This window comes from Phyllopteryx taeniolatus, chromosome 7 (genome assembly GCF_024500385.1).
Source record: "Phyllopteryx taeniolatus isolate TA_2022b chromosome 7, UOR_Ptae_1.2, whole genome shotgun sequence".
NCBI lineage: Eukaryota > Metazoa > Chordata > Actinopteri > Syngnathiformes > Syngnathidae > Phyllopteryx > Phyllopteryx taeniolatus.
In genome coordinates, this window is record NC_084508.1 from 30459433 (window position 1) to 30521066 (window position 61634).

Sequence of the window (61634 nt, forward strand, 5' to 3'; positions counted from 1 at the left end):
GTCTCAAACACAGGTCTCAAACTCAATGCCCGGGGGCCAGGTTTGGCCCCCCACATCAGTTTATGTGGACTGCTGACGCAATCCATGATTCTTACTGAAATCTGTCCCAAAATTTCAAATTTGTCTTATGTAACAAATAGGGTTGGGAACCATAAACCGATGCGACGGGATATCCGTTCATAAAGGCGAGAGATACGACTTTGGATACAAAATCCACCAGGAATCCTTCGATATATCAATTGTAGGGCTGTGGACCGGATATCACGAGGATAGGAATCAGTTGCGTGAGGCTTTATAGCTTTCATCTTGTAAAAAAGTGCGAGGTCTCACCTTGTGTTCCGCAGGTAACTGTTTACAACCAAATACAGTGGTGGATACTGGCGACACTACGAGTTGAACTACATTTCTCCGTAGCGTCACGATTTCAACATCAAATAACTTTTAAGTAGTTGAAGCTAGGCCGGCACGGTGACCGACTGGTTAGCACATCTGCCTCACAGGTCTGGGGACGGGTTCAAATCCTGCCCTCGCCTGTGTGGAGTTTGCATGTTCTCCCCGTGCCTGGGTGGGTTTTCTCCGGGAACTCCGGTTTCCTCCCACATCCCAAAAACATGCATGGTAGGTTGATTGAGGACTCTAAATTGCCCGTAGGAGTGAATGTGTCTGCGAATGGTTATTTGTTTCTATGTGCCCTGCGATTGGCTGGCAACCGGTTCAGGGTGGACCCCCTCCTCCCACCCGAAGATAGCTGGGATAGGCTCCAGCAGCCCACGACCCTAGTGAGGATAAGCGGTAAAGAAAATGGATGGATGGATGGATAGTTGAAGCTACTTTCGTGGTCGATAGAAAAGTAACGTTCCGACAGTAGTTGTAAACATTGAATGCAACGTCAGGTTACGTACCTTATCTCAAGTCCGCTGAAAATGCGATTGTAAACATGCAGACAATATGGCAAAGGTTGGTACGTCTCGGCCATTTCTTTGGGCCGTAATTTGGCAAACTAATGCTTCTTCTGGAGTCCTCGCAGTCCACTTATACGTTCGTGTTGGTACTGTGCCACCCTAAAAAGAAACTTCCGAGAGGACACACAGCCAGGTATGTCCCGAAGCTGAAACAAAAATCGCCAGTTGAAGTAAGCTAGTCATCACGACTTAAACGTTCAAAAAGTCAGTCAGCACTCAGCAAGCACCAAAAAAAAAAGCAGTGCGTGTGTGCAGTGGCGGTCCTAGCTTGAATGGCACGGTTTGCGAGACTCCCTATGGCTCTTTAAATATTGTTTGTGAAGAGAAAAATCTTCGAAAAGAATTGTTGTATTGTTGTTTTCTATTTAAATAATTAATTTGATATTTTAAAAAAAAAAAGTTTTTTTTTTACAGTGCCATAAAGCAACAATGCTTAGGGTTAAGTGGTCTTTTACATGTTTTAAAATACGGTTAGACAAATGTCACATGTTCAAATGTTATCACATTTTTTCTGCACTGAATCGAATCGAGGATCTTTTTGCTCCCATACTGAATCGAATCGTTCCGCCCGTAAAGATATCGTTATTGAATCGAATCGCTACTTGTGTATCTAGATCTCTATCGAATTGCCCTCATGCCAGAGATTCCCAACCCTCCTAACAAATACTAACTGAGATATTACGAAAAAAAATTTCTTCCGAAGCCCGTTTTTGAAACTCGATGAATAGTTAAACTTCTGCTGATTTCAAAACTAGTTAGTTAGGCTCCAGCACGCCCGCGACCCTAGTGAGGTTAAGTGGTACAGAAGATGGACGGATGGATGGTTTCACAGTCATAACGGCCCTTGATACCGTAACTATAGTGGGGCCCGTGACAAAAATGAATTTGGCACCACTCGTCTAAACAGTTAGTGGAGCCCAATAGTGAGCTGTATCTGTGCATTAATGTATATGATGCCTTTGGGAGACACAAATTTGAGCTGTAAACAGTGCACACAGATTCCAAACCCCTGTAAATGACAAAGTGAGGTGCTGAACTGGCCTCTCAAAATAACCAGTGGTCCTTAAAGGGACTTTTTGACCTCTTAAACTAGCAAAAATTCCTGAAAGACACAGAGCCAACTGTCGTTAGGGTAGTGGTCGGCTCAATAAAAGGAATGCAGAGCTGGACGGCGTTCGAGAAAAGGCACTATTTTTCAATTTATACTCTGTCTATTTCTATCTTCTGTCTTTGTCATGCAAGCTGCCCTGTCCCGAGAAGTCTTTAACTTTATACCCCATATGGCTCATTCACATAAGCACTCACAGTTCAAGAGTTGTAACTCAGCTGACATTCCAGTCTGTTTTATGGCCACACTCACAAACCTTTCTAGTAGCTGGCCTTGCTTAAAAACCAATCTCTCCCTGCAAATTGTGAAATATATATATATATATATATATATATATATATATACACACACACACACACATGCGCACACACACAGTGGGTACGGAAAGTATTCAGACCCCCTTAAATTGTTCACTCTTTGTTATATTGGAGCCATTTGCTAAAATCATTTAACTTCATTTTTTCCCCTCATTAACGCACACACAGCACCCCATATCGACAGAAAAAAACTAAATTGTTGAAGTTTTTGCGGCTTTATTAAAAAAGAAAAACTGAAATATCACACAGCCATAAGTATTCAAACCCTTTGCTCAGTATTTAGTAGATGCATCTTTTTGAGCTAATACAGCCATGAGTCTTTTTGGGAAACATGCTTTTTACTCCTGGATTTGTGGATCCTCTGCCATTCCTTGCAGATCCTCTCCAGTTCTGTCAGGTTGGATGGTGAATGTTGGTAGACAGCCATTTTCAGGTCTCTCCAGAGATGCTCAATTGGGTTTAAGTCAGGACTCTGGCTGGGCCATTCAAAACAGTCAGGGAGTTGTTCTGATGCCACTCCTTCATTATTTTAGCTGTGTGTTTAGGGTCGTTGTCCTGTTGGAAGGTGGACCTTCGCCCAGTTTGAGGTCCTGAGCACTCTGGAGAAGGTTTTCATCCAGGGTATCCCTGTACTTGGCTGCATTCATCTTTCCTTCGATTGCAACCAGTTTCCCTGACCCTGCAGCTGAAAAACACCCCCACAGCATGATGCTGCCACCACCATGCTTCACTGTTGGGACTGTATTGGACAGGTGATGAGCAGTGCCTGGTTTTCTCCACACATCCCGCTTAGAATTAAGGCCAAAAAGTTCTATCTTGGCCTCATCAGACCAGAGAATCCTATTTTTCACCATCTTGGAGTCCTTCAGGTGTTTTTATTTAGCAAACTTCATGTTTCTTGCACTGAGGAGTGGCTTCCGTCGGGCCACTCTGCCATAAAGCCCCGACTGGTCGAGGGCTGAAGTGATGGTTGATTTTCTAGAATTTTCTCCCATCTCCCGACTGCATCTCTGGAGTTCATCCACAGTGATCTTTGGGTTCTTCTTTACCTCTCTCACAAGGCTCTTCTCCCCCAATTGCTTGGTTTGGCCAGACGGCCAGCTCTAGGAAGGTTTCTGGTCGTCCCAAACGTCTTCGATTTAAGGATTATGGAGGCCACTGTGTTCTTAGAAACCTTAAGTCCATCAGAATTTTTTTTTGTAACCCTGGCCAGATCTGTGCCTTGCCACAATTCTGTCTCTCAGCTCTTCAGGCAGTTCCTTTGACCTCATGAGTCTCATTTGCTCTGACATGCACTGTGAGCTGTAAGGTCTTATATAAACAGGTGTGTGGCTTTCCTAATCAAGTCCAATCAGAATAATCAAACACAGTTGGACTCCAATGACGGTGTAGAACCATTTTAAGGATGATCAGAAGAAATGGACAGCACACAAGTTCTATATATGAGCGGCACAGTAAAGGGTCTGAATACTTATGGCTGTGTGATATTTCAGTTTTTCTTTTTTAATAAATCTGCAAACATTTCAACAATTCAGTTTTTTTCTATCACTACGGGGTGCTGTGTGTACATTAATGAGGACAAAAAAAATCACTTTAATGGTTTTAGCAAATGGCTGCAATATAACAAAGAGTGAAAATTTTAAGGGGGTTTGAATACTTTCCGTACCCACTGTGTGTGTGTGTGTCTATGCAAGAAAGCCATATATGTGTATATATATGTATACATATATATAGCCTTACCGCAGGGGGTAATCACTGCTCATATGGGTGAAGCAGGCATTAGAAATCTTTTAATCCGGTGCATAAAACTACACTGACACACTGTCACCAGCTCGCTGCTTGTAATTTAAAAAAAAAAAAAGAAGAAAAAAAAAAAAAAAAAAGCAGTGAGTCTCCAAGTGGCTGCTCTGATTGTGTCAAAATGTCTCAATTACTTAAATCATGAAAAGACACAAGTGACCACATTGTTGTTTTTAATCTTTATAGAAACCAGTGACCAGTCTTTTTTGTACTTACAATGAAGCAATATTCATGTCCATTTCGTATGAAAAAAAAGTGTTATTCTCCTATCTGTGAGTATGCAAAGTTTTTTTTTTCCAAATCATATGGTCTAGTAATGAAAACAACAGTCTTGCTTTGTAGTTTTCTTGTTGAATCCTTTTTTGTTTCGTGAGTTTGACATTAACCGTAAAGCAGATGAATGAAGTTAATAAATGTCTATGAACGATGAAATGAAGGAACAATGGAGCTGCTAAAAACAAAATTAGGTTCATGTCCTTTATAAATGTTTGTGTGAAACTTGTGTGCAACAAATATACTGTATAAAGTGGAGCCTCGGGTTATGAATGACTGATTATGAACAATTCAGGTTACGTACAGGATTTTCGCTGAAAACTTACCTCTTGGTACATATTACGCATTCAGTCAATAAGATGCGACCAGCAGCTGCCAGATTATGAATGAATACTGAAGGAGTTCCGCGGAACATTTTCATAAAAAAAAAAAAAAAAAAAAAAGTAAACAAAGGGCTAAAGATAGTGTTTGAAACCACGTTTCATTGATGACCAGAAAGATCAATGTCATGCAACTCCGGTAGGCCCTGTTTATTTTTATTTTTTATTTATTTTTTGGTCTTTGTTAGACTGACCAAACTGCGCTTGCTGATGACTGAGGCAATACAAAAGAAATGTGCAGCAAATTTGCCAACAGAGCAATGAATATTTTAAATTACAATGTGACATCCCGGCCAGCACGGTGAACACGGTGAGTTTGCATGTTCTCCCCGTACCTGCGTGGGGTTTCTCTGGGTACTCCGGTTTCCTCCCACATCCCAAAAACATGCATGCTAGGTTAATTGATCAGTGGTATGGAAAATGGATGGATGTGACGTCTGACTTTCTGATCTGTTTTGTGAACAGCTATAGTCCTCCTCCTCTTTCCCATCCATAAAGTTATCTTATTTAGTGTTTTATTTCTTTAAAAGAGTGTGTTTTCACTTAGTTCTGTATTGCACTATATTTTTAACCACACAGTGATCAAAACAAAACAAAAAGGTAAGTATAATTTAATTTGGGGGCTGCAACGGATTAATTGCATTTCCGTTGATTGCAATGGGAAACTACCGCGAGTTAAGAATGTTTCTGGTTACAAACAGGGTCACGGAACCAATTAAATTCGTAATCCGAGGTTCCATTGTACTTACAAATATGAAACGTTGAATCTGGATATTTAGGTTTTATTTTCCTAACATAATTAATCTGAATGTAATCGATATAACAAGAAATAAATTTTATTCAGAATTTTGTGTGAGTTTGTATTAACTTGTCATTGTCTCCGACTGAATTCAGTTTGTATCCATTCTTTCATGTCTTTGTCATTCCTGGTGGCCTCCTTCTTAGCCTATTCTGAAAGTGTGTTGCGACAGGTTATTATTCTTAGTTAGTCGGTTGGTTAGGGTCACTGAAGTGTCTCGGTTCACTCATTAAACTTTCGTACTGCCAGCACAGGTTTTGTTCCCACTCAGCAATGTGTTGAATGGTTGTGCGTCTCGATATGTGTCCTTTGATTTGCCAGTGATTAGTCCAGGGTGTACTATGCATTTTTCCCGATGTCCGTTGGGATTAGCTCCAGTTTCCCCCTAACCATGAACAGGATGATTACCCAAAATACCCAAATCCTACATCCAGTCAGCATACACTTAGAAGTATTGGGACCGCTTATTCATTTAACGTAATGAATGTATGCGTGACTGGCAAATAAATCAGGGCCTTAGCACAAACTGAATCAGCAAGGTTGAGGGCAGTTGGCAGGACTAAATTATTTAGCTTAATTGCCCCGTCTGCTACATGCTTGATGAGGAAAAACAAATCAAGTCAACCATTGTTGTTGATGAACCAATTTTTGCATTCAACCACTGAAGTGAAAATGTGAGTTTGTTTGATATTTGGACCTTGGAGATGTTTTTTTATTCTGCTAAAGTGGTAATTATTTACAAATCAACGACACCATTCTCTGTGAAATGACGGGACAATCATTTTAAATAAGCGTCGACATAAAAATGGACTTTGATTAGCAATTCTACCTTAAGTAGAACTAGAGTGTCAGCAGCCCAAAGGCCCAACTGTTCACAGAAATGGGAAAAACGTTTGTGTGCTGTGTGAGTGTTAAGTTAGAAAGGGACTTTGTGGTTCATGGAGGGTGAAGAAAGAACAGATTGGGTGCTATCATTATGATTCTGGGTGGTGGACAGTTCCAAACTGAGGCCAAAGTCACTCACAGGCAGGCGGGTGAGCTAACCTCTCTGTCACACTATACCGCCTCATGACATCAACGTGACATTATGATGAAAGGTAGTCATGGCCTTTGAGAGGGCGTTTGGTGCTGCGGGTCCGGGTGGGACAGCCCTCTTCGTCGATGGTTGTCCGGCCTGATGGGCTCGACCTGCAGGAGCCATGCCTCTTAATCACTCACTTAGCACACGCTCACACCACTCACTGTATATATTTTTCTCACTAATCACATCTGGGTACATATGTAAAGGTTTTCTGGGGGACTGATATGGGGTCAGGAGGGTGTGGGTGTCGGACCGCGTTTCAACACGTCTGTGGGGGCGTTGGCTAGGGGGCTGACCTTGGGTCCCTGTGGCCCACTGGGTGACCAGTTGTCAGGGCGCCTCTGTGGTGCCGGCGGACCGCCCCGGGTTCCTCAGTGTGGGACGTGTCCCGTCCACCGGGCTGCTTTCGGGTGGACCCCTGGGCCCGATCCCACCCCCCGATTGATTGGGTGGGGTCCTCAGCCTCTGCGGTGCGGCCACAGCAATTACAGGACACTTCTGTCAGTCTTTGCGCTTGTAAAACGGTGAAAATTCACTTGCATGTGTCCGCAGGCACACACCCCTGGGACTCTTTCACTGGGTGTGGTGCCACTCACTTATTGCGACAAATACCTCATGAATATGAGGCAGACGCTCTGACCAGTCGCCCACCGTGCCGCTAGTTGTTTATGTATTTAATTCAAATACTGTATGAGCACTGCAGACTGTCTTGGATCCCTCGGTGTGGGAGGTGCTCCGTCCACCGGGCCGCTCTTAGGTGGACTCCTGGGCCCCATTGCGACAAATAACTTATAACTATGCGAATTGCTTGTGTATCCCCTCACTCATACTCTCGTCCTATAGACGTTTATAATTTACATCGTCAATCCCACCACACTTCATTTGTACAGCGGGGTTCACGACCATTGTCCTGCATGCTTCTTCTCCTGGCCTCGTCCTGTTCTATCCTGTCCTTCCCTCACAGGGTGTAGCACTACAGCCCCATGTATCAGGGGTGTCAAACTCAAATTCACAGTGGGACAAAATAAAAAAATTGAACATCGTCGCATGCCAAACTCAATATTTAATGAAAAATCACTGCGATGTCCATGTTTTCCTTCTTTCCAGAAATGTAGCGTTAAAGTTTATCATATGACAACAAACTTAAATTTTGCTTAAACATTGAATCTGGAATAAACAAACTTTAATATTATAAACACGAGAAATCAAATTTGCGATAAAAGACATCAGTGGTATTTGTTTGCTGTTTTATATTTAAATAGATAACATGAATTCTTCTGTCTCTCCATCTTCTATTTATCTATCTCCAACTACCTTTCTATTGGACGTAAAAAAGGCCAACAACAAAACAGCCCAAAAAAATAAGAATGTCCTTCAATAAAAATCCAAACTTCAAACTATTAACAATCCCTGCTTAGGAGTTGATAAAGGAATTTAAAAAAAAAAAAAACATTAATTCAATTATTTGTTACAGCCACGTTTCTCCGCACATGACAAACAGGTCTGTCTTTTACTTTAGAGAACAGATATTCTGCCTCCCACCTGTATTGGAAGTTAACAGTTTTCCATCTTTCGTTGGGCCATTTTTGGGAAGGGGAAGTGTAAATTTGCTCGAGGAGACTGGTAGCATAGTTGCTAACGACTGCAACAGAAAGGGATGCCGATCTAGACTGATGGGCCAACAGTAGCAAAGCATTCTGGGATTTGTAATATTAGTGGCGCATGTGCTATATACTGGTGGGCCAGCTCTAATACACATTTGATATGGTCTTGTGGGCCAAATATAATTACATGGTGGGCCAAATTTGGCCCCCGGGCCTGAGTTTGAGATCTATGCTGTAGATAATGTAATGACTTACTTTTCTCATCATGTTTACAATTAGTGCTTTGTCTTTTGTCTTTGTTTCTCTCTCCCCTCGAGAAACTTTGTTCTGTTTGACTCCGATTCTCTCTAAACTTCAATTATAATACTAAGAAACCACAACGGAAGCTTAAAAACTCCACTGTGACACAGCAAAATTGTTCCGGCATAAAAGGGATACATATCTTCCATTCTGCTTCACCTAAGAGTCGAACAGGACAAAAAATAAATAAAAATTACCAAGACTATTAAATTATCCATCCACTGTCTGGACTGGTTCTCCTCATTAGAGTCACGGGTGTGCTGGAGCCTAATCCCAGCCGAAGATCTCAAATGCAGAGTAACCATAGCATCTCACTCAATCTTCCAGTCACGCAAAGACATGATAAGTCCGCTATAAAGGATTTTATGACCTGGGTAAACAAGTCCAAGACACTAGCCCTTGCCAGCAAGAGGAAAATTCTGTAAATAGATTATATCTTGCTATTGTAGTTTGACATTTAGGGTGCAGACTGTGGTGATTTATGACCTCTGGTAGTCATAGAGGCAGACAAGTGTATGTTTGTGTGTGAGATTTAAAAAAATAAAAAAAAATGTCACATTGGCTTTAATGCAAATGTGGTTCGTTTAAAGAGGGTGTTAAATGCTATATTGGATAATAAACTCTTCTCTTTGGACACAGACAAACTGATGCACACTAAAAAGTATGAGCTCAAGCTTCTCTGCACCTTCTTGCACAACAAACTCATTCAAGCATGCCATCAACATCATCAATATTACTATTGATTACAAGTTAATGAAGTGACAAGTATCACTTGGTCATTTTTCCAAGAGTTGACGTCGCCACCTACTGGTCATGCAGTGAAACATTCTCATGTCCATCTGAAAGTGTAAGAAAAAAAACATTCAGTCTTACCTGCAAAATGTTAAAGAAATCACACAAAACGCAATGCTCTAAAAACATTTTTTCATTCACAGACGTGAATATCATTCAAATAATTATATTTACCCATTTTACCTTTTTCTTTTATTAAAATATCAAAGCAACAAGTGTAATCACATACGTTAGTGCTGGAGCAGACAGTATTTGAGTGTTAGCGCTAGCATTAATGCCAACTGCTCAGTTGTGTAAAATGTCAATATAAACAGCATTTGAAGTTTTCCAAATCATTTTTTTTTGTCTTGGAAATAAATGGGGAACATTTAAAGATTAATTTCCTTGTCAACATTGCAGGCGCCAATGGGGCACATCCAATTAATCAACACGTTACCAAGTAATTGTAATCCAAGTTTATGAAAACACAATTTTTAGCTTCATGATAATATGAATGTTTGAAATGATATATCCCAAGCTCAATATTCATTGATGATTGGCAATTCAGTTCCTAACAGTCACTAAGGTGCCAAGATTTTGGCACACCATCACATTTCTGTGGAAAAGCTCCCTGCCAGCTCATTGGTTAGGGTGTACTGCTGTTTCTTCCATAGGAAGTGTGTGGGTGGTCCTGATTGACCTCGCTCTGAAGCGTAGATAAAGAACGGGCTGAGTTCAAAAGCCAGGGCGGACGTCACCAGCCCGATGCCGCCTGTTCGCTCCGAGCAAGGGTGGTAAACTCGTCCGCTGGCCGGATGCATGTAGAGCGCCTCAGGATGGAAGGAAACTGTCAGCTTCTCTGCGCCGCCGCAGAACGACAGCAAGTCCTGGTCGCCGGTGGCGTCTTGTACCAGGTGGGTGAAGACCACTGGTCTGTCATCACAACGCAGGAAGTTCCTCTCTCTCCCACACAAAGACAGGAAGGGGAAGTCGTTCTCGTAGCGTCCGCTCTGGTTTAAACGCAGACGACTGAAGAAGAAGACGAGGAACTGTTTGTCTGGTGATACAGGAAGATGACGAATGAGAATTGCAACTTTGGAAAAAAAAAAAAAAAAGGCCTGACTAATAAATTAAAAGTACCTTCCTCAAGGGCACCTTGACAAAGGTCAGGAGCAGACTAGCATCTATACAACAACAGGTTGCAATTTATTTTTTTGTGTAGATTTATGTCTTTTGGAGCCCTTTGTAAACAACTTACAAATCTAATTTGATTTCAGTTCAAACAATTTAAGCCGATGTTACTTGGATGTGAAAGGAAAATGAAATTGGTAACCATAAAGCACCACTGCCATGAACTGGAAATTACTGCAACATCACCGTCCACAGTGAAGCAAGTTTTACATTGTTGTTACATACATTAAAACTGAAAATGTGCCGCCCAAGGAGGAAGCCCCTGCTCCAAAATCGAAAGCATGCTAACTTTAAGCTTCTAGAATTACCTTCCCATTCCCTGACTTCAACCCTATTGAACATTTGCAGACAATGCTGTATGGGGAATCGAATCAATTTAAATTAACGCTCTACCAATTCCGCCAACAAGAGTGGTCCAATAACCAATCAGAATTATGTCGAAGCTTGTTCAAAAAGCATCTGGTTTATGTGAAACCCACAAAGGGACATTCAATTAGATTTTAGTGCCAGTTTATGTATAATTTTGACCCTGTGTGGATTAGCGAAAATCGCAAATATATTGAAAATTGTGGACCCAATTTCTGTTTTTAAAAAAACATTGATGTATGTTTATAATCCCGGTTGAAATAAATCATTAAAAGCTCCAAATGAAAATGACAATCATGCCCATGATGAGATTATGTAAGCTTCTGACCACAAGTAAACATGATCTCATTGGCCTGTTATGCATGGGACCAATGCTTAATCACATACCAAGTCATGGCCAGATTTGTTATACAAAATGTATTGAAAGCAACCATATTCAATGTCAGATTATAAACAGTGGAGCAGAGAGAAAATGTCTCTGGGTTCCATGCTTGATTCAAAATTGCAGTTCTAAATAAAGTGCCTGTACAAGTGATGCTCATATAATTACAATATCATGAAAAAGTTGATTTATTTCAGTAATTCCTTTCAAATAGTGAAACTTGTGTAATGTACACATTCGTTTCACACAGACTGACATATTTCAAGTGTCTATTTCTTTTAATGTTGATGATTATAACAACTAATGAAAACCCCAAATTGAGTATCTCAGAAATTTAGAATATTGTGGAGAGGTGCAATATGGAAGAATATTGCTACAGTAATTCAGGCAAAAGGAGCCCCAACTAAGTATTGAGAGCTGTACATGCTCATACTTTTCAGTTGGCCAACATTTCTAGAAACCTTTTTTTTTTTGTATCAGTCTTAAATTATATTCAAATTTTCTGAGAAACTGAAGAGATTTTCATGAATTGTCAGTGATACTCATCAAAATAAAAAGAAACAAACATTTGAAATAGAGCACTTTTTGAATGTAATTCCTGAAATAAATCAACTTTTTTCGTGATATTCTAATTATATGACCAGGACCTGTAATGTATGTGACTTGGCTATAATGTAAGTCAAGTCACACAAGGGCAAAAGAGAGTCTTATGGCTCTGATAAAGGAAAACTAAGCAAAGACTGACACACACACACACACACACACACACACACACACACACACACACACACACACACACACACACACACACACAAATAAAAACGTTACCCTTTCCATACCTTTGAAACAGGTGACAAAATTCTTCACTTTGGTGTCATCCAGGAACAACTGCAGAGGACCACAAACCAACATGTGATGGGAGGAACATCTTTTCAAACGACACTTGTTAAAAAAAACAAAAAAAAACAAGAGCAACAGCAAACACTCACCTGCCCTTGGTGGTCAATGTAGTAGAAGTACTCTCGGATCCTTGGTTCAGGGCTCTGACCCTGGATGTACGCAGCGGAGGTTCTGAGGATTGTGTAGCCGGCAGGAGTGCAGCGTAAACCGGCCAGACGCTGGTTAACGAGCACAGCAGCAGTCCGAAGAAACAACATGAGCTCAACTCAAAATTGTAAACACGACAATGGTGAATCCAACTTGGCGTGACCAGCCACACAAGGATAACGTGACTCGTGATATAACCCGGAAATGTTTACATGTTGGCATTTTATGTTGACTGGCGCCACCCAGTGGACAGTCAGTATACAAACACACACACACGCACACAATTGAAGGTACGTCAGCACCTCAGGCATACCTGAGCCGCCATGTTGGATGTGGTCCGCCTCCTCTTCCAGGCCGGGTGGGGCACTTTCTACTTTACCTGGGCCCGCTGTACACGGGACGTAATGGCGAGATAGTTGGACTTCGCTGCGACTACGTCGACTTTACAGTAAGTTTGAATTTCAGTCAGCGGTAACACACTGAGCCGTAGACGTTCCATTTTGGTAGCTTTGAGTCAACTGTCATTGATTTTGTGTTGTGGCGAACCTTTCCGAGGGGGTTTATTTTCGTTTGGAGGAGGTGTTTTTCCAACTTTCCTCAAAGTGTCCTTGTCAATTACACTTTAGTTGATTTGGCTGACGGTATTCAAAAGCTTTGACACTTGACACACCACTTTCATGCTTTAGCGGCCTCTTCGACGCCCTTTTGGGAGTTTAAAGTCACTTCAGGTGCTCGTCTTTAGCCTCGGCTATTTAGGTTAGTCAAAAAAAAATGTCTGGCCAAAGTTGCTTTTACGAGAGGAACATTTTAAAATACCTTCTGACCTTTGCTGTTTTAAAAAAAATGTACTTTATTTATTTTTATTTTTTATCCTGTTCGGCTGTTAGGTCAAGCAGAATGGAAAATCTGTATCCCTTTTATGCCGGAACAGTTCTACTGTGTCACAGTGGAGTTTTTAAGCTTCCGCTGTGGTATTATAATTGAGGTTTATTCCTCCTGACCTTTGCAATGGCTACTTGTATTCCCACCTTCCCAAACTAACCTGATATCAGAGTGGTGTTGCACTTTTTTTTGTACTTGAAACGGGACAAAACAAAGGGTTTCAGTTTATTTAGAGGTATGCAGTACTGTAAGTCATTTTTGTTATTATTGTCCAGCTACTGACATAAACAAGATTGTTGCTACCCTCTTGGAAAAACAGCCATGATCAGACTTTTTTCACAACTTGAAACTAACAAATGTAATAATAAAATGTTTAGAAAATACTGACAATTAACTGATGAAAATCAGGCAATGCCTTTTTTAAAGTGCATTTAAAAAAAAAGAAAAAGAAAATGAATGAAAGTCACCTGGACAAAAATGCTGGTATTATTTAATGGAGGGCTGTCAAACTCATCGTTGTTGAAGAATCACATACAGTCTAATTGGATGTCAAGAGTAAACAGACTGTGAACAAAAATAATAGACAATAATAATAATTAAACAAATTAAATAATTTAAATCATATTTGGTATTTTAGATTTTTAATTCAAAGCAATACAGAAAAAAGAAAATCCTTAACTATCCTTTTACAAGAACAATCTGTGATTTAAGAGGAATTTGCTATTTTCTTCAGTTTCTCACCTACAGTAAGTACATGTGTGCATTAAAATTGTTTACAGTGATTGTACAGTATATGAAAGCACACACACAAAAACCCACAGGTATTAAGAACTGAAAACTATATTGTTTCACTTAAAAACTAGAACGTACAATTTCTGTACTTGCATGCAAGTACTGAAGAGGTGAGGCTGGACTGAAATGCTGGGGAATTAAAATCGAAAACATTTTGAATGTGAGACTGAAAAAGCAGCATTTAAATAGAAGTATGTTTGTGAAATGACTCACAAGATATCCTGAACGAGCTGAACATTTTTAAGTTGGAATGGTTTGCATTGGTCAAGAAATGGCGGAAATAAATATGTAAAATGGCTGTATTGACGCATCTTTAGGGTGAGTGTGATTGCGGTGGAAAGTGAATAATAAATGGAAGTACTATATGAATGACTGTGCCAGTATAAAATTATCGTATGAATTAAGAGATAATGAATATGTACTGTATTTGAGAAGGAGAGATTAGGAAAGTGAGACAGAAGTACAAGGACTAGTCCAACAATCCCTCCCTTCTCCTGTATGTGCACACACAAACACACGCTCCAAATGACATTGATCTTTTCTCTTATTGGTCACCGAAAGTGTTCGTAATCACTCCCCATCAACTGTATAGGGCTTTTAACTTTGCCATTTTAAAAAAAAAACATTTTATATAGTGGTGCTTGTCTTCTAAGCCGCTGCCCTCGCCCTCTAGTCACAGTGGCTGATTAAGAAAGAAAAGAGAGAGGAGGAAAAAAAAAAAACACCTGCCTATATTGAGAGTCTGGATTTTAAAAAAATATTATTTTTTTTGGACAATGATGAGTGAAAATAATGATTTGTAAAACACGTTGGAAGGCTTGTTGAAAATTTGACTGGTGAAATGCCACCCTGAGGAAAGAAGACAGCCGCGTCACACCTCATGAATTCTTGCAGATTCATTTCTGCATACTGTATGTCAGTTCTAAGATGTTGATGTCAATAGAGTTCCAAAAGATCAGAGAGGCATTTCTGTAGGGCGCATAGTGGCATGTGTGACAGACGCAAACTCTGGCTTCCGGCTGTCATAACGAGGGCGTTACGTCGTGTTGTGTCCCAAAGCTGCGGCCAATCGTCACCAAAATTTATGAGTACATCCCTGAAAATATCCGAACAGTCGTTTTTGAACCAAAACATTTTCCTCTCCATAGATTATTGTTCGAGAAAAGGGATCACGTGTAATGTCCATAAAACCCAAAATATTGGGCCAATCGTTATATTTTCAGAGGTTGAAGCTGCCATGAATAGAGATGTCTGTGTAAATGTTGGCGATGATTGGTGACAGTTTATGGACATCAAGCCACATTGCTTGGGTTCATACATGAGGTTTGCAAGGATGTGGCACTCGCCTGCTGTGTTTGTATCATTTTAATGATGACACGCTAATAAATTAGCAATTTTTCAGCATATTAAATGAGTGATTGAACATAATTTTGCAATGAATTTGGTCTCCACTTCTGCCTCTGACGTCACACCGAGACACAGTTGGTGTCGATGAAAAGGGGGGTCTTCCAAAGGCCGTTGAGTTATTTACCAATTGCTCCAAAATATATTGATGTTATTTGGAAATTAATGCCAGTTTTATTTTCTTGAGCAAAAAAGTACATAAAATCAACTTGTTGGTGAAGTATGGAGTATTAAGACCTCATATCTCCTTTACGATTGCATAGTGTGATAAGTCAGTTGAGGTTGTTAATATTTTCTGATGGATGTGGAAATGTACGTAAATTTAAAATGATTTCTATATCTTAGTTTTATACAAGGTACATACAGCATGGATGTTGCACATGTGGAAATGACAATACGGATTCATAATTTGGTGAAATTGCCCTCATTTTTGTTAAGGCATTTCAAATTGCTCATATTAGAAACAAGATTTGTAACAAGATGGTAATTATGAATAATATTAAAATTTACTTGGAATTATTTGCACCAAAACAATGGGAACATTTTGGAATTGTCGTTATTTATAGCTTATTAGGCCACAGATATACTGGTCTGACACATTTGAGATCAAATGAACTAAAATATGTTTGACACCCCTGTCTTAACATTATGCATTTTTTTCACTTTCAAATTCATCCTGCAGGCCGGTTATGGCCTGCGGGCTGTATGTTTGAAACCCCTGCCTCAAGGAAATATTTCGAGGCAATCAAAGTAAATTAGTGTGGATTTAAAAAAAAAAAAAAAAAAAAACAGCCCCAGGACAAAGTCAAGCCTCCATGTTTCACAGTAGACATAGTGACAAGTGAACATTGTGGGGTTTTATTTCTTAAATGAAAGGGTACCAAGAATTTTCTCCAAATCTGTACGTTACCAATTGGCTGTCTCTAAATGGAGGTGATATGCAAACTGTGATGAACTGGAGTGATGGTGACAATATTTTCCTTTATTTTCAGTCGTTTAATAATTGTTTTTTTTTCATGGTCTTTTTGCCTTTCAGTCCCCTGCAATGAGCAAACCACCCCGTTCAACCCGGGGCCACAGGGAGAGAAACGGGGACCACCGTCACCCCCGTGAACCAGGCGATGGCAACCGCTCCTCAGCTGACAGGTGTGAACGGAAACTTAGATTTTTGTTGAGAGTAATGCGTGTGTGTCGGAATCCAAAAGATAGGAATAAAATGGATGCTGTTTTACAAACTTAGACTTGTCTTTGCATTCTCCAGGACATCTTCCCGACCGCCTTACTATGACAGAGATCCAGACCATCATCCCAAACGTGCGCGGGACGTACCGCATGTTGAACATAATGACTCCAAATGCACACACATGTGCTCCAGTAGAGGTGAGACTGATTGTGGAAAGAAGGCTCAGAGTTTCTCAGTGCAGCATCGAGGGGTGGACTGTGGTTTCATTATGCATAGTTCCATTCTGGTTTCTGTAACTTAACACGGGTCCAACTGGGTTTCCTGTGTTCACCATCTCTTTGTCACTTTGGGGTACAAAGCTGCTGTCAGAGATGCAGAGTATAATTAATTTATCCTTAGTGTATCATATTTTGCTGAAGTACATTTTGACATAAAGAGGGGTTACATGCATACCGATTTGTAAAATTTGACACAGCCCAAACATGATAATGGGAAAAATCTAAAGGTGTTGCAATTCAGTCCAATTGTTTGTACTTAACAAACCGCTGAAGACAATCTTTGAGCAAAACACTGAACAGCATACAGGTGCTTAACACAACTCTGTATAATGGAACAATTGTTTCCAAAGTCGTTTGATCAATTTTGTCAGTTGTTTGATCAATGGAAAAGACTTGACTCACTTTTGTGAAACATTTCAATTTGAATAAAGTCAAATCTTTTCTTCAAGTTTTTACACAGTAGTGAGGTGATGGAGGTTTAACTGATTATCACAGACTTTGGAAGGCTGAGTTCAGTTTCACTGGCAACACCGACTATTCCGGTCAGCCAACTAAATTACTTGAGTGCAAAAACAACTCATCCAGGAACCCAGAAGGACAGCCTAAGAACCACTGGCCTCAGTTAAGGTCAGTGTTCATGACACAACCGTAAGAAAGACAGTGGGGGGGGGGGGGGGGGGGGGGAATGGCATTCATGGGACAGTTCCAAGGTGAAAACCACTGCTGACAAAAAGAACACTAAGGCTTGTCTTACATTTGCCAATAAACATCTCAATTATACCAAAGATTTTGGGATAAATATTCTGTGGACTGACACCCAAATAAGTTTAACTTTTTGGAAGGTGTGTGTTATATATAAAAAATAACAGCATTTGACAAAAGAATATCATGCCAACAGAACAAACATAGTGGTGGCAGTGTGATGGTCTGGGGCTGCTTTGCTCCTTCAAGACCTGGACGATTTGCTGTGATTAATGGAACAATGAATTCTGCTGTTTACCAGAAAATCCTGCAGATGAACATTCCTACCCTCAATCTCAAGCGCCCTTGGGTTATGAACAGGACAATGACCTGAAACCTACCAGCAAGAAATGCTATCCTTTTTTATTTTTTTTAACTGGTATTAATAAAGGTTTTGGCCAAGTCTAAGTCCAGACTTAAATCTAATTGAGTCCTTAAACAAGCTTTTCATGCTCAAAAACCCTCCAATATGAACAAAGAATGGGCCAAATTTCTTCAGTGATGTGAATGACTTGTTACCAGTTCTCGCAAAAGTTTAATTTCAGTTATTGCTGGCAAGGGTTCAGGAAGAAATGACTTTTACACACAGGGCCAGAGAGGTTTGAATTTCTTTCCCTTAATACATTAAATCGTCACTGAGAAACTGGATTTTATCTTTACTTGGGTTGTTTTTGTGAGATATTAAAATTGTTTTGTTGATCTAAAACATTAAAGTGTATTGACCGATCTGAATGTCTCATGTCTCCAGGTATTGTTCTGATCTGTTCTGTCCTGACCAATGGCCTAGTCCTGATCTGTGTGGTCGCCGCTCAGATGGTGACGTCAGGCTTATCTTCCATGGGCGGACTTGGCAGCTTTGACATCAACTCCAACTTTAACCTGCAGGGCACAGAGCTGCAGAAGGTGCGCGAGCTGGACATGCAGTACAGCCAGATGAGAGCTCCTGGCATCTATGGCGGCATTGCATTCAGCCTGACAATGGGCGTGGTCTCGCTGCTCTTTGTGGTTGCAGGCAACAAGCCCCCCCACCATTTGTCCCGTAAGCTTTTATATGGGGCGCTGGTGTTTCAGGCAGCAGGTGCCGTTGCCTATGTGGTGGCCGTCGGTCTCTACCTGTACTTTGTCATTGGTGTCAACGCCACTGATGTTTGCGAGCAGCGTGAGCGGCTGTATGCACGAAACGGGTACACCTGGATGAACTGTGATGTCAGCGGGGCGGATGCAGCCGTGGCTTTATTTGGACTTATCACAGCCATCCTTTACACCGCCGGGACAGTGCTCACCATCCAAACCATCCGTAGGGTGAATCAGTACTTGCAGGAACGTAAACGCCACGAGGTGGAGCGAGAGCAGCCCAGATCCCATCCACAGAGAGCCCCGCTGAGGGCTGAAACCACCTCTGTGTGACTGACACCTATGGGCACTTACTCTGTTCCCAGTGTGCTACAACAGTTTGTTAATCTTTTTATCATTCATTTTGTGGAACCAGTCATTGTCTGATTTAAACCCCTCATTTGTCTTTTGTAAGCACATCAGGATATGTGGTTTTGTTTTTTAATAACCATATTTTTATTGTTCTCTTAATTGCTACTTAAAAATGCAATCTGAGAATGAATCCAACTTGAATAATGTGATGTGTATTTCTAGTACAAATGTAAGAATTTTAAAGCTATGTCTGGAATCAACTTTACTATTTGTATGTTGGCTTGAGAATGGATTAATGTAGAGGTTATTGTTAGTGGAAGCCTTGTTTAGGAAAAACCCTTTCCACATAATTTAAATATGATCAAAGACCGTGAGGGGACACTACAGTTATAAGTATACTACAGAAGTTGTGGTCACCCTGTTGTCTTTCATAGGCTCCCTGGCAGCCTGTCACACATTCATACAGGACACATTATACAGTCAACCCACATAACAGAAGAAATTCAGCAGAGTGAAGTACAAGTTCTAAATGTAACCATTTCACAAAACTCATTCTTTGTAGAGCAATGCAACAATTGAAGATAGAACATGTAATGTTTTGCAAGGTTTGTCTAACGCGAGTCGTTGCAGTGCAGTTTCCAAGATATTCATCACGGCAAAACACTCCTGCAAGTTCTCTTTGTCATCCTCAGGCCACATTTATTGTACTGTACGTTTAAATATACTACTTTGTTTACATTCTGATCATTAGTATGATAACTTCAGCATTTAGTTGAAAGCTCGAGTTTGGGTGATTCCTGCTTTCAACAACAACCAGGAATCATTTTCATCCACGTAAGCTGCCTTCCATACATGTTTTCACACCCATGATTTATTAAAGGCTTCAATCAACACAGTTATCTGCAAACTTAAATTTATTTAGCAAAACTAACTTTCTTGTGCAGTTGAAATATGTAACAGTTCTGATAACATTCAATGGGCTGGTTAGAACAGGAGGATTCTCTTGTTCAACATTCACTCAGCACACCTCAGGGTAACACAAATGTGGAACAACAGCCTTCCGAATAGTTTTTTTTTCTCTCAGAGAACATTAGCATGCATCGGTAACTCGGTCACTTTAAAGTATTAAACTCCAAGGAGTTAACATTTTACTAACTCTGACAACCGAGACCAAAAACCGACGGCCAGGAAGTTTGAAAAGAACACCATGGTCCATATCGCAACGTACCATAAAACAAAATAAGTCAAAAATTCTACTTTAAAAAGCATTTACAATGCTTCTGAGATCAACTTAAGTGTGATAAAAAATTGCATTGCATTTTGTTGGGCACAGAGTTAACAGTAGAAAAGAGTAAATATATTTTTTTAAAGTCTCTGGTCCATAAAATCTGAACCCTCCGAGAAAGCAGTGCAAATGAATGCGGTAACATACATGGAGAGAAGGACTGCGCGATGCGATTGGGCCGGATCATCGCATAAAAATAAAGAGTTGCCGACATGACCCCGCGCAATGAGCGCTTCAATATATGGACACCCTGAACAGTGAGCCTGTATCTTTCACATTTTTGAAATCACAAAATCTAGATTAATAGTTAAAGAAGAGGCGGGTCAGACTAAAAGCGTGTGGATATTTTATCGGCCATTCGCTGACTCCATTCCTTTGAACGAACCCAGCGAGGTATGTGCAGTTCACATATATTTTGGTTACAAACAAGATTTGCTTTTTCATCCACAAGCACATTATGAATAAAATTAAGTATTGCTTTAAAACAATATTTGATGCGTTATATACTTCAATTATTTTGCTTGGGGCAGCACGGAAGCCGTATGGTGTCTTGCTTGCAAAAAAAAAAAACGGAAATGTATTTTCAGCGTGCGCGAAAGCGTCTGTGATTCAAAATTTAAATCGCGGCAAAAACTACAGTTCGGCCGAGTCGCTGGGTGTGCGGGGGCCTTTAGAGTGGTGTGATAAAATAGTCTGCAGGTTTCTGGTAGGTGGTCGCTTGTTGGTTCCGAGTTTCCATCTGCTGCTGTTCGATGATCTGTCGCACTTCGTCCTCCAGCTCCGGTGGAATGATCAGCTGGTCATCAGGTTCTTGCTGAGCGGGAGCATTAAAGTATCCCCCCTGCTTCTTGACTGGTTTATCTGCCGCCTCCTCAATGAGGTCCTGGTTCCTTCCGTGGCACGCCACAGAACCGTTGGGTCTAGCCCTGCGGCTCAGAGTGCTCGATCGGGTCTCTCCACCGAGGCAGGGGGAGGATGGCGTTACTGGGGGAGGGGCTTTTGAGATGGTGGGCGGTGAATGGTCGTGATTGGAAGTGATGGATTGTGGAATACTAGTGCTAGAGTACGAATGTATTTGAGGTGCAGGGCAGTCTAGGCTGTGGACATCGGCCTCGACCTCCACACGGCTGCCGTTAGAGAAAACCCCTGGAATGGGCTCTTCGTCCTCGCTGTCAAGCCCATTGTCAGACAGCGCTCCGGAGAACTGCCTCTGGAAGCCCCCGCTTCCACAAGCAACTCGTCGCATGCCAGTCCGCCCCGGCAGGTTCATATGGCACGACAGTGGCTCAGTTTGGGGCGGTTGCTCTTCGGACGATGCCGTGGAGCCCACCTCACTATTCATTTCAGATGTGCTGAACTCGCTGCTCAGATCACTAACCGTCCCCGAAGACGGTGGTGGCAGCAGGGTGTCCGCACTCCCCAGGTAGGGGTGAGCTTGCATGTGTGCACCCAAACCTGGACTGTGAGGTGGAGGCGGCAGCTCGCAGAAGGAGCAGCAGTCTTCAGTGACACTGAGTTGGACGACAACAGCACTGAGGCTGTCAGAGCAGCCGTAGCTTTGAGCCAGAGTTACGAGCTTCTTCGCAGCAGCCAGCGCGTCTGGAACATTCCTTACGGCTTCCACCGCTTCACTAGGAGATAACATGTCCCACAATCCTCGGCTGCCCAGCAGAAGGAACTCATCCAGTGGGCTGAGTGTCACCATGGAGACGTGTGGCCGTGGGGTAACTGACGGACACAGGAAGGAATATCCCATAATTCTGGTGGAGTCAGTTAGGCCACAGACTTTATTGTCCTATGGAAAGAGAAAATTGAAGCCTTAAGTTAAATGTGCATCCGTGGCTCGAATGAATAATTTAACTGATTGAATTAATGTTTGTTTGGTTTCCATTGCTCGTTTAACTATGGGGTGTTGAGGACAAAGCCATGCGATATTAAAAAGTCAAAATCCTCACAAAGTGCCAAACTAAATACTGTACTTGGTTTCACTGGACAGTGTTACTTAATTCTGGTCTTTTGATACTACAGTATCGCAGAGAAAACGATACATTGTGAGATTGGCATCTTGTGCCACCCCGAGCGGAAAGCATGATACAGCGTAACAGAAAGCGAATGCAATAACAAACAATGGGCATCAATGGAGAATCTCTCCATGGCTTCTTTCATCCTGGCATGTGGCTAAGTATGGACAGCAGTGATAGTACCACAAGTGAATGGGTATAAAAAAAAAAGCGACTCAATCAGTGAAAAAAGAACCCTGCACAACCTTTCATGGTGAAAACAACAAAGATTACAAACCGCACGACTTAGTGGCAATAGGGTCAGGTTCAGTGAGAGAGAACAGCCTGCCTATAGGACCAGCAATAACATCTAAAACATGCGCATGCATGGTTCATCGTTACCTCTGTGATGATGGCATTATGTCGTCGGACCCTCTGGCACTCCAGCTCTTCTTTGACGGTGTGGATGGTGGAGAGTTGCATAGCTTTTCCATCTCGGCACAGAACAGCTTGGCACCTGCCGACGCTGGCAGCCCTCAGGGTGAAGCAGCCACCGTGTTCACCGGGAGGCACGGGGTCATGTCTAATGTGACATAAAGCTGCTGATCCGCCCAACCTTTGGCCTGCTGTGCCCAGTTTCCTAAGGAAGATCAGCACAGAAATCGTCAGTAGAACCGGGCCGTAGAAATGTTTACTAGGGCCCGTTTTCTTTATTGCTTGCTGAATCGGTCACTCGTTTACCTTTGCATGGTGAGGAAAGTGTTAGTCATGTAGTCTCCCTGGCTTGGGCCCCTTTGGAGCTCCTCTGCTAACACATCTCCCATGGTGCACTGCAGCAGGTAAGGCACCTCGACATTACTGTCGCCATGAAAAACCCCATAGAGGGCTTCATGGACTCCACAGAACGCGTCGAGGGCAAGCGCTGCCACACACAACCTTAAGAGGAAGATGGTGGAAAATCAACAAAAAAAGAAAAGTAAAATCCCTGCAATTCACAATCCACTATGAAACACTAAATACACTCATTTTGCATTGAATAACAATAGGCCCCAGTACTTTACATGTATTGCAAAAACATCTTAAAAGAGAAAAGACTTGTGAGTAGGTGACTTGAAAAGGGAAAATACTTACTTGCTTTTGACTCCAGAAGCCTCGGTGTATCCGTGGCTCCAGACTGCAGGGACTCCACGGCACTCACTGGCGCTGGCAGCAGAGGGGGGCGGATCCACCCTTAAACATCGGATATTGCTGCAGAGAAAATAAGGGCACGACCACCAACCCAGTGATTTCACAAGTCTAAAAGCCATATACAGTTGTATGTAAACCAGAAGTTTACATACACTATATAAAGAGCAGACATGCAAACGCCAAAGGCATGAAAAAAGTGACAAAAAAATACCTATGAAAGACGTTGTGCGAGGTCATGTGTCTCGTGTCGTTTGATTGGTGAACTAGACTTAAAACGTCACTAGAGCTTAAATTGGATCGGCGCAAACGGCGCCCGATGCGGAAGTCGGAGTCTCGCGCGCAAAATAGTTGAGAAATAAGCAATAATTGATCAATAAAACTAGCGAGCAACATCATTGTAACGGAGTAAAAGTACCGTTACTTCTTAACAGCAGAAGTGACAGAGGTTTTTTTTCTGGTCTCGTCAACTCCTGTGACTTCGCGCGCACGGGTGGAACCTCAGGCCACATATTAGTCCGCCGCGGTGTAATATTCACAATTACCTCTGTGTGTGCGCGTGGAACGGATCTAGCTGCCAGCGTTCAAGGAGTACGAAACAGCCTATGACGTCAGCGACGGCCCACCACGAATAATATACAATAATGCAGTCACAGTTTTATTTACAGAATGACACATTACAATAAATATCAGGTTGTATTGTCTACTAGCAAAGCTAAATACATTTTAAAAATACGTAAAATAAAATAAGTGAAAATCAAAACTCACTCGCCCGCTCGGAACGCATAGACTATAAAATATGTATTCATGTACACATGGTGGCTCCATTTATGTGTGTTTAAGTTGTGTATATGTGTGAGCATGTAGATGTGTTTAAATACATATTAGGGCTCAACAATTATCTTAACTTATTACGTTATTGGCCAAAAGTTATTACATTACAGGTTCAGGAATTTTATGACATTGTTGGTCAGTTATTATGTTATGGGCCTATTACATAAAAAAAAAGGGCAATTTTATTACAGTATATTGTATAATAATGAATTCGGCATTGGTTTAGTATTTCGAAGGTTCCTACTTGAGAAGCTCCAAGCTCTTGTGGTCCAGTTTGAGGCAGGGATTTCCTGTTAGATCCAGCTCCTGAAGTTTTGGGGGTAGTGACTCTGGCAAAGTAATCTCAGTGAGCTCGTTGCAGCTCAGGTCGACACACTGACAGTGAGACCAAAGACAAGGTGAGACACAGTAGGTACCGATATGACATTTTGGTCAGGTATCAGCTCATGTGATCACTTTTCTTTTTTTTTTTTTTTTTTTTGTCTGAGTGATGAATTTGCTCGAATATATTTATAGACTCTTTTGTCAATAGAAACTGGAAGCAATATGTTAACAATTCGGGGCCATAATTCTCCTTTATGAGGCGTACTTTCCATTCACGCGGATTCCCCCGCTTCTGACAAACTCACTGCGCATAAGCTGTAAATGAGTGCAAACACACCAAGGAGCTGTGATTCCTTCCTTCCCAAAACACTAATAGCATTTGAACGCATCTTTAAACATTGGTGTTCCTCTAAAAATACAGTAGAAAACGTTCAACACACACACAGTGCAGTTCCTGTGCATCAATAATTCAGATGAAGCGCAGGTGTTAGTGTACATCGATGGTGCCGATACTCCTGGGGAAGTAAGTGTCTGACGGAAGCGTGGCTGCCATACTGCGCCTTCGGCCCCTCTGACCACCAATGTAGTTGGATGTTCAACTACATTCATTCATGGGCAATGTGGCTTAAGTGTCTTGCCCAGGGTCACATCAAAGGCGGCGGGGATACGGAGCCGTCGACCCTCCGGTCGCAGGGCATATACTCTTACCCTCTGCGCCACAGCCACCGCCCACGACTACTATGACCAGTTTTTCCAGTGACAGTCATCTGACCGGAGTGAGGAAAACTGGCTACCAGTAATGCTAATGCTGCTAGGTGCGGCGGAGAGGAAGAAATTAATATAAGTGGGCCACGGAAGAACACAGGCAGTCTATGCCGACAAATGTTTATATATAATGGAAATATAATCAATATAATATTGTTATAATTAAATATATAAATATTAAACATATTACATTGATGAAAAATACATTTATCCATCCATCCATTTTCTTCCGCTTAGCCGAGGTTAGGTCATGGGGGCAGTAGCTTGAGTAGGGACGCCCAGACTTCCCTCTCCCCAGCCACTTCACCCAGCTCTTCCGTTGGGATCCCGAGGCGTTCCCAGGCCAGCTGAAGGACGTAGTCTCTCCAGCGTGTCCTGGGTCAACCCCGGGGTCTCCTCCTGGTGGGACGTGCGCGAAACAACTCACAAGGGAGGCGTCCAGGAAGCATCCTAATCAGATGCCCCAGCCACCTCATCTGGCACCTCTCAATGTGGAGGAGAAGCGGCTCTACTCTGTGATCTTCCCGGATGACCAAGCTTCTCACCCTCTCTCTAAGGGAGAGACCGGACACCCTGCGGAGGAAACTCATTTTGGCCGCTCGTATCCGGGATCTTGTTCTTTCGGTCACAATCCACAGCTCGTGACCATAGGTGAGGGTGGAAACGTAGGTCGACAGGTAAATTGAGAGCTTCGCCTTTCGGCTTAGTTCCTTCTTCACCACAACGGACTGATACAAAGTCTGCATCACTCCAGACGCTGCACTGATCAACCTGTTGATCTCAAGTTCCATTCTTCCCTCACTCGTGAACAAGACCCCAAGATACTTGAACTCCTCCACTTGGGGCAGGATCGCATCCCCGACCTGGAAAGGGCACGCCACCCTTTTCCGATTGAGGACCATGGTCTCAGATTTGGAGGTGCTGATTCTCATCCCAGCCGCTTCACACTCTGCTGCGAACCGCTCCAGTGAGAGTTGGAGATCACGGTTGGACGAAGCCAACAGAACCACAACATCTTCAAAAAGCAGAGATGCAATACTGAGGCCACCAAACCGGACCCCCTCTACGCCTCGGCTGCACCTAGAAATTCTGTCCATAAAAGTTATGAACAGAATCGGTGACAAAGGACAGCCTTGGCCGAGTCCAACCCTCACCAGAAACAAGTCTGACTTACTGCCGGCAATGCGGACCAAACTCTGACACTGGTCGTACGGGGACCAAACAGCCCATATCATGGGGTTCGGCACCCCATACTCCCGAAGCACCCCACCATAGGACTCCCAGAGGGACACGGTCAAATGCCTTCTCCAAGTCCACAACACACATGTAGACTCATTGGGCGAACTCCCATGCACCCTCGAGCACCCTAGCGAGGGTGTAGAGCTGGTCCACTGTTCCACGGCCAGGAAGAAAACCATACGGCTCCTTCTGAATCTGAGATTCAACTTCCCGATGGACCCTCCTCTCCAGCACCCCTGAATAGACCTTACCAGGGAGGCTGAGGAGTGTGATCCCCTGTAGTTGGAACACACCCTCCGGTCCCCCTTTTTAAAAACCACCCCAGTTTGCCAATCCAGAGGCACTGTCCCCGATTTCCACGCGATGTTGCAGAGGCGTGTCAACCACCAACTCGCAATGTCCCGAGTCGAGGTCAGCAGCGCCCCATCCCCATTATACACAATGTTGATGGTGCTCTGCTTCCCCCTTCCTCGAAGCCGTCCGGAAGTCTTTCTCTATGGCCTCACCAAACTCCTCCCATGCCCAAGTGTTTGCTTCAGTGACCACAAAGGCTGCATTCCGCTTGGTCAGCCGGTTCCCATCTGCTGCCTCAGGACTCCTACAGGCCAAAAAGGCCCGAAAGGACTCCTTCTTCAGCTTGACGGCATCTCTCACCATTGGTGTCCACCAACAGGTTCGGGGATTGCCGCCACGACAAGGCACCGACCACCTTACGGCCACAGCTCCGGTCGGCCGCCTCAGCAATGGAGGGACGCAACATGTTCCACTCGGACTTCTGACAGCGGATTCTGCCAGACGTTCCGAGCAGACCCTCACAATACGTTTGGGTAATATTGCCTGTGCTCACACCAGGAAGATGTCTGGGAAACATCTCCAGACAACATGACAGCCAATTCACCCAGATGTCGCCGATATAGACCTATATACAGTACATATACTCTTTAAATAAATACATTTAATGTGTGTGTGTGCGCATTTGTGTTTACGTGCTCTGTGCTCAGCTGCCGCAGCATGGATACCAGGACAGTCATCTAATAAGGAAAACACTAACGTCTATCCATCCATCCATTTCCCGTACCGCTTATCTTCAATAGGGTCGTGGGTGAGCGAGAGCCTATCCCAGCTGACTTTGGGCGTGAGGCGGGGTACACCCTGAACTGGTCGCCAGCCAATCGCAGGTCACATATAAACAACCAGTCACACTCAAATTCAGATCTATGGGCAATTTAGAGACTTCAATAAACCTACCATGCATGTTGTAGGAATGTGGGAGGAAACCGGAACATGCAAACTCCATACCGGCAAGGCCAGAATTGGAACCGCGCCTCTGACGTCCATAAAATCCAAAATATTACGGAGATTGTTCTGATATTTTCAGAGGTTTAAGTGGGCATAAGTACAGATGTCCACATAAATTATGGTGTCGATTGATTGCAGATACAGTGGATATGGAAAGTATTCAGAGCCCCTTAAATTTTTCACTCAGTTATATTGCATCCATTTGCAAAAATCATTTTTCTTTTTTCCTCATTAATGTACACACAGCACCCCATATTGACAGAAAAAAAAATAATTATTGAAATTTTAGCAGATTTATTCAGAAAAAAAAAACCCTGAAATATCACACAGCTGTAAGTATTCAGACGCTTTGATCTGTATTTAGTAGAACACCTTTGAGCTAATACAGCCATGATTCTTTTGGGGAATGATGCAACAAGTTTTTCACACCTGGATTTGGGGATCCTCTGCCATTCCTCCTTCCAGATCCTCTCCAGTTCTGTCAGGTTGGATGGTGAACGTTGGTGGACAGCCCTTTTCATGTCTCTCCAGAGATGCTCAATTGGGTTTAAGTCAAGGCTCTGGCTGGGCCATTCAAGAACAGTCACGGAGTTGTTCTGAAGCCACTCCTGAAAAACACCCCACAGCATCATGCTGGCACCACCGTGCTTCAGTGTTGGGACTGTATTGGACAGGTGATGAGCAGTGCCTGGTTTTCTCTACACATACCGCTTAGAATTAAGGCCAAAAAGTTCTATCTTGGTCTCATCAGACTAGAGAATCTTATTTCTCACCATTTTGGAGTTCTTCAGGTGTTTTTTTTGCAAACTCCATGCGGGCTTTCATGTGTCTTGCACTGAGGAGAGGCTTCCGTCGGGCACTTTGCCATAAAGCCCCGACTGGTGGAGGACTGCATGGTTGACTTTCTAGAACTTTCTCCCATCTCCCGACTGCATCTCTGGAGCTCAGCCACAGTGATCTTTGGGTTCTTCTTTACCTCTCTCACCATGGCTCTTCTCCCCCGAATACTCAGTTTGGCCGGACGGCCAGCTCTAGGAAGGGTTCCCAAACGTCTTCCATTTAAGGATTATGGAGGCCACTGTGCTCTTAGGAACCTTAAGTGCAGCAGAAACTTTTTTGTAACCATGGCCATATCTGTGCCTTGCCACAATTCTGTCTCTGAGCAGTTCCTTTGCACTCTAACATGCACTGTGAGCTTTAAGGTCTTATCTAGACAGGGGTGTGGCTTTCCTAATCAAGTCCAATCAGTATAATCAAACACAGCAGGACTCCAATGAAGGTGTGGAACCATCTTAAGGATGATCAGAAGAAATGGACAGCACCCGAGTTAAATATATGACTGCCACAGCAAAGGGTCTGAATACCAATGGCTGTGTGATATTTCATTTATTTTTTTTTAATAAATCAGCAAACATTTCAACAATTCCGTGTTTTTCTGTCAATATGGGGTGCTGTGTGTACATTTATGAGGAAGAAAATTAATTTAAAGAATTTTAGCAAATGGCTGCAATGTAACAGAGTGAAACCTTTAAGGGGGTCTGAATACTTTCCGTACCCACTGTATGTGACATAAAGTTAATTTAAGATTTTTCTCTATAGGACGCCAAAGGTTCTTCAGTGAAATTAAACATGTTCGATTTCAGCGCGATTTCCTGGTGATCCGGAGACAGAGACGCAACCAGCAGAGACTCGAGTCATCATCAGGTCGCCAACTCGTCTCCAGGCCAGTGAGATAGGGGTCTAAGTCCCCAGAAATGCAACTTATTTATTGTCATTTCAACTTCTTAAGCCAAACATGATGATGCTGAAAGTGAAACTTTTTTTTGTTGTTGTTGTAGCCATCACTGACATTTAAATATTGACTCGAATCACAATTCATGCCTGCCAAGTGAATAACTACACTTGTACATAGTGACTACTAACCTTGATCTCAGGCAGCTGCAGGACCTCCGGAAAGGCACTGAGGCAGTTGGAGTGTGCAGAAAGTGTTTGGAGGTGCAGACAGTTCAAGATGGTTGTGGGCACAGTCCTCAGTCTATTACCACTAAGGTCTAGCTCCTCGAGATGCTCCAGTTGTGCCAGTTTACTACAGTGGGACAGAATGCAGTTACATCATATACAGTCAGGTCCATAAATACTGGGACATTGACACAATTCTCTTATTTTTGGTTTTAAACCACTGCACCCCACCGCAACGGTTTTGAAATGAAGCTGGAGACTTTCACCTTTAATTTGAGGGTATTCCCATCCAAATCGGGGGAACGGTGTCGAAATTACAGAAGTTTGTAGATATGCTTCCCACTTTTTAAGGGACCAAAAGCAATGGGACAAATAAATAATCATTAGGGTTGGGCATTGAGAATCGAGAACCGAATGGAACCGGGACCAACGTTCCGGTTCTCCCGGAACCGTTCAAATTTAAAAATGTTGGTTCCCAGTTTCGATTCCTAGTCCTCCAGCCGCTAAGAAGTAGTGGCGAAAAGCAACGAAGAAGCGGCGTAAACCAACGAAGAAGAACGCGCACGATGACGTCCTTGTGCCCAACGGTGGCGGCGGCGAACAGAAGTGTGTCTTAACTTTGTTAAAATGAATGACCAGTTTCCTCAGTGCAACACTTGGAATATGATTATATTGTGCATTCAAAGGAGGCTTTCACGATGAGTACCGTCTCACGCGGTCCGAGCCTCAGCCTACACCGCGCGGAGCTTCAGTCAAGTCAACTCTCAGTCAACTGGGTGAGTGAAACAATAAAATACGTCACTGAGACAGCTAACAAGGTAAACAGTTGCTTGCACTTTTACACTGATGATTTTTCGCATTTATTTTAGTCTTCAAACCAACGTAAGCACCGATGACAAAAAAAAAAAAAAAAAAAAAGCTTAACATTGGGCTAAAACTTCACCGTAGCAACTTTACATTACAATGACTTGGGACAAAATTCATATAGACGTCTCACATTATCACAAACACTAACCTTGTGCCTCATCGGTGGGTAGGGAAAGGAATCAGCATTTTATAGCATTTGGTTCCATCCATTAAAAAAATTAATAAATAAATCACAAGGCCATGTGAAGTCACTTTTTGTGCCAAAATGTTGAGGTCTGGTTCGTACCCATCAAAATAAAAGGCTACAAGCTTAAAACAAGAAGTCAAGTTAAAACTTGCACATATAAACCATTTGACATGATGAAACAAAATACAGGGGCAGCTATATAGCATTGTTAAATTAACTATTTTAACAATGCTATATTTAACTTTTAGTTGAAACATTAATTAATGAATATTAAGTCAATTCGGTTAGGTCCACACACATTGCCTTGGAGTTCATATGTTTGATATTGATACTGGTAATAAAGAACCTCGAGTCAAATGTTAATTTTAGTCTATGCTGCGAGCTGCTAGGAAAATGGAGGTTCATAATTTGGACACCCTTTATTCAAACCATGCAAACTTTGTTGACCCAGCCCCCGAAAATAATTGGAATCGAGAATCGTTTGGAACCGGAATCGCTCAAATTCAAACGATGCCCAACCCTAATAATCATAAATCAAACTTGCTTTTTAAGACTTTGTTGCAAATCCTTTGTCGTCACAGAATGCACAGACATCACCAGATGCTGGATTTTATCCCTGGTGAAACTCTGCCAGGCTTCTACTGTAACAGTCTTCAGTTCCTGCTTGTTCTTGGGGCCATTTTCCTTTCAGCAAGTGAAATGCATGCTCAACTGGATTCAGGTCAGGTGATTGATCTGGGCATTGCATAACATTCCACTTCTTTGCCTTAAAAAATGCTTTGGTTGCTTTCGCAGTATGATTTGGGACATTATTCTTTCCTCCGGGAATAAATCCAGATGGTTTGTCATTGCATGGGCTTTGTATTGCAAATTGTGCTTTATTTTGACATGGATGCCTCTATACATTTTAAAATACAGTACATTAACAAATTTTGTATTAATTGCAAACACATAGCAACAAAAGATGATATTTCTAGTGTTTACGTGGAGTCCCTTTGAAGAATGCTTATTTTATTTTCAAAGGCAAAATGCAAGCATGCAGACTTCACACATTTACTAATGGTGTTTGACTTGTTTTTTAACTTCAGTCAAATGGAACACATATCAAGGTCCTTTACGCTATCAGGGTGACTTTTTGAGACACAGATCTTTTATTTTACCTGGCAGAGAAGGTCTGCAGCTGGTTGAAAGAGAGGTGAAGAACTCTGAGGTGGCCATGTCCAGTCAGGAGAGGGACACACTTGTCTGTCAAGCTGTTGTTAGTCAGATAGAGCTCTTCCAGGCTGCTTGAATTGTCCTCTGATGACAGGCTTGCATCAGGGAGGCTCTCCAGTTTATTGGCTGACACATTAAGGTACCGCAAGCTGTAATAAAACCCATAAAACAGTACAGTACCAATATTAGTGTAGTAGGGAGGGGAAAAATAAAAACAAAGGAGGGGATGTATTCACTTCTGGGCTTTGATGAAGAAGTTGTTAGGAAGCTCATTCAGATGATTGTGCTGCAGGTCCAAGATTTCCAACTGTGATCTCTCCAAGCTCTCACCCAGCTGGCTTAGAGAATTCCAGCCTGCTAGCAGCTTTCTCAGGCTCCCAATAGATAGCAACCTAGGATACACAAACACATTAAGCTCAGTCTCTTTGTGTACTGTAAATAAATAATCTACCTTTAACTTTTAATCAACAACAGACAATTATTGGATGTGAAACGGACACTTAAGCCACATAGCTAAACAATACCACGTTTTTTTTGGTTGAGATGTAACTTCAAATGCATGGTTACAATGCTAGTACTTTGAAATAATTTATGTTGTTCACTCAAGCCATGAGTTTCCAAGATGGCTGAGCATGAGGAAGATGCTGCTAATTGCTCCACTGTTAGGTGCTTGTTTTTGTGTTCTTTTATGTGTGAGCTGTGTATGCTAGGGTTTGAAAACCAATGCGACGACCACCAAACACATAAGGATTGGACTACACGGCAAGCGGACAGCTACGACTGATTATATCAATTAACATAAAATATCGGCAAACAACAGCAGAGCCCTGTAGCTCCATGGATTATCGATACAGGGGAGAGTGGAGAAGGAAGCGCAGACGCTAGAGAGGCTACGCAGTAGCCCACCCAAGCCACCGCTTCCCAGCGTTTTCTAACAAGATGAATGAAGTGAGACTACAGGTTTCTACAAACAACACTGAAGGACTGCTGTGTGCCAACAATCATAGAAACTTGGCTCCATCAATCAATCCCCGAAGCCACTATTGAGCTTGGTATCAGACTGTAAACTTTGTAAGTGCAGAGGAAGATAACTTTTTACACAAAACAGCTGGTGCACCGACACAAATAACGACCAGTAACTCTTCTCTAGACCTGTACTTCATAACTGTTAAATGCAGGTGCAGTACTTGCTCAGGGAGAAGAACATGGTCTTCAGTAGTGATGGCGAGATGAAGCTTCATGAAGCATCGTAATACTTCAGCCATTGGTTCGAGTAATGGTTCATTTCTTGATGCTTCATTGCACACGAAACTCCCTGCTGGCCATGTGCATAATCACAGGCAGCTGTATCTTTACCACATACAGTATGTGCTGCGTTGCATTCTTGCGTCTTTTTGGCTCTCGTGAATGACTATGTATTACAAAACAATGTTTGACCAAGTAATTTCCCAACAATAAAGTGTAAAATATATTATTTTTGAACATATTCTTTGTGCTTAAAATGTTCATCATCACTGGTATGGCAGGTTGTATAATGTTTTTCTGTCACTTTGGGAAAATGGCATGGGCTTAAGAGGGCAGAGGATTTTGAAAGTGCTTATTTACAAATAACAGTTTATCATCATTTTTGTGTTAAGTGATTCATTCAAGAGCAACATTTTTAAACTGGGGTACAGTAATTTCTCCTCTGCCAGTGAGATTTTATTTTACCTTGCTTTCTGTGAACACAATAAATACTTTCTCCATGAATAAAATAAGAAGAAACAAAGGTAATTGATAAGCCTCAATGACATTTCCTTATGCAATGTGGTCCTGCTTGGGGTTCGAACTCAGGCGACCACCATGCCACATGTTGAGAGTAGAGTGCACCAACCGGTGGGCTATTAGACCAGGGTGCCGGGTTAGCGGCCGGTAGCCTCTTTCCAAGGATTCCGAGGAGTGACGTGACTGGAATTGCTCGCTATCTTGACTGTCCAAGCTATGTCCAAACTGCTATCAACACTCTCCAAACTTATTATTATTATTAGCCTATACAAACTACATAGTCTTTATCCAAACTGAGCTGACCGCAACGCTATATAAAACACACACATACACACACACGTTTTGAATGGAGCCTGCATGAGGGGCTGAGATTGCTGTCAAACCTCACGGCGAACCCTGAAGCGCTTCCCGAATCGGTCACGTGGTACTGCCGGGCAGCGGGACTTCGGACATCATCACTTCCGGGTCTGCACCTAAATGAAGCAAGCCTTGCTACGGGCTTTGCGGAAACGCCCCCTCCATTACTCGACACACACCTCGAAGACTCGGCACATCTCGTAACATCACTAGCCTTCAGGTATGATAACAAGGAGCTGTACAGCACTGCCAGAGCCAACCTAACTTGAGCTTTGACAGAAAAAACTCCAGGCAGATGTGGTGAGGTGTCTGTCACCTAACAAACTAGAGACCCAGCAGGATGTCAGCGGTGCCCAATTGGCTGAGGTGTTAAACCACTTTGGACGCTTTGAGGTATCGTCACCAGAGGCTGACTCATCACACCCACCGGTCCACAGCAGCAAATTCTTCACAGCAGAAGAGCATCAGGTGAGTGGCACATTGTGCAAGGTGAAACCAATGAAAGTTGTGGGCCCTTATTGCATCTCCGTAGAGGTGTGGACAGACCGTGCGGCTCAGCTGGCTGTAATCTTTACCATGTTCTTTAACCGGTCACTGAGTCAGGCAATTGTCACTTCCTGCATTAAGTCCTCCATCATCGTCGTACTCACCAAGTAGAACAACATCAGAAGCTTAAATGACTACGGTCAATTGGCACTCAAACTAATAATCACTAAGTGCTTCGAAAATCACCTCCTGCCTTCCCCCCGGATTAAACACTCACCAGTTTTCCTACAGGGCCAAAAGGTCCACGGAGGACGTCATTGTCCTGGTCCTGGACACTGACCTGACACACCGGGAGTAGCAAGAGAGCTAGTGTTGGTTTTGTCCGACTTGGGAATATCTGAATCAATCTGCCTCTGGATCAGGGACTTCCTAACAAACCGCCCAGAGAAGGTGAGAGTAGGCCCTCATGTCCCCACAGTCGTCAGCCTCAGCACCGGCTACCCTCACGGCTTTGTATTGAGCCCCCTACTTTATACCCAAGCCTGCACCCTGACTCATCCCAGCAACAGCATCATTAAGCTTGCTGTTGATTGTAGTGAAGCTCATAACCAGAGGGGATGAGTCTACATACCTGGACAATATGGAGTGGCTTCCAGCATGATTCTAGGACAACAACCTGAGCCTGAACACCACCACAAAAAAGGAGGCAATAATAGACATTGGTGGAGACTGGAGTTACCGCTAACTAGCAGCTAAAGTAACTGGCTGGCTTAGTAGAAGTAGATGTTGCCAGCCAGCATGGATGTACGCATTTTATACACTTCTGTTTTATTTCTAAAAGTTGAATAATGCACAGGTTCAAATCCAGTGAAGCCTTAATAAAACAAACGTCGATATAACAAATCTCATAAAACGGACCGTCCGGACTGAACAATGTGTCCAAAAATAGTTTCCATTTGTCACTTAAACTGCCGTCGACAAAGTCTTTTAGTTTGAGAAATGGCCGCTGTTGTTTATGGGCGCTGTGGAGCAATGCAAGCAGAGAATGGCACTGACGTTTTTCCAAGTCACAGATCTACTATATGACTATATCCAATTCCAAAAGACGTGCCTCCTATGCCTATGTGGTGGCAATATTGAATGGACATTGACGTGACATTTTTTTTAACAGCACCTTTGGAGAATACCCCTACTTTTGTTATACCTGTTAAAATGACAAAGACATTCTTATTCTTCTATTCTAGCCAATACACAGCAACAAACAAAGTGTGCTATACGATATCCTTCAGTCCAAATAGATGTTTGGGCCGTACGCTCTATATATTACATTCCTTGAGCTTCTGCTGATATAATGATCTCGACAAGTTTATATTTTATTGGTGTATTTGTGTGTGTGATTATACTCACCGTATGGGCAGCTCAGTAACAGAATTATGGTTTATGTCCAAAAGTTCCAGTCTACTGCTTTCACACACCCAATCAGGGACGACACCTAGTTTGTTCCTTTTGGAAAATAGAAACAGTCAATGTTCACCTAAAAACAAGTACATATTCTATGCTTCTGATCTCCGCTGTAAATAAGGCATATGTTTTGTAATGAGTCTTCGTACCAGGACAAATCCAGAACAGTCAGATTATCTGAGGCAGGCTGCACTTCCAGTTCTTTCAGCTCTGTAATTATAAACACAATATCAATTACTTTTGATCATTAGCGTCACAGCACTTCACTTCTTCCCCATTTTGGTATGTTACAGCCTCCTTCCAAAATTAAATATATTTTTTTCCCTAAAAACTCTACACGTAATCATCCATTCATCCATTTAAGAGTGGATCTGTCCCGATCTTAGGGTCTGAAACAGTTAGGGGCAAACAATCTTAAATAATGAACGTGTACAATATTTATGTCCAAAACTCTTCATGTGTGTGGGGGAAGCTGACGTCTCCCTGAGTCATGACGCCATGAGTTGTGACATGGAACGGAATGAAGCCAATCAAAGAAGCGCCCTGCAAACAGTCATTGTTATAGCTGCCTTGACCTAAACTTTTTGGCTTGCCTGACCGCAATAAAAAACGCTGGGAGTAAATAGAGAGGGAAACTTTGTTCTTTGTAGTTTGTGACCGTGCACGACTCACCAATGGTCAAGCAGAACAACGGAGACCTACCATCCTTGACAATTCACTATATTGACGACGGGGATTTTCAAATGAAAAGTCGGTGCTTGCAGCCGAATGTTATTTGTTGCCTTCTATCTATTAACTGTATTTGTGTCCATTAAGTTGCAATTCGTGATTGCACTTTGTAACAGCACACTTATTCAGTTAGCCCTTGCTAAAGTAGAATTTTTGGGAGGTACATTTATTTTTTTTAATCCATCATTTATTCTCATTTAAAGATTAATTTTGAATTGAAAACGTACATAAAGACCCTTTCCAAAAAAAAATTTGAATATCATGGAAAAGTTTATATATTTCCATAGTTTCATTCAAAAAGTTCAACTTTCACAGATTATAGATTCAGGGCCCACAATTTAAAACGAAACGATATGTTAATCTTCAATACTTGGTTGGAAATCCCTTTCCTTTAATCACTGCTGTGGCATTGAGGCAATCAGCCTGTGGCATTGCCTGGGAGTTATGGAAGCCCAGATTTCCTTGATACTTGCTGTCAGTTCTTCTTTGTTTTTGGGTGTGGTGCCCCTCATTTTCCTCTTGATAATACCCCATAGATTCTCAATGGGGTTTAGATCCGGCGAGTTGGCTGGCCAGTGAAGCACGGTGATGGCATGGGCATCAATCAAACTAGGTTTTGGTGCTTCCTGCGGTATGGGCAGGGACCAGGTCCTGCTGGAAGATGTAATCTGCATCTCCATACAGATCCTCAGCGGAAAGAATCATGAAGTTCTCTAAAACATTCTGAAGACTGTTGTGGTGACCTTGGATTGAAGAAAGCAGAGTTTACCAAGACCTCGCCATGAACTTTTGTGGCTTACCCATCCTATGAAGGGTATCAATGATGGTTTTTTGGCCAGTTGACAAGTCTGCAGTCTTCCCCATATTGAACCCAACTGAGAGAAATGAACCAAACTGAAGCAATTTAAAGACACCTGGGGCAACCTGTGCAGGTGCTTTGAGTTGAATCGATGATTAGTGTGTGACACTCAATTTAAAACTAGATCTGATCTGATCGGCCTGAAGGGTATCGGCCGATAATTAGCATTTTATGCTGATTGGCTGATCGGCTTTAATGTCATAATTCGCCGATCCGATCAATGACGTCATTGATCGGCTCCGCAAAAGACATTTACCCCGCGTCGCCATCGTGTACAGTATATTTGAATCCAAAAGCCATTTTATTTTTAGCCTTGTCGTGTGTCTTTTGACGTAGTACTGCAAATATCTGACCACCAATAAAGTATTAAAAAAAAAAAAACATGTCAGCGGTGTGGGACTGACAACACCTCTGAGACAGACAACATGTAATGCGTGGATCAGACTACAAGACAAATTTGGTCTTTCGCGATTGCAGTATCTCAAACTACTGCAATAAAATCTTGGATTCAGATACCAACACATCCCATCTTTTACGATCACGGGGCTTTATCTTGTCAACTCATAAACACGACCGGATACACTCATTACCATGGCGACGACATTGCGACGCGTGTATTATAAGAACAAAATGGGGGAAAACGTGCTGGTGGTCACCGGTGCTTGGAAGATTACGTTCATTTATTGATTGCTTGATGTATGTTTACGTACTTTTAATACGATACCGCTCGCAAGCAGGCAACAAAAAGTTATGTAGCCTAGCAAGCTAGTGCTAGGACTAACGGTTGCAAGCAAACATGCAGGCGTTCTGTCGAATCATGCTCTAATGTTTTGGTGTGTGTGAAGTAATTACAATAAAGTAATTTAATTACAGTACGTTAGCACCCATTATTTCTGTCATGTTGTAATGTTGGTTTGACCTGACTGATTAGAAAACACGATCTGACTAGAGCAGTGATTTCCAACCTTTATGGAGCCAAGGCACATATTTTACAATTGAAAAATCCCACGGCACACCAACAAACAAAAATGTCACAAAAAGTGGATACATTAATTACTGAATGTGCTTCCTGCCATCTAATAGAAGAGCATTTATAATTTGTTCTGTCACTATGCCTCACTGGCATACATAGAGGAACAAAGATACATTATTTATTGTAAATATAATTTTTTGAGCAATTAAGTACACAAGTATATACAGTAAATGAACAAGTCATTTAAAGAGACACCACATTGCTCAACCTTGTGATCGGATCGGTGATCAGTTATCGTTTTTTTAAACTTGCTGATCGGCCCCAAAAACCCTGATCGTGTAAAGCCTATTTAAAACATTTATGGCCTGCAAAATTTGGGCTGATTTCTTCACAGTATTGAATTTTTTTTGCTTTTTTCCTGATTTTGTCAGTTTTATGAGCTGGAATCCCAAATTATGTAAAAACAAACAAATAAATATGTGGGCCCTGAATCTATAATCTATGAAAGTTAATTTTTTTTGAATGGAATAATGGAAATAAATAAACTTTTCCATGATATTCAAATTTTTTGGAAAGGGTCTGTATTTTTGGGCGAGAGGCGGGGTAACAAAAACAATATCCTGTCCAATGTCGTATTTTGTATGAAAGTGGGTTCCTCAGACGGCAAGAAGTACTTTCCAAAGCAAGTCTTTTTTGATGACAATGGCCCTGATCACGTGAGATCGGCGGCGTAACAAAATTTGCGTTGGTGTTCCGTGTCGAGGTTATTGGAGCACACCACACACAATACAACCAAAAAACTGTTAAATGCCTGATTCATTTATCTTCATGTGTGGGGTCTATAGAAATTATTTTTTTTAAAATGTATATTTGAAAATAATCCTCGTGTGTATCATGCCTTAGTCAGATTATCGTACGGATTTGAAAGAATAACCTTTGGATAAACTTGAAAATGGCGGCACGGTGGACGACTGGTTAGAGCGTCAGCCTCACAGTTCTGAGGACCCGGGTTCAATCCCCGGCCCCGCCTGTGTGGAGTTTGCATGTTCTCCCCCGTGCCTGTGTGGGTTTTCTCCGGGTACTCCGGTTTCCTCCCACATCCCAAAAACATGCATGAATTGGAGACTCTAAATTGCCCGTAGGCATGACTGTGAGTGCGAATGGTTGTTTGTTCCTATGTGCCCTGCGATTGGCTGGCAACCAGTTCAGGGTGTACCCCGCCTCCTGCCTGATGACAGCTGGGATAGGCTCCAGCACGCCCGCAACCCTAGTGAGGAGAAGCGGCTCAGAAAATGGATGGATGGATGGATAAACTTGAAAATGCAAACGGTCAAATTTCCTGCTCGTTGAGTGAAATCATATTGCACCCAGACAGCCAGCGCTGGATACATAAATAAACGCACATATGCTTGAACAGAACAAGGGTAAAAGTGATGAGAAGTGTCCTTTTCACCCTTATTTAGGAAATCAGTCAACCTATTAGCAAATTCCCGGTTTAAGTTATTAATGTTAAAATTATTGTTCTCATAAATGACTGTAGTTTCAATAAATTGTGCATCTTGGGTAAAGGATGTGTTTGACGTTTTTTCAAAAGCTGATCTGTCATTATTTGTGCATACACATGGTCTGAAGAGGTTCTAAATTTGTTTGTAGAGTACGCAGATGTTCAAGTACGAACATAATGATGAATCACAGATTTGTGCATTAAACGTGCGTGTGGACAATTTAAGCACCATTATATATGAATACACTGTTAGTGAATGAGGCCCATTGTAATTTATGGGGTGTTGTGTGTAGATTATTTTTTAGGGGGGAAAAAAGTCTCTCAGAATAAGGCTGTACCATAACCAAAAGGAGAAAGAGCAAAGCGCTGTTAATACTTTGCACTGTACCGTTGTGTGCAGCATGCAGACTCTTGAGGCTGTGTCCACTGACTCTAACAAGGGAGAGTCTGTTTCTGTCACAGTAAAGAACCTCCAGTTTACAGAGAGGCCTGACATCTAGCTCCTGTAGACCAGTATCCCTCAGATCCAGCTGCACAATGTGGATGAGCTGCTGCTTGTCTCCCATTGTCACACTTTGAAGCCGGTTCAGCCTGTACGACAATGAACATAATAAACAGTGGGAAATCAGCTGGTCGTTGATTATCTGTAAATACATTAGACCCTATATCACTGATCAGACAATTCAAACCCACCAGCACACGGATTTGTACTGGTAATTGGAGCATGTCTATTTTTAGTCGCTATATCACGGCATTTGAAGCCTACTGTGTTATTTGCACTCAATTCTATTTTTCTGAAAAGCTGTAAATACTCTGCTATAAAGGGGGGAAACGAAGTGCCCCGAAAAATAACTGTTGGCGAACGTAACAGAGATTAGTAGTAATAACAGTTGTCACAGATGGTATCAAATCACACATGTGCAAGTCTCACAACTCTCAAGGAAGTCCAAAGTCATTTTCTCTTGGGTAAGTCAAATTAAAGGTTTACTCAAGTCCTGTAATAAATCAAGTCAAGTCACCTTTTTAATGCAATCTTACCTGCAGTATCCGGTCTTCATAAAGAGAAAAGACCAATGAGGTCAAACAATGACATTGGCCAATTTATCTAATCTGTAATGTATGCATGTACATGTATAACAATAATATATAATAATTGAACACCACTTCATTCCATAACTTTAATAATAATTATGCAGTTTAATACTGAGTGTCGATCAAAAACTTGTTTTACACTCCAAACAACAAACTTGTTTTTCTTTCTTTCCGCAAAAAAAACAGCCAGACGAGAATACCGGTAATCTGTTTGCTGAAAATCTTATTCAGTCCTAATTTCCTTTTTCAAAGTTGTCGCATTTGCAGAATATGATATTTATAAATAATTAAAAGGGTCTTGTCTGCATAATGATTTCACCTGAAAACCTGACCAACTGGGGCGCCTCATGCCAGCACGGTGCTCTCATTGTAACAGGAGAATAATTTTGGGATGGGTTTTGAAATGTCGTTTTCATTAACTAATTTCATATTTTCAATTTAAAACCATATTTACACAATTTACCGCTTTTAACTTAAATTTACTTTATTTTAAAAGTTAATTTAGTCCATGAACATTATTTTTTTTTAACTCAAATTTGCTTCATTTTAAAACTGTACTGTTCCCATGTAGGTATCCACAATGCTTTGTGTTCCAACATATGATGCTAGCCTGAATAACAAAATACATAACACTTATAATTATAAAAATAATTAATTTCATTCATTCACTTTTCGTACCGCTTATCCTCATTAGGGTCGCGGGTGTGCCGGAGCCTATCCCAGCTGACTCTGGGCGAGAGGCAGGGTACACCCTGAACTGGTCGCCAGCCAATCGCAGGGCACATAGAAACAAACAACCATTCGCACTCACTTTCACACCTACGGGCAATTTAGAGTATTCAATTAACCTACCATGTGTGTTTTTGGGATGTAGAAGGAAACTGGAGTAACCGGGGAAAACACAAACAGGCATGAGGAGAACATGAAAATTCCACACAGCCGAGGCCGGATTTGAACCCCAGTCCTCAGAACTGTGAGGCAGATGTGCTAAACAGTCATCACCATGTCGCCTAGTAAGTAATTTACATTTTTTAAATTTAATTTAAATAACGACAGAGCTTTTGTATAAATTGTGGCAATAAGAAAGATACATTTTGGAGGTGGAGGCGTAGTGAGCTCGCTAACTGGATGCTTTAGTGGTAGAAATGGGAAAAATAATTAGAACTAACTAACTAGCAACTGTCTGGGATAACCACTGATGTTAATAAAGGCGCTCAGTTCTTGTATGTTGGGGGAGGGGAGGACTCATGACAGACCTGAGTGTGTCAATTGACCTCGTTTTAGCCACACCCAAAAAAATAATAATAATAAATAAATCTCCACAATTGACTACTACATAGCTCATGTTTTCTGCAATTATCATCAAACGTTTATAATGCATTAAGAAACAAATTTCTAAATTCATTTTATCGGGTCTTTAAACTCAGTGAGTCCTTCAATGTTAGCTTGTTATGATCCAAAATTCCTGACGTTAAGGCATTGACTCTCGAATAGGGCGACACAATTCTACAGATTTGGAAATATGAAGCTTCGGCTTGACACCAGCGATATGAAATCAAATCCATTTTCCCCATTGATGTGCCATAAATCCATCCCAATCAGAGTCGTGTATATACACAGCTCTGATCCCAACTCCAATTTGTTTTGTGTTTTTAATAAAGAAATTGCACTGTATTGTGTTAAACAAGCGGCACGGTGAACGGTTAGAGCATCTGCCTCACAGTTCTGAGGAGCGGGGTTCAATCCCCAGCCCAGTCTGTGTGGAGTTTGCATGTTCTCCCCGTGCCTGCGTGGGTTTTCTCCGGGCACTCCGGTTTCCACCCATATCCCAAGAACATGCATGGTAGGTTAATTGACAAGTCTAAATTGCCCGTAGGTGTGACTGTGAGTGCGAATGATTGTTTGTTTATATGTGCCCTGCGATTGGCTGGCAACCAGTCAGACCTCCTGCCCAATGACAGCTGGGATAGGCTCCAGCACCCCCGCGACCCTTGTGAGGAGCAGCGGCTCAGAAAATGGATGGATGGATCGAATTAATCTAACTTTAATCATGATCGCGATTTTGGCTGCCACGATTAAATAAGCCTGATCGTCAGCGATTTATTTATTTATTTTTTGTTCTTTGAATTGCTGCATATGAAAAGTGTTTCATTTGCAGTAGTGCCCGCAACCTAGTCATCCAGCCACAGGAGGCTAATATATGGTTAAAGCTTCATTCAGCTCCAGCACTGCGCTCCAGTGCAAACTTCAAAATCAAAGCCTAGAATGGCATTAATGTCCAATGTAAAAATATATGAAACTTTTATTTTGAAGTTGCCTCTTTCAGCACATTGGCGGAGAGGCAACATGTCACGGTAACACACTATTAACAATCGTTGTACCGGTTCCCTCGACTTAAACTTTTGGGCTGGGCTGGCAGCAAGGAAAAACGAAACAAGAGAGGGAAATCACAACAGCAGAGTCCTTTGCAGTTTGTGACCGTGCACGACTGACCAATTGTCAAGCAGAACAATAGAGACATATGGTCCTTGACAATTCACCAAATCGACGGGGATTTTCAAATGAAAAGTCGGCGCTTACAGCCTAAGAATTTAAAGACAAAAATGTAAGAAAATATTGCCTTTTATGCATTAACTACATTTGCTTTCATTAAGTTGCAATTTGTGATTGCACTTTGTAATAACACATTTATTCCGTTAGCCCTTGCTAAAGTAGATTTTTTGGGTAGATTTATTTTTTTAAATTATCATCATTTATTCTTAAAGACTCATTTTGAACTGAGAACTGTTACATATTGTTTGTTTAAAAGTAATGCAATAAAAATAAAGATTTTTCCCTAACATGAGGAATAATCATAATTACAATACTGATCAAAATAATCGTGATTATTATTTTGGCCATAATTGTGCAGCCCTACTCTCAAGCCACGTGTAAAAGTGCTTTGAAAAGGTCAGATTAACAATTAATTGCATGAAGTAGTAATGGTTTTAAAATGGGGTACAATTCAGTTAATAACGGTACATGGAAAACATTTTGATTTCAAAAAGAAGTAAATTGAATTTAAAAAACACTACATGCAGGAAGTATGTGTTCAAATGTCTGTCATGTAGTGTGAGCCACAGGCTAAACGATATCTCCAGCCGTGTTTAATAAAAGGTTAGCTTTCTCTCAAGTGTCTCTGTTTTGTGGACCCACACACAGACAACGCCAAGCGAGGAGGAAACCTGGTTTAATATATACCGGGCACTAAAAGCTTTAAGCAGGTATATTTTCGCTGCTCAAACATGTTGGGGTGTGTACGCAAGAAGGCTTGATCTTTCATGATTATTTTTTATTTTTTTATTTCTTTTATTTATGTATTTTTTTTAATCATTCAAATTTGGCAGGGTTGTTCAAAACACTTCTCTGTGTTATGTCAAATTTAGAAGACATTTATTTTCACATTAAATGGACTTTAAGAACAGGCTTAAGAATTTACAGATATTTACTAGGCAAATTTCACATCACACTTGGGAGTTTTTAAAGTGTGCACCATGCCTCTCCGTAACGAGGAAGTGGTTTGACTGACAGGCCAATCCTCTAAATCTTGGCAGTGGCATTTCCAGCATCCGTTTGCATACCATAACAAATTAATTTTAGATCTTTAAAGCGAACATATAAAATGAACAATAGTCAAAGTCTTACAAGTCATCATGTCAAGTTTAGTCCCAAGCCTTTCCCTCCTAAATCCAAGACTCAAGCGTTTTAACTCACTGGTCATCAAAACACTGACTCGAGTCAACGCTACAATGATTAAATTTCACATTTCTGACAGTGGTATTAGTAGTAGTATACAGTAGATACTGTGACGGGACTATTGTATATTAATCCGTCATTAATTACTGTCAATTTGACTCAGAATCTGTAATTTTTGTTTTTTAAGGATGTCACAAAATGATGCTAACACAGCCTGAGACACAAAATCAGCATGCTGGTATACTATTGGGGGGGGAATGCAAACACACCTCTTGAATAAGTAAATAAATCAATCCAAGATCAACGGTTTACCTGAGATCTATGTGGCGAGTGGACAACCACTGTAGTCTGGCCATGTGCAAGACAGAGATTTGGTTTCCTGCCAGACACAGTCTCTCCATGTCTCTTATCTTGTCCATGACAGGGGGTATACAAGTGAAACAGTTGAAAGACAAGCCAAGGTAGACCAAAGCCTCCAAGGAGCCCAGCTCCACAGGCAATGAGTTCAGGCGGTTTGCATCTAGAATAAGTGTCTGCAGGCTGCAAACATAGTTTTCGGGTTAATTGACAAAAATGGAAAGCACTTTTCCCTCCTCCTTTACTCTTGAAATATGTTATGGTCAATTCTGAAAACCTCAACATTGTGTTGATGAGAGTTATGTGTTGTCATTGTACAGGGGGGGGAATCCATTTAGATATACTGATAAAGATAAATAACGGAAAATGTAATCTATAGATGCAGCCACAATAAGAATTTTTGGTATATCAACGGAAAAAAACAAAACAAAACAGCGATTTACGTAGAATGTGTGTTAACTTTCACAGCTCGTCTAGATTCCCAATAGTTTATCTAGCAGCATTCGGTAAAGGCAGGCCTGTGTGTGTTTCTTGCAAATTGTGCCCCTGAACATAATCAACTATGCACTGAAAAACAAATCTGTCTATTGACACTTATCAATGTCCAAACAGGCCACCATGTAACGACCAATATTTAATGGATGAGATCAAAGTAAAGAATGCTATACAAGTGTATCACCAAAGTATGACCTGAAGGACATTATTAATGTGAACAAACTTCAGACTGGAAGTGAAAGCTGCTATTTTTTTTTCACAACTTACTTGTGCATGTTTCCAACTTCCACAGGAAGGGATGAAAGGCAATTTCCAGACAAGTTGAGCTCAGTCAGTGAGGAGAGGTCACATAAGGCCAGCGGGAACTCAGACAGCGCATTATTTGACAAACTGAGGGTTCTCAGTTTACAAAACCTGCAATGACGATATGGTGCCGCAGTGCTATAATCAATAATCTCTGCTGAAGTGCTGCATTTAATTTGTAATTTACTCTGAGCTGTTCACAGTTAAGAGGAAAGTAGCTAACACAGACATTCTATATCCAAGAGAAGGACAGAGGGGAAAAAAACTTAACTGTTTGTCAGTTGAACACACTGTTTCGAAACACAAAAAAGGCCATCAACTCTTTATGACAGCGTATGGTGTATGTGTCCTAGAAAATCACCTTGTAAGTGCTGGAATCCCTTTGTGCAAGGACATGAAGTTGTTTTTCAGATAGAGATGTGTGAGGTCCTGGCTGTAAAACAGCTGAGTAGGCAATTCCTCTAGACTGCAGCATGACAGATCAATTGAGTTCACCCTCTGGGACACAATCTGATTCAGCGGAGGATGGACAGAACCATTGTGTTCAGTTATAACTATCGTGATAAATCTTGAAAACAACATCAGTGTTAAAAGAAACTACTACAAACATTGAGAAGGTTAAGTCTCACACCTTTGAGGCTGTTCTGTGCCAGCGGAGGTATTCTGTGTATGAGTCATAGCTGATATAGTAGGTCTGGCTCTGGGGACCAACTGAGCTCAGCGCCAAACAGTGGCTGTGTCTCTTCACCTCCTCCACCTGCAATCAAGAACATGTACTGGGTTCTTTGCATCGCAACATTATGTCTTACTGTACCTGAGCTGGCAACCCATAGAAATTCACTTCCACAACAATTTGTGCAAATTTGTCTGAATTTCCATATTTTCACAATTTCGTCAAGAACATTGCCGCGGGAAAGTTATTGTGTTATATTTTGTAATGGGATCAAAATAAGTCTGCATACTGTTCAATTGCAGTACAATCATTACTCTATAATCGTAATAGTTAATAAATTCTGGCTTCAATATTTGTTATTTTATATTATCCATCCATTTTTTTGTAACGCTTATCCACACTATGGTCGCGGGCGTGCTGGAGCCTATCCCAGCTATCATCGGGCGACAGGCAGAGTAAACCCTGAACTGGTCGCCAGCCAATTGCAGGGCACATATAAACAAACAAACAACTATTCGCACTCACATTCACACCTACGGGCAATTTAGAGTCTTCAATCAATCGACCACGCATGTTTTTGGGATGTGGGAGGAAACCGGTGGGCCCGGAGAAAACCCACGCAGGAACGGGGAGAACATGCAAACTCCACACAGGCGAGGCCGTGATTTGAACCCCAGTCCTCAGAACTGTGACCAGTCGCCCACTGTGCCGCTTTATTTCATTTTATATTATATATTTATTTTATGTTTTTATTGCGTCACTGATGATGTAGTGGTACACTCGCCTGACTTTGGTGCGGGCAGCGTGGGTTCAGTCCCCACTCAGTGACAGTGTGAATGTGAGTGCAAATGGTTGTCCGTGTATATATGTGTCCTGCGACTGACTGGCGACCAGTTCAGTGTGTAGTCTGCCTTTCGCCCAAAGTCAGCTGGGATAGGCTCCAGCGCCCTGCGACCCTAACCAGGATAAGCGGAGTTGAAAAAGAATGGATGGATGTTTTTATTGCATCACCCTTGTAACGGGCAGGCACAGTTGCAGCCTGAATCAAAGTACCGTATTTTCACAACCATAAGGCGCACTTAAAAGTCTTAAATTTTCCCCAAAATGGACAGGGTGCCTTATAATGCGGCGCGCCTTATGTGTGCACAGAGTTCCAAAATCTGTAAATGTTGGTGTGTGACTTTGATGAGCGCTCCGCTTGACTGACTGGGAGCATTTCCTACCGACACACTGTTTATGTGGAGGAAAGGCGGACGTGACTGAGAACAGACAGCATGCGGACGTTAAAGGGGGAAGGGTGCGCGTGAAAGAGGACGCTAAAGGCATGCCCCCAGTAGGTACATACTGCCGGGGTGTGCATTGTGCAAAACAACATCGTTTGGCTAAGGATCCCTGAAAATGGCACCTACGAAGAGACACGCTTACGAAGCACAGTTTAAACTGCAAGCTATCAGTTACGCGGAGGAACATGGGAATCGAGCAGCCGTGAGACAATTCAAGATCAACGAATCCATGGTTTGCAAGTGGAGGAAGCAGGAAAACGAGCTTCGCCAAGTCAAGAAGACCAAGCTGAGTTTCCGCAGAAACAATGCGAGTTGGAAGACCAACTCGAGCAACGGATTAATGAGCAAAGAACAGCCGGGAGAAGCGTCTCTACAGTCACAATTCGACTGAGGGCAATAACTCTGAGCTTTCCATCATTCCGGGAGGCTTGACGAAGGAACTTCAACCGCTGGACATCAGTGTAAACAGGGCTTTCAAAGTGAAGTTGCGAGCGGCGTGGGAGCGATGGATGACAGATGGCGAACACAGCTTTACTAAGACAAGGAGGCAGCGCCGGGCGAGTTACGCCACAATTTGTGAATGGATTGTGGATGCTTGGGCTAACGTGTCTGCTTGCACTGTTGTTCGAGCTTTCGTAAAACCTGGCATAATTTCTGAGGAGCAGCACGGCAACGAGACTGACACAGAAAATGACGAGGGGGAACCCGGCATGTTTGGAAGAGAACTTGCCCAGCTGTTCATGTCGGATACAGATGATGAGGACTTTGATGGATTTGAGAATGAGGATTGATCAAAAAAATAACGTGAGTAAATTGTTAAATACTTCAAAGTACAACTGAACTCAGTTTTTCTCCCGCTGCCTTTTTAAAGACATACGCTAGCATGCTAGCATATGTTTTAGCGTGCATGCATGCTACCGTATGTTTTAAAATAGCGTATGTTTTACCATGCCTGCGCCCAATAATAAGGTGCGCCGTATGTATGTGTTAAATACAGAAATAGCACCCGTAACTTAGACTGCGCCTTTTAATACGGTGCGCCGTATGGTCGCACAGATTCTGCTTTGAGCAGAAGTAGTGACTGGTTTCAAGGAGAATGACAACCACACAAGATGCCATTCAATACCAACAGAAGAATAAAATAAGATGTGGATAAAACTTTTATGCGCAAGGTAATCAAAACCTGGACTATTGAGCAAACGGTAGAGGAGAATTTGGAGGAAAAAAGTGCAAATGTGGGAGGCCCATTTGTTCATGCATTTTTGTCTAATGTAAATTCTGTACATAGTTATAATTGTAAATAAATTATTTTTCAGTCGAAAGTACTTTCTCAGTGTTGTTTTATGTTCAGATGTTTGAGATTTTCACCAAAGAAAAAAAATATTGGTGTCAGTCATTGTTCTGCTAGATTGCTAGTCTGCTTTCACAAAAAGGCTGTTTTCTCCGTTTTTTTCTTCCATAAACAGATTTGGCTGAAAGTAGCCTATATTTGACTGCTGATTACTAAAGAACGGTATAAGATAGAGACAAAAATTTGTTTACTGATGAAAGAAGAGAGTCTGATCTTTCATTTGGTGGTTTTGGTGTTTACATCGTCATAGTAAATAATATTCTGTGGGGCTTAGAAAATCAGTGAAATTGCTCGAAAATGCCTGGCAGTCTAGGGGTTCCCTGCTCAGGAAACGGCTGGCAGTGAATGAGTTAGAAAGATGAGAGAGGCTTGTAATTCTCATCATAGCTATACCTCACCGATGTGAGACAGAATGAGAAAAAAAAAAAAAAAAAATCCAGAAAAATCACATTGTCTGATTTTTAAAGAATGTATTCGGAAATTATGGTGGAAAATAAGTATTTGGTCACCTACAAACAAGCATGACCTCTGGCTCTCATAGACCTGTATCTTCTTCTTTAAGAGGTTCTTCTTTCCTCCACTCGTTACCTGTATTCATGGCCCCGGTTTGAACTCGTTATCTGTACAAAAGACACCTGTCCACAACCTCAAACAGTCACACTCCGAACTTTACTATGGCCTAGACCAAAGAGCTGTCAAAGGACGTCAGAAACAACATTGTAGACCTGCATCAGGCTGGGAAGACTGAATCTGCAATAGGTAAGCAGCTTGGTGTGAAGAAATAAACTGTGGGAGCAATTATTAGAAAATGGAAGACATACAAGACCATTGATAATTGCCCTCGATCTGGGGCTCCACGCAAGATCTCACCCTGTGGGGTCAAAATTATCACAAGAACGGTGAACAAAAATCTCAGAACCACACGAGGGAACCTAGTGAATGACCTGCCGAGAGCTGGGACCAAAGTAGCAATGGCCATCAGTAACACACTACGCTGGGACTCAAATCCTGCAGTGTCAGATGTGTCCCCCTGCTTAAGGCAGTACATGTCCAGGCCCGTCTGAAGTTTGCTAGAGCGCATTTGGATGATCCAGAAGAGGATTGGCAGAATGTCATATGGTCGGATGAAACAAAAATAGAACGTTTTGGTAAAAACTCAACTTGTCGTGTTTGGAGGAGAAAGAATGCTGAGTTCCATCCAAAGCACACCATACCTACTGTGAAGCATGGGGATGGAAACATCATGCTTTGGGGTTGGGTTTCTGCAAAAGGGACCAGGACGACTGATCAGTGTAAACGAAAGAATGAATGGGGCCATGTATCGTGAGATTTTGAGTGAAAACCTTCTATCAGCAAGGACATTGAAGATGAAACGTGGCTGGGTCTTTCAGCATGACATTGATCCCAAACACACTGCCCGGGCAATGAAGGAGTGGCTTCGTAAGAAGCATTTCAAGGTCCTGGAGTGCCCTAGCCAGTCTCCAGATCTCAACCCCATAGAAAATATTTGGAGGGAGTTGAAAGTCTGTGTTGCCCAGTGACAGCCCCAAAACATCACTGCTCTAGAGGAGATCTGCATGGAGGAATGGGACAAAATATCAGCAACAATGTGTGAAAAACCTTGAAGACTTACAGAAAATATTTGACCTCCGTCATTGCCAACAAAGGGTATATAATAAAGTATTGAGATGAACTTTTGTTATTGACCAAATACTTGTTTTCCACCATAATTTGCTAATAAATTCTTTAAAAATCAGACAATGCGATTTTCTGGATTTTTTTTCTCATATTGTGTATTGTTATAGGTGAGGTATACATATTATGAAAATTACAGGCCTCTCTCATCTTTTTAAGTGGGAGAACTTGGACAATTGGTGGCTGACTAAATACTTTTCTGCCCCACTGTATACTGTAATAATAAAAGTGACCAGCAGAGGAACCCGTTTGGACATGCTAATAATATTAGCACCCATGTTACGGTAAATTGAACGCTTCAAACAACACACGGAGCAGTCCAGAGTGTTATATACTTATCTCCGCGTATGATATCTATGAATGAGGTCACGGGAAAGTAAAGTGAATGTGTTCTCTTGTACTACAGTACATTATTTGTAAAAGGCGGCACAGTGGACGACTGGTTAGCACATCTGCCTCACAGTTCTGAGGAGCCGGGTTCAAATCCGGCCTTGCCTGTGTGGAGTTTGCATGTTCTCCCCGTGCCTGCGTGGGTTTTTTCCGGGTACTCCGGTTTCCTCTAGACTTTACGCCGATCTGATCGGTGGTATCGGCCGATAATTAGCATTTTATGTTGATCGGCTGATCGGCTTTCATGTCATAAGTCGCCGAGCCGATCAATGACGTCATCGATCGGCTTCGCACAAGACATTTAACGCCACGTCTTCGTCGCATATGAATCCAAAAGCTAGTTTATTTTTAGCCTTTTCACGTCTTGTTGTGCAGTACTGTAACTATCTGACGGCCAATAAAGTTTTTTTTAATTTTGACGGTGAAAAAACACGTCGTCGGTGTGGGACTATTTTGCGGTGTCTCAGACAAAAAACACGTAAGTTATTTGCAGTCTGTGCACAACTGAAGTACGTCGTGGAGAATGTCATCTAAATGCTTTAACACAACAAATTTGATCGAGCACCTGAAGAATGTACACGAGGAGCATGCCGCGTTCAAGTGACGCACCTTTTTTGGGGGGGGGATAAAAATAGAAAAGTCAAAGGGACTCGAACTCTGGACAACACCCGTCCATACAGCTGGGACAGTGAGAAAGTTAGAGTAAGCATGGCATTAACAGTATTTATTAAAGTAATTTAATTGCAATTAAGTAATTTAATTACACTCAGTTAGCACCCATCTATTTCTGTCATGTTTTAATGTTGATTTGACCGAAACGTATGTCAGAGGACAATCCTTGAATGCCACCTAGAGGTCATTGGTGTTTTAACTTTTGTCTAAAATGCTGGAGAATGATTTGAGCTCCAGCACGCCCGCAACCCCTGTGAGGATAAGCTTTACAGAAAATGGATGGATGGATATAGTATACAGTACACAAGTATATACAATAAATAAGCAAGTCATGTAAATAGACATATTGCTCCATCTTGTGATCGGATCAGTGATTGTTTTTTTTTTTTAAAACTTGCTGATCGGCCCCAAAAATCCTGATCGTGTAAAGCCTAGTTTCCTCCCACATCCCCAAAACATGCATGGTAGGTTAATTGAAGACTCTAAATTGGCCATAGGTGTGAATGCGAGTGCGAATGGTTGTTTGTTTATATGTGCACTGCGATTGGCTGGCGAGCAGTTCAGGTTGTACCCCGCCTCTCGCCCAAAGATAGCTGGGATAGGCTCTAGCACGCCCGCAACCCTAATTCAGATAAGTGGTAGAGAAGACGGATGGATGATGATCTTAAACAAAGGGGGAAACTACGCAAAAATATAGGAATTTGAGAAGGGTGCCAATACTTTTTCACGGCACTGTATAATGACTGTTTTGAACAATAAAGTGGTAAGTGATTTTTGGGGGGAGCCGCAGATAAAAACAGCAGCAGATAAAACTAGGCATTGAATTCAATAACGTACATAATATATGCAATATAAATGCAGACAATAAAATTTTCTGCTGGAAAATTAGTAATGGGATGTGCCTTCTATAATATACTGTACTTAAAAATTCAAGGCATGGTTTGACTTGAATACATACCTTGCCTCCAATAAGAGGTAGTATGTGTATCTTGCCCGTGTGGGCGTGTTTCACAGATGACACAATAAGGCAGGTTCCACTCAAAGTGACTTGGCGTTTTGACCAGCGGTTCACAGGCAGTACCAGCTTCCCTTTCCGCACGTTGAACACCCCAGAAAGCTGCACACGCTCTGAACCTCCCACACTCCGAGGCTTTCCTGTAAAGAGAGAAAGGCTTATTAGTCGGGATGCACTGAAACCACTTTTTTTCCCCGGAGTCCAAGTAGCAACAGGTAGGGTAACGGGCTGGAGAAACTCGGTGCTCGTGGAGCAGTACCCACCGAAGACGGAATTGTTTAATGGCATGCCATATCTGTCAAATATGTATTTGTAAGTAACTGGAGTCCAACGAGCACGCTGCAGTATGCCCGCGCAACTTAATCTACGGCAAGCAAGGAGGGACACTCTTGGAATGGAAACAAAAGGTGATTAAAAACTGCTTTAACAGTGCAACAAACAACATGTGGCTGTCAACAACCCCCAGAAAGGGACCTCTTAATACCGGCGCTGGATGATGGGCCCCACCTCCAACAGATGGCTGATATTGCACTATATCAAGGACAACTTTGACCATGGGCGTCAGAGAGTTCTCTATTGGCACCCCCTACTAGCAGGCTTTTCGGAAATAAGTCAACAGAACATAAATGAAAAAAACAAGAGGATGAAGAAAAGCCAAAACACAAACAAGTGGTAACTGTTACATCATGAGAAAAGGAGTGCTGACAGTTTTTCCCAGTCCCACCAAGCCTCACAAGAGTTGACTGCACATTAACTTTAGCAGACCCACTAATAAATAAGTTTAGATTAGTGATTGAAATTAATTTTTTTGGAAGATTGATAAGATAAGATTAAGTAGCTCAAAAACCATCTTGGCGTTCACGCACCAACAAGTCAGTGAGCTAAAAGAAGACAATGCCGAACTTCAGTCAGCCATGAAAGCGATGACAACGGAGGTAGAAGTTCTCAAGAAAGAAAGAAGAAAAAAAAAGAGAAAAAAATTTAAAAACTCAAAGAAGCAATGCTGGACTTACAGTCAAGAAGCATGCGGGATAACGTAATATTTTCCAGCATTTCCGAGAGTACACCTGACAATACAGGGGCTCGAGTAAAACATTTCATGTCGACAGCGCTGACAATCCTGAAGGAAAGACTCACACTCACTAACATCACCTTCCACCAAGTACATAGACTAGGAGGACCGCGAGTAGGGAGTCATCCCCGTCCTATCATCGCCAAATTCGAACATTTCCAGCAGTCTTTGTAAAGTCAAAAGGATGGGAGCTGAAGGGTATACAGTTTGGGATGAATGACCAGTTTCCACGCGAAATCAATGAGCGACGGAAAGTCCTGTACCCTCTAATGAAGAATTACCGCCAACAACGAGAATGTGCCTCACTGGTTGTGGACATACTATACGTAGACTGTCAACTGTTTTGCGATTCCAAAGTCACCCCTTGGCTCTTCTAATAGATGAGTATTCCTTTCAAGTTTGCTCTAATATTTGGTATTTAGTGAAGAAAAACGGTGTAGTAATTTGTTTAGGGGGGGGAAAGGAATTGTGCACATCGTATTGCACCCTCTTCTCACTGACATGGGACATTTCCCTTGTTTTCTTTTTACTTATCTTTCTCTATGGTATTTCCTTTTCCCTTCTTTATGGCACCCAACCCCCCCTCCCCGCTCCCTGACTGCTCACTCCCCCTTCCCTGACCCCACCATACGCATATGTACCATATTTTCACATCCATAAGGCGCACTTAAATGTATTAAACTTTCTCCAAAATGGACGGTGCCCCTTATAATGCGGCGCGCCTTATGTGTGCACCGAGTTCCAAAATCTGTAAATGTTGTTGTGTGACTTTAATGAGCGCTCCGCTTGACTGAATAGGAGGATTTCCTGTCGACACGCTGCTTATATAGAGAAAGGAGGACGTGACTAAGGACAGCATGCGGACGTAAAGGGGAAAGGGTGCGCGTGACAGCGGACGCTAAAGACACGCCCCCAGTGGGTATATAGTTCCGGTATGTGCATCGGTTTGGCTAAGGACCCCCGAAAATGGCACATATGAAGAGACACGCTTACAAAGCACAGTTTAAACTGTAAGCTATTAGTTACGCGGAGGAACATGGGAATCGTGCAGCCGCGAGAGAATTTGAGATCAACGAATCCATGGTTCGCAACTGGAGGAAGCAGGAAAACGAGCTTCGCCAAGTCCAGAAGACGAAGCTGAGTTTCCACGGAAACAAGGCGAGGTGGCCCAAGTTGGAAGACCAACTCGAGCAATGGATTAATGAGCAAAGAACAGCCGGGAGAAGCATCTCTACAGTCACCATTCGACTGAGTGCAATAACTTGGAGCTTGCCATCATTCCGGGAGGCTTGACGAAGGAATTCCAACAACTGGACATCGGTGTAAACAGGGCGTTGAAAGTGAAGTTGCGAGCGGCGTGGGAGCGATGGATGACAGATGGCGAACACAGCTTTACTAAGACTAGGAGGCAGTGCCGGGCGAGTTACGCCACAATTTGTGAATGGATTGTGGATACTTGGGCTAACGTGTCTGCTTGCACTGTTGTTCGAGGTTTCGGAAAAGCCGGAATCATTTCTGAGGAGCCGCACGCCAACGAGACTGACTCAGACAATGACGAGAGGGAACCTGCCGTGTTTGATTGAGAACTTGACCAGCTGTTCATTTTGGATACAGAAGATGAGGATTGATCAAAAAATACCGCGAGTACCTTGTTAAATCCGTCAACAAAGTACAACCGAACTCGGTTTTGCTCCCGCTGCCTTTTTATTTTCACTTTCACGCCAGGCTCTCACTGCTTTTTTGACAGCTGTGTGTCTGTCTTAAGTATCTCGAGGGCCCCTGCAGCACTCTACATTAGACATTTTGAAAGGTCCATATGAATGAGGAAGTTCAGATGATGAATAGAGTGCAAAAAGTCCACACACACCTGCTCAAATGCCAGATTTTTTTGATATAAAAAAATAGACCAAGAACATTTCAAAACTTTTTTCACCACTGTGACAACTCGTACAACTCAATTTAATATATATATATTTAATCTTTTCAAATGGGGAAGTAAAATAACTGAAAAGGCTGCACAAGTCTGCACACCATAACTGGGATGTGGCTGTTTTCAGAATTTCCAATCACAATGAACTTGTGTTACACCAGAGTCAGCACACACCTGTCACCATTTAAAGTGCCTCTAATTAACCCTAAATAAATGTCAGATGTTCTAATAGGGTTTTACTGACACTTCTTTTAAGCTTTTCAGCAGAAGCCTTAGGGTTTTATGCTAACGCTGACTGCTATTTCGCTGTTCATAATTGCTTCCACCTTGTTAAAGGCCACAGTTCCGGCTCAAGAAAAACAGCACCAAAGCATGATGCTTCCATTGCCATGCTTCCCTGAAGCACATCGATTACAGGACACTGCTGATGGTCATTGTGCATGCAAAACCGTGTAAATTCACTTGTATGTGCCCGCAGACACATTCCCCTGGAACTTATTTACTAGGTGTGGGGCCACTCACTCATTGTGAGAAATAACTTATGACTATGTGAACTTCTTGGGTATCCCCTCACTCACACTCTGGTTCTATAGACGTTTATAATTTACATAGCCAGTCCCACCACGCTTCAGTTGTACAGCCGGGTTCACGACCCTTGTCCTGCGTGCTACCACTCCGTCCGTGTCCTTCATATTTGTGATATGAAAAAAAAGAGCAAGATTTTTTTTATATCCACTGTAAGTTCATTTCAGCTTTATGCCAACTACAAAAAAAAATTAAATAAAAAATAGAGTAATGTGATCCATGTCAGTCATGAAAAGAAAAAACAAGATGGGCACACATTCAATTTACCTCCCTTTTTAAGTTTTTGTTTAGTGGCATGGATGGACAAATATACAGTGCACAATATGACAGCCCTCAATGTTGATACTGTGCAAATTTGAAAAACTTTGTAAAGTACAGTTAAAAACATGAATGTTAGGAAAATGGTATGCACGGTACTCCGTTATCACATCATGAGGTTTTTACTTTGTGGAAAGTGTAAAAATGAGGTCAAAACCCGTATTCAATTGTCCGTCATCCCAAAAGAGATCATGACGGTTTCCAAACATCTTTACTCGGCAGCAAGGCACACAATATGTACGCACAACAAAAAGCACACAATAACCGACCGCTGTACTGAGCAGATAGCAGCTCTGACATCTACTGTACACGATATGAGGTAAGGAAAATGAAACCTATCACAATAATTGTTAATTTAAGACATACAGTGCATATATAACTCAAATTCAAATCCAGTAATGATTTTTTTTTTCTAATTACTCACCAAAGTAGAAGCGAATTAGGCTGCCAATGCCTGGATTCATTCCCTCCTCCTGCACCCTCCATGGGTCTTCAAAGCCCAGGTTAGTGAGGTATTCATTTAATATTTGCAGAGGCCTCTCGTCATCTCGTAGACGTCGCACAATTCCACCGTGCAGCTGGACAAAGAGAGCCGGACTTGGGCTTGTATTGATCGGCTCTGGCCAAGCTCTGCTCCCTGCCAGGATCTCCGGGTCAGGCTGCACTGATGCTTGGTTATTCAGGGGCCGGGCCTGAGGACTGCTGGAGGATTTGGAGGAATGTTTCACTACTTGTGGTGAATACTTGCAATCGCCAGCTGCAGCCCCGCCGGCATCTTCTAGCGTGCTTATCAATTGCTGTGGAGCCTTTGTGAGGTATGTAGTTGAGGGCAGGTCTGCAGGAGAGTTGCTGGCAGAATGCGTTGGAGAGGAGGTGAGCTCAACCTCATCAGAAGAGCTCTCAAATGGGTCCGGTCCCTCTGTGGCACTGTCACAGTTGGGGCTCAAAGCTGATGAGTCTGTACCCAAACCTGTGCCTTCACTAAGTGAGTCCTGCTGCAGTGTGCTTTTGGGTCCTCCTAGACTTAACTCCTCGCAATTACTATTCTCCATATCTGATCCAGAGTACACTCCAGAACAGTCGGTGGTAGCGCTCAAGTTTAAATCCATGCAAATGTCAGTCAGGCAAACCTCTGATGAAGAGTTACTTGCAGTTCTATCACCCAAAAAGAGGCTTGTATCGAAATAACACTGCTTTGTCCGACTGTTAGACTGCAGACCCTCATTTTCTTTGGGATCTGAGCCATCATTATGTGTAACATCAATCTGTCCATTAATACCCTTACAAAAACTTACATTAGCAGTATTTTCACAATTTACTCTCAAGACAGACTCGGCTTTACTTGCATGCAATTTACTGACCACCTCTGTAGCTGTAGTATCCACTGTGCATAGCACCGGCCGTGGGTAGGAGGGCATGAGCCAGTCGTGGACGTGAATGCAGCCCCTTTTAAGGTCCGCTGTCACCCACCCCTTATCGGAGGCCAGAAGCTGCTTTGACTGTTTCTGCCTGAGGAAGGTTTTCCTATCCAGACTCAGGGTGCTCAGTGGAGAAGCGGAAGGAGCGGAACCGGCCGCCTCCGCGGAAGACACACCGGGAGAGCAGCTCGTCGGCGGGCACCCTAGCGACAGATTCCTCTTGTGCCGCTGGCGTCTCTTACTCAGCAAGGAGTTGGTCGAAGTGCTGTTGTTGACGGATGAAATGGTGTAAATGTTACCAGTCTTCACCGAGGACATGTTGATATTTTTGGCCGCACCGCCGATAGCAACTTGGTTTTGGTAGATCCCATTCCTGATGGCAATCTGGAGAAGGGAGGTGGCCGCGATTCCCTTCCCTAAGAGTTTTGCCTCTGAGCCTCCACCCTCATCTTCGCCAATGGATGCTCGTTTTCCAGTAGACAGTGATGTAAATCCGCTCGATTTCACGTGGACGCCGTTATGATTAGACTCTGGCGTCCATTGTGGCGTTTGCGAGGTTAAAAGAGCTCGACACTCGTCTTCCTTCACACGTTCCATCCCCGTACCGAGAACAGCCTGCAGGTGAAGGCTAGCCTTCGTTAGCGTGGAGCCTTTAGCTTGGACGAGTCGAAAACGAATGGGACTCCGGTTAGCCTAGCACACGAAGTTGCTGCGTCGTTCGTCCAAAGAGTTGTTTCGCCACATCATCCCATTGTTGTTAGCTCAACGGCAAGAGCTAACCAGCTAGTTGAGATGTTAAAACGCGGTTCGAGTTTGTCGCCGTGGAAGACAGCGGGAGAAGGCGAGTCCCGTTGTACAGACGGATGAGTGACGGACGGCAAAGCTGGGCGGGTCTCATTGAATATGATGAATAATGGTGCATTCGGGGTCCAACTAATGCTCGGAAATTTACTCTTTTCATGGTAAAAACTACAAGGAAATGAGGACAGCACCGCCCCTCGATTATCTCCCACATGGAAGGTTTTAATTGACTTGAATGTTTTCAGGATTTATTAATTGGAATAATAATGCTTATTAAAAATATATAGATTGGAATGTGTAGTAATATAATTATGGATCAATTGAGTTCACAGGTAAGGGGAAGTCACTTTATGTATTTCCTTTGTGACCTAAAACTATTTTTGCATTCATTCATGCGTCACACGAACTTGTTGCGACCTTCTACTTGTCCCGGCTTGTGTTATTTTATGATGTCTTTGAAATGACCCTACCTAGTGACACTGAGCCACATGGTAGAGATAGGCCTACTACAGTGTAATGCCATGAGAGTATGTGATAGGAACTCAAAGTTAATAAAATACGTAAACTGAGCAATTTTCAGTAAAAAAAAAAAAAAAAAAAAAGGATTTAAATTTTTTTTTTTAATGTTCATTATATTAACATCATAATTCAGTACCAAGACAGTGTTGCAAATTACTGTATTACTGTACTGCATTACTTACAAGTTTAAAATTTAGGATATGATTTATTACTTTATTAGAGGGGTGTGTGTGAGTCCCATTGAGTTTATTTTGAAACTTATTCAAAATTTTAATCTATTACAAAGTAATATATTAAAGTGTTTTTCAAACAATTCTTACAAAATAAAGAATGATTTCCATTCGGATGTTGACATGTTTCCACTGAGATTTAGTGCATCTGAAGAAGGGTCATTAAATTTGGCATTTAGATGGCAAAAGCTTTCAGAGGACAAATGAGTTTGTACCATGAGCAGGGGTGAAGATGACTACAGTTACAGTATATCCCTGGACAATTTATTTGTTGTAGTCTAATCAAGTGATTAGAACTGATCAAAAAAATAATTGAATACATCCAAACCACAGGAAATTAATTATATAATGCTTCCTCTTTGTGGTGATTTCAATTTACTGCATGCATGAAAAAAAAACAAGAATGACAAGCCGACAAAACGGAAAGGGAAACATTTTCTTAATATTTGCTGTAAATTACTCTATGAGGCAAAAACAGTACTAAGGAGTGTGCTTCTTCCATTGTCAATGTAATAGGGATTGTATAAACCATTCAAATAAACAAGTGCTTCTACTCACAAGTAAGTAAGGGTAACTAAGAAGTCACTGAACTAATAATTATGTCAATGCGGAATTCATCCTGAATAGCCATCCCTTTTCTGCAGCACTTGAATATAAAACAGAACAATAGACCAACTAAAAAAAACAAAACCAAAACAAATTCAAAATATGTACTGTAACAGTTTAGCTGCGATTGGCTGATGGCCAAGCCAGGGTGCACCCTGCCTCTCACCTGAATTCAGCTGGGATGTGCTCGAGCTCACCCTTTACTCTCATGAGTACAAGTAGTATAGAAAATGGATGGATGGAATTCACACTGTGACGTCATACCAAGCAGCCCAAACCCCACAAGCTGCTCCATAACCCCCAACCTCAAAACAACAGAAAAGTATGTTATTACAGATATCTGTTGATGTGGGCATAGCATTTGTAGATCTTACTGCAATATTGCACCATGGGAAATGTATATGTAACTGGCCCTGTCCTTGAAGTGAAAGCAAATGCATGATGTTTAACAAGTTTCACACAAGAATGTGGCCACAATGCCCTCCTCAATGGTTTTGTGTTAATGAGTAAGTGGGACTGTCTTCTGAAGCAGCATCATTCCTCTCTGACACATCATTATCCATCCTCTGGTCAAGGAGGAAATGCTGTATGCTGACTAATGTAAGTTACATTGAAATCATTTGCGTTTGAATATATGCTGAGCCTCAGAGCCTGAGTTAAAATGCTCCAGTCTCTAAAACTTGATGACGTTTGCTACCATATCCTGCATTTACTCT

The 61634-nt window shown here is 42.1% G+C and overlaps 4 protein-coding genes across 9 annotated transcripts in view; 2 read left to right on the forward strand and 2 right to left on the reverse strand.

Annotated features, from left to right (window-relative positions):
* The window catches only part of LOC133481211 (carboxyl-terminal PDZ ligand of neuronal nitric oxide synthase protein-like), a 139816-nt gene extending 134130 nt beyond the window's left edge, over nt 1-5686 (forward strand). For all 4 annotated transcript variants that reach the window (XM_061780312.1, XM_061780314.1, XM_061780313.1 and 1 more), the window contains one exon: nt 1-5686. This exon is cut by the window's left edge and continues 1876 nt beyond it. The gene's annotated coding sequence lies outside the window, so the exon portion shown is untranslated.
* Nucleotides 5687-9576: 3890 nt separating this feature from the next.
* Nucleotides 9577-12619, reverse strand: c7h8orf82 (chromosome 7 C8orf82 homolog). The gene is made up of 3 exons (XM_061780318.1): nt 12324-12619; nt 12174-12222; nt 9577-10452 (listed from the first exon to the last, which is right to left on the reverse strand). Exons 1-3 carry the CDS (start codon nt 12489-12491, stop codon nt 10004-10006), a joined length of 666 nt encoding a protein of 221 aa, XP_061636302.1. The 5' UTR covers nt 12492-12619; the 3' UTR covers nt 9577-10003.
* Nucleotides 12620-12676: 57 nt separating this feature from the next.
* Nucleotides 12677-19985, forward strand: si:ch211-191a24.4 (uncharacterized protein LOC100150331 homolog). Its single transcript, XM_061780317.1, has 4 exons — nt 12677-12829; nt 16496-16605; nt 16721-16839; nt 18410-19985. Exons 2-4 carry the CDS (start codon nt 16505-16507, stop codon nt 19066-19068), a joined length of 879 nt encoding a protein of 292 aa, XP_061636301.1. The 5' UTR covers nt 12677-12829; nt 16496-16504; the 3' UTR covers nt 19069-19985.
* LOC133481210 (PH domain leucine-rich repeat-containing protein phosphatase 1-like) lies at nt 19678-59695 on the reverse strand. 3 transcript variants are annotated; one of them, XM_061780308.1, is made up of 17 exons: nt 57769-59695; nt 53383-53579; nt 46992-47117; nt 46722-46870; nt 46325-46471; nt 45518-45745; nt 40767-40969; nt 36463-36523; nt 36260-36355; nt 32482-32637; nt 32191-32394; nt 29941-30103; nt 24635-24765; nt 23503-23619; nt 23113-23307; nt 22774-23011; nt 19678-22166 (listed from the first exon to the last, which is right to left on the reverse strand). In XM_061780308.1, the coding sequence occupies exons 1-17, from the start codon at nt 59357-59359 to the stop codon at nt 21042-21044; spliced, it is 5127 nt and encodes a 1708-aa protein (XP_061636292.1). In that variant the 5' UTR covers nt 59360-59695; the 3' UTR covers nt 19678-21041. The 3 variants fall into 3 exon arrangements, with proteins under 3 accessions (XP_061636292.1, XP_061636294.1, XP_061636295.1); XM_061780310.1 differs by lacking the exon at nt 45518-45745; XM_061780311.1 differs by lacking the exons at nt 45518-45745; nt 46325-46471.
* Between the last annotated feature and the right edge of the window lie 1939 nt (nt 59696-61634).

Bases quoted from the DNA above. Each gene is read 5' to 3' on its own strand.
- LOC133481210 (XM_061780308.1), bottom strand. From the start codon at position 59,359: ATGGAACGTGTGAAGGAAGACGAGTGTCGAGCTCTTTTAACCTCGCAA. The intron at 46,871-46,991 runs GTGTGAGACTTA...CCGCTGAATCAG, and splicing joins GGCACAGAACAGCCTCAAAG to ATTGTGTCCCAGAGGGTGAA. The intron at 22,167-22,773 runs GTAACGATGAAC...CTCTTTCCATAG, and splicing joins ATAATGCCATCATCACAGAG to GACAATAAAGTCTGTGGCCT.
- si:ch211-191a24.4 (XM_061780317.1), top strand. From the start codon at position 16,505: ATGAGCAAACCACCCCGTTCAACCCGGGGCCACAGGGAGAGAAACGGG. The intron at 16,606-16,720 runs GTGTGAACGGAA...TGCATTCTCCAG, and splicing joins AACCGCTCCTCAGCTGACAG to GACATCTTCCCGACCGCCTT. The intron at 16,840-18,409 runs GTGAGACTGATT...TCATGTCTCCAG, and splicing joins ACACATGTGCTCCAGTAGAG to GTATTGTTCTGATCTGTTCT.
- c7h8orf82 (XM_061780318.1), bottom strand. From the start codon at position 12,491: ATGTTGTTTCTTCGGACTGCTGCTGTGCTCGTTAACCAGCGTCTGGCC. The intron at 12,223-12,323 runs GTGAGTGTTTGC...GGTCCTCTGCAG, and splicing joins ACATTGACCACCAAGGGCAG to TTGTTCCTGGATGACACCAA. The intron at 10,453-12,173 runs GTATGGAAAGGG...CTGTATCACCAG, and splicing joins TTTTGTCACCTGTTTCAAAG to ACAAACAGTTCCTCGTCTTC.